Source organism: Cyclopterus lumpus, chromosome 3, assembly GCF_009769545.1.
Source record: "Cyclopterus lumpus isolate fCycLum1 chromosome 3, fCycLum1.pri, whole genome shotgun sequence".
NCBI lineage: Eukaryota > Metazoa > Chordata > Actinopteri > Perciformes > Cyclopteridae > Cyclopterus > Cyclopterus lumpus.
In genome coordinates this window covers 12648268-12704002 of record NC_046968.1, presented here as the reverse complement: position 1 = coordinate 12704002, position 55735 = coordinate 12648268, and the positions used below count along the sequence as shown (strand labels likewise).

Genomic DNA, 55735 nt, shown 5'->3' with positions numbered 1-55735 from the left:
TCAAACAATGGAAGTCTGGTGTTGGATTTAGATTTGAATTAAGCACATCTCACATCTGCCAGAGCTCAAGCTCAATATGATATATCTAGATGCTGATTAGAGCATGTGTAATGTCAAATTCACTGTTGTTTGCACAAGTTTAATTACAAATATATGTGTATTGTAAGTATCGTTTTAAAATCTACATGTATTCTTTATGTTGTGGATCCGTGTCAAGAAAGTTTGTACAGGATTTGGACAGCCTATTTTCATCCCGAGCGTTATGCAATTGCAAAAACATCTATTATGAATTTGGGTCCTTATTTCAGTCGAATAGCAACTCCGCACAGCATCACTCTGCTTCGTGACCCGACAATCCCGTTTCTCATCGACGCCCCTCACACCCAGGCAGGATTAAGAGATCAAAGCTCAATCTTCTCGCTGAACTGTGTGTCTTTCATTTTCGATGCTCAGTTTGACGCTCTTTTCCCTTTTTGTGTTTTAGGTCATCGCCTGGAGCAAACAGTAGAGCTGCTCTGCCTACCTACGGATATCAGTGAGTTGGCTTTACTGTGCCTTGGCAGGTTTATGCAGTATACTGAAGAGTGCTGGAGGAATTGTTATCGTGCCACATGAAAGGTAGTCACGGTCTCCCAAATTGTAGAGACAGTTTAGACTTGTCGAATCTACACAGCAATAATGACGAGATGACCACTGTCCAATGTTGTGTGTTTCATTGTATTGGAACAATCAGACCTGTCGCTGGACACTGAACAGACAGACACAGCCGCCTCTGGGCCCTAAGGAGCCCCTTAACTCGCCTGGCTGTCCTCTGACTCGTGCCATTGGAGCGTAGAAACAGAGAAGGGAGGAGATGAGGTGACATAATAAGGTCTACATAGGGAAGGGAAGGGTCAAGGTATTTTGTAGTGTGGGGCTTTATTCAGGTAGCTGACCAGGTTACTTTTCTTGGTGTTTAAGGCTGCATACAGCTTGTGTCTGTAATGTCTTTACTTACTATATCCATCTCTATGGTGGAGCATTGCAACAAGTTGACTGGTTATTAGCACAGGTGTTAGACAAAGTAAATTATAAATAATAAAAAAGTTATGTTAGTAGCCCTTTTAATTGATATCACACCTTCCTAACTGGCACATTGGGATGGTTCACAATGAGAAAACAAACCTTTGTAACAACTACAGTATTTGCTAATTTACCACCCACTGAGTTATTGAATTCAGTGGCTGAACTCTGTTGTCATGCCACATTACCAATGGCAGTTAAAGTTATCTAATTTGTGAAAATGTTAGGAAAAGAACACCCGTCACATTATTGGAATATCATGATGGAAGCGGGTCCACATCACTCAGCTGTGTGCTGACGGAGGAGGAGGGAGAGCACCATGTGAGAACCAGACTGAGAACATACTGTACTGTACAAGGGTGGAGGAAGAGGACGCAAAAACAACAGTTGAGCAAGCCACAGTGTTGTGAGCCTCTCAACACTGCCTTTTATCATCATTTATTTATATTCTGCTAGAATATTCATCCACCCTGGTACAGCGCCATCCTCCTAAAGAGATAAATTAATAGAGCTCTGCATCATCCTGACACTCAACAGTGTATCACAGCCTTTGTTAGTGTAGTCACCTGAATGTCATCCGTCATCCACCAACATCTTCCATTCATTGCAGTTGTCTGCCTATTTCACGTTTGATGTTGGTTTTGTCAACATCCTTTTCTATGAAGGGATTAAAGTAAGACGAAGCTGAGCTGTTTGTTTTGGGTTTCAGACGTTGACCCACAGTGTGGTCTTTAAGGAGCTGTGACTCCAGGACCAGATCCCTGACGTAAGCCTCGCAGCCACACTCACGCTTGAGTAGGTCTGTAAACAGCCTCGGAATAGGTCTCCGTCCATCTGCATGCCACTGATATGGTAAATCCATTTGGTTTCAGACAGGGAACTTTATCGGTAGTCAAGTTTTTGGGAGGGCTGCATTTGAAATTTGAGTCAGCCAGTGCAGTGCAGTGATGTGTGCTCCATCTGCCAGCTGCTATGTTTCACTTATTCTGATTAAATCCTTTGAAGATGAAGAGAAGGACAAAAAATCTGTCAGAGCCGTAATTTCTTAGATATCATCAAAAGCCAGTGATGCTCCTTTAATGTGTTCACTAGTTCTGTGATACCACACTGTGAATGTACTGATAACTAACCCCTAAATCATGGTGGAATTTGATACCACGCTATGAAGTCGGTCACATTCGTCTCCACATATGCTGTTAACTTGGTGAGGAATCATCTCCACTCTCTTTTCCATTATTCCTAGGGATTGCAATTATCTGAGAACATAAAATAATCCACAGTATATTGTGTGGATGCACTGCATGAATGTGTGCCTGTGTCTGCTTCATAATATAGCATGGGAATTATTCTGCATATTGTCATTTAGTCAAATTTGCCAGCCCTCCGGCACAAAATATATGAAGTTGCCATAAATGTATGAGGTTTTCTGAGAAAGATGTGAAAAAACATTTTCCATGAAGCAAGGTGCCTCTCATCCGCTCAGATAGCAGTCCCCGCCGCAGTGTGTAGCTCAGCTAAAGTGCAGCGATTTATACTGATATAATCTGAATGAACGGAATTTGAAATTGCTCTCCTCTGTAATACCAATACCCTGGAACCATCACACACGACCAGAAAACAATTGGCTGCCCAAATAATTCCTAAATATGCAAAACACACGCAGGAAATCACCATAAACTGCATGTGGTTTCCTAATGTAATTTTTACGAGAGCATTTCCACCGCTGTAATGTGTGATTGAATGAATACAACTCATAGTTGGCTAACCCCCGTTTAGACACTAATGGGCAGTAAGGGGTCGTTAAACACACTTCATTCAGACTCAAAAACTAGCAGCGATGAATACAGGCAACCGGCTCGAAGTTGTTGTGTAACTCCTGTAGGTTGATAGAGAAGGTAAAATACCAAACATTGCATCAGAACCTGTTGTTGGTGCACCGAATCACAAAACTCATGGTTCAGATCGCATCACGGTTCTGAGTTTCAGATCGGATCAGCTGGGAAAAAAAGAGCAAGTATAACTTTAAGAGATGACCCGGTTCCAGATCATCTGATGAGCCAAACGGATCGTCTTTGTTACTGTTTTGTTTTGTTAGCAGCTTGTATACAAGTCTTCAGACTTTTTTTGTTACCAATCTTATCCTTTTATTTTGTTCTAGTCGTCTATAGTGGTTATTTACATACACACGCACAATTGAAATGATTAGGAAATAAAAGATTGTTCCTCCTTAATTTCTATTTTGCAACTGTATGTATTCAAGTTTCTCGACAAAAACTACATTTTATAAGATTACATTTGAACATATTATGAAAATGTTATAATTTACCTTTGCCCAATACTCATTTTTACTGAATAGCTCTTTAGTGCATTGTAATGTCACTGAATGGACCTTCCTTATGTTACTGCCATTGTTACTGGCTCTCCTGCTGCCGATTTCAACACAAATTTGTTATTCACAAAGGAGCAATATTAGGGATTGCTGACTAAAAAGCAATAATATTTTTACTGAATATAAGCCACTAGCAATTAGCGGTAAAACTTTATTTCATACTACGATGGTAAGACTGTGTAATAACCTGCAGTTCACATGCGTGCCATTGGGATCATGGATGAACTACGGTCGTATACGACCTGTCGTGATTCAGTGCCATGAGCAGAGTTCTCAGCAGGTGAACATACAGCGGAAGGACAACCTTTGTATCCACAATGCCTGTATACTGCCCCCTTTAATAGGGACTAAATGAGGGAAAGGTCCACGGTTTTAGTTTTCGAGCAGAATGGAGAGACCAGATACAGAGTGATGTGATGTAAGGGGATTCAAATGAGAGCTGCATTAATCCAGATTTCTGTCGTCATGGGATGAGTGCTGCTGTGTTTGGTCAGCCAGTCCTGTTGAGCCCCGTCAAACCTTCTCTGTCCTTGCTATCTCTTGTGTTCTCTGGCTGCATCCCAAGGGAGAGTGAAATTAGTACTCAGCACATCACAGTAAAATGACTGAGGCAATGTATCTACAAGCTGCCAACTTTGACATTGATTTATGTCTCCTCAGATCTGACCTTTCATAAAATAAATATAAGCATGACCGTTCTCTCAATGAGCCATACTGATGCAACATAAACACCATCAGTGAAAGCATAATCCTACATTTAAATTGAAAGCTGATATTTGTTGTGAGACCCTTGGGATAATATGCCTTTACTGCAGACATGCAATTTACATGTCAACTGTCAACTTCAGTCAAAGGTCTTTTCAACTCATTTCAATTTTGTTTACACAGCCAAAAGGTAGGTAGGTAGGTAGGTGTGTGTGTGTGTGTGTGTGTGATTTGCAGTCTGTACAACATATGACACCTTCTATCATTAGACCCTCAGTCAGGATAAGCCTGAAGCCTCATCTAGGTTTTCTTTTGTGTTTTTATAGTTTTCTGGGATCTATGCCTTTGAAATCTGTACAGCCTGCAGTCTACTTTTACGTTATTTCATATTTTTTGACCATCCTGCTTCTATTTATTTGCCTGTGTATTATATTCCACTTCCCTTGCTGCATGCCTTTTTTGCTGAGTTTTTTATGACTGAAACAACTATAAATACAACGTTTACAATTATTACTATAGACCAGTGACTTCAATGACATCTGTGATTTATGTTAATTGGGGGCATCACTCCACATTAATTAGTTTTTCCGGCCTTGCTTTTCGGCTGCAGCTCTCTCTGTAGCAACAGAAAATAATCGGCAACTATTTTGATAATCAAATAATCATTTAAGTCATTATTACCTTGACTTTAAGTGAAGAAAATGCAAAACAATCTCTGTTCCATCTTTTCATTCGTGAGGATTTGCTACTTTTTTGGTTTCATGTGAAAATAAACTGAATACCTTTTAGGTCAGGAAAAAAAACTATCTCACAGCATTGTGACATTTTATAGACTAATTGATAAATATTTAACAGACTAATCAATAATGAAAATAATCATGAGCCCTAGTTTCAAACCAAGACATCAGCATACTTTCACAGCAGGTATATTTGCCAATAAGCTTCTTTTTTTTTTAGTCCTATTAGTTAAACAACACATTGAAAAATCAGATCAGAATACAACAGTCAGGTCTCCCAGTCGCTGATAATAAAATAGCCCCTCTGCACCTCAGAACCTTATCAAAGCTGTATTAAAAGTCTTCTTTCACAATACAGTCCTAAACCCCAAATCATTATATTTTATCTCAACGTTTTATGACTTTGCCCTTTCAAAGTCCTCATAACAGCCTGTTTGATGTTAATGCATTATCCAGTTTATCTTTGAACTTGTTGGGGATTTACAGTGAGATGGAAGAGAGGAAGCAAAGACCTATCTCGGTAGAGACGACTGTGATCAGGACTACTCTTGGAGTCCTGCATGTGTTGCCTTGACATTCACTATTTAAACCAGGGCAAAGGGCACAGACGCAGCAAGATATATGTTTTATATTGTAGAGATATACCACTGAGCCAGAGCCAGCCTCTTTACCAAACCCAGGCACCGACTGTGGTCCTGTTGGCACAGTTTCCAATGAGCAATGTGAGCAAGATTTCCCCAAAGAAATCTAGGTTTAGAAATATGCAATCCTAAAATAGCTTTGAATCATACATTATTACAAAGCAGGCCTGCCTCCTCTGTCAAACTGCACTTGCCGCAGTGATTGTCTTCTTGTTTTCTCCAAGTTTCCACATCTGAAAAGATTCCCAAACATCATTAGCATATCTTTTGATATGAAGAAACTTCCAGTAGACTTTTCTGTCTATCAAAAGTAAACACACTAAAAAAGGAAAACATCCTTTTGTAGATGATGCAACACACATGAATGAATATTGTTTTGACATTTGAATGTACAAAAGAACAGTTGCTGGGGAATACGGAAACCTACCGAGCTGCTTTTGGGCCAGGAGTGCATGCGTTATGTGTTTCTGTGTGAGCGGAGTGGGCAGATTTCAATCTTCCAGCCTGACTCGCCGTGTTTCTCCTGGGTTGAGTAAAGCATTAAAGGATGCTGGGAGATGTGACACCACCTACTCAACCTGCCACTGCTTCAGCAGGATTGATTCGACAATTTCACACATGCACACCCCCACCCCACCGAGACAAATGTAACATACGAGAGCAAACTGTGTCAACTCTTCACACACGTTGTCATACAGGCCTAAACACGCACACACCGATGTCCTTGCAACATGGGGACTGGATCAACAATCACCAGCAAGCCTCTTTGTGCCTGTCTATATTTGTTCTTGTCAGGAGTGGTGCTGCTCCTCTGTAGGCGAGCTGCATGCGTGATTAGTCCTCTGTCAGCTGGCCAGCAGTGATACTGAAACCAAACAAAAGCACATACAAAGCGTTGCAGCCCGCATGCTGTCATGGTCCGTTTCAGGATGTGCAGGCAGGCGTGTGCAGCTCGGGTCAACACATCGCACCACTGCAAAGCAAAGAAGAGTAAAACATTCAACCTTGTTTTGTTCTTCAGAAGCAAACGTTGACAAATTGGAAAAGTGAACGCCTAGGTCCGTTTTCAATTAACAATTCATTAGAATCAACACTTTGGTGAGGAAAAAGGAAGTCTAAGGCTGACTGTGTGTGTGTGTGTGTGTGTGTGTGCGTGTGCGTGTGCGTGCTCCTTGTTTGGTGAAAGCTGGTGGTTATTTTTCTGCTGTTTTCCCTGAGTGGTTGTGTGATTGACCAAAGCCTGTCTGTCTCTCAATAAGATAAGGGGATATTTCCCGGCCCAATATTGCTTGCTGTGTTCTGTGCTGTCACTGAATACAATGACCATCACCACATTCAATGAATATTATTAGCATTTATAATACGGGTAAATGAAATCAAGCATTCTGATTGGTTGAGAGTGAGTCACGGGGTGTACTTTATTCAGCCATAAAGTCCTGTACAACCTGTTTACATTTATCTGAGCGTTCCATATCAGTGCGCACTCAAAATAACAGGTAGATTTTGCTTGGCCGTTAGTTTCATTTCAAACTTGACAGTTACCAAACATGTTTCAAGTGAACTTTGATATTTTGATGAGTGGTTAGCCAAAGAGGAACTTCAGGTGGACATCATGCTATCATAGATAAGAAAGACATTGAGACCTATGAAATGTTGCGCAACGAAAAAAAGCTCCCTTCAAAGCTACTGGGCTACTGAAATGAGATACACAACGTTTGGTGGCTACAACTATTTTGTGGTGAAAGGCAGCTTACTATTCGCTGGCAACCGTATTATAAAAGCAATAAGGTATTCGAGGCAGTACTGTATCGTCAACACCCTTGAACCGGACATTATTGTACGATACAGTCCTGCCTCTTGAACCTTATTGCTGAATTATCCTCAGGATTCTTTCAATGTGGAGGACAGCTTTGTGGTAGAAGCACACTGTTTTTTCCGTAGTCTGATATCTGAGCTGCCTCTTAGAGAATAGAGTTGATACTGTGTATTGTCCAGTCAGTAAATGTAACTATGAGGCAGCTGTCGAACGTCCATTAATGTATATGATTAAAAAGAAGTCAACTGACGCAGTAGTTCCAAGCCATTGACGTTGTTCTGGTTTGAAAGGACCCCATGGAGTTTAAAAGAGGGAAATAACTGCTGTTGAATGAAAGTTGACCAAGAATGAGGATTATATGCCTGAGGAGGGAACCGTTTCTGGATACGGATCGATAACCGCAGAACTGTGAAAGACCTCCAATTAAGGGACCAGATGGACCATTGTGTCATTCAGGGAGCAATTCTCACCTCCATCTTTCCAGACTTTGAGTGACCATTCAGGAGGAATGACGGTTCAGGGTAGCAGACCAGTATTGTCTCGTGGTATTGTCCTTTCTGCGCCATGGCTGTTTGCAGAGGTCCGTGTAGTATATATCTGTCTTTGCGTGGTTTTACTTATTCAAGGGTGGGAGCTAATGCTAAGTGGGAGCCAAAAGTCCTCAATGAATACAAAGACCTGGATACAGTATGGTGCCAAAATCAGAGCAGTACAAATAATAGTCTTGAGTATTGTCATAGTTTCACAATTCATATAACTAGCTCTCAGGGTGAATACGAAGTTAATATATTCATGCATTTCTCATATGATAGAACAGTCACTTACTGGATTTTTATTTTGCCATTGATTGATCTAAAGGATTTGCTACATTCACAAGAACTTCTGGGTTCAGATTGACTGAGCAGTCTACAGGTGCCCACATGATACCAGAGTGTTTGCACCAACTCTGATATTGATATATTACTAATATGTTTTCTACGAAACAATTTTTTTCATCTATAAAAAGAAGCCAAAGATCTTACATGTCATAAAGGTGGTCAATTTGTCAAAACCTGTGTTATTATTTGCTGAAGTAGTGAACAAATCTTGTTGGTCAAAAGCAAGATTGATAAGATTGATTGTGTCGCAAACTTTATTGTATCAAACAAACTAATCAGATCGGCCGCTCTGTTCTAAAGAGTCCAAGACCCAAACCGTGTGACTTGCCCATTAACTTGCATTGTGGCTTTTTGGAAGTAAGACCTCCTACGCTTGAGTATAGTCAACCTACAATGCACAAAGTATAAAAACAAAAGACTTTAAACAAAAACATCTTTTCCTAATTAAAACTTGGATCATAACTTCATTTATTCTGATTATTTAAATGACCAATTATTCAATAATTTTTTTATATGAACTGTTTTGCTTTTCAGTTAAATTTTCAATCTTACTTCTCATTTCCTGAGATGTATCCACTCTGTCAGGATCCACACCAAAAATTACTAATCCCTTTTCAAACAAAAATAAATAGCGTATATTTTTCTGTCTTTATGCTTTCCTTCCATGTTGTATCAGTAAAAAGAACAAACAAACATCATTTTTAATTAGCAGCATCTCCGTCATCTTCATTATCGCCCTCATTTTTTATTTGGCTATTAGATTAATACCCATTTATTTGGTTGTCAGATTTCCGCCCCCCTGGATGGGGAGAGTGGTGTGGGAGGATTTCTCATGAAATCCAAAACAAAAATCTGGCGTGTGTGCAGAGGCGGCATTCACAACAATGAATTGGGGATGTCAAGGCTGCTTTTACAGTTTTTCCCCCAAGTTCAACAATTTTACATATTAGAATGACTTATTGCTTTTTTATCGGTCTCGTTCTCTCTCAATTTCCCTCTCATCAGTAACCAAACCCCGGTGACCGCTTCAATTAAACCCTGTGAAATTGCCCCAGTATCTGTGTCCCACTGGGACCATTTAGCTGTGTTTAGCTCTCTGCAAGCTGGGCTTGTTTCCAGGCAAACTTTAGAGAGTGTTTCATGTTCCTGCTTAAAATGTAGGCCAACCTAGCCCCCAAGTGCCACCTCAGAGCCCACAAACTGAAGGATGTGTTCCTACTGTGAGTTAACCTGGTTGGTTGCTCGGGTGCATTTAGTGGTCGCATGCAATCATTCTTAAAAAGGAGAAATGTATATTCTTCTCCTTACTTTGTTTACTCAAAGGCCAAGTTGTCAAAAACATTTGCCTTGCATCTTATTTAACTTGAACAAAGACGACAGCCAACCAAAGTGTACAAAAGAGTTTTCACTTTTTGGGCAGAAACCAGAGTGTTGGACAAATACAAATCTGCGATGGTGTGCGAGGAAAAGTGAAGGCATCATCAAACGTCTTTCATGGCAATCCATCCATTAGTTCTCAAGACATTTCACACAAAACCACAAATGTCAACCTCATGGTAGATCATCAAATTCATTCGGCTCTCATTCGTCTTCTGCATGGGTACCATAAATGCCCGTAAAATACAATGCACCCAACTATTGTGTAGATATTTCCGTCTGAACCAAGGTAGTGGATGGACCATCCCGAGAACTATGCCACTTGCTTGGCAATAAGCAAACATCGGCAAAGCAATTCTTTACTTTCTTTACTCCCTTAATGTTGACGATGTCTTTACATTTATTTGATAGTGTCCCTCTGTCTGCAGTGACGATAATAAATGTTTCCCTTGTTCTGATAAGGTCTCTCCCGTAGTCTCGTCTGATACTGGTCTACACTGCTGTGAATTGAGAAAAAGAAAAATCTGGTGTAATCATTCTGCTTTCATTTGTTTATTGGGGGTAAATTTACTCAACAAAAGTGGTGCCGTTTCTTGTGTCTCAAAAAACTGACTGTACTAAAGGGTGTACTGGTTTGATGTGCATGTGTTTGTTCTGCAAAAGGGATTACTTGATGATTGTGTGAGACCGTCCTCCTCTGAGAGACTGCGCTGCAAAACAAAGAGTTGCTGTGGTAACAGTCAAGGGTGAAGGAGGAGGGTGTGTCTGTGGTGTTGTGCTTGAAGTGGCGAGATGGACATTGGCGGGCAGAATGGCGGGGGAGCAAGTGATGCGTTCTGTGGTCCTTTGCCGTTCCTGCTGCTCACCAAGTCTCTGCTTTCCTTCTCTTCCTGTTTCCCGCGTCGCTCTCTCTTCGTGGTCCTGAAGCGAGTGGGAGGCTGTAAGGAGAACAAACGCTGAATCTCAATGAGACAGCTGAGAGGAAACTCATTTTCTCGCTCTGTCTCTTTCTGAGAGAGCCTTATTCTTTATTTACAAGCAGCACAGCTCAGCACGATTGGGTTATTACACGATTTATCAACATATGTTTAACAATGTGGAAATGCTGTCAGTTTAATGTTTTCAAGTTTGTTTAATCAGAGCTGACCCCAATAAAGATGACGGATGTCTGCTTCATGAAGGGCAGCAGAGATTATTTCATGGATTACTTGGTGTCTCAGAAAGTTTTTCCCATAATGCTTGAATTTACTCTTTTAGACAGTTTGTCAAAACCTAAAGCAGATGGTCTTTGGATAAATAGTATCAAGATGATACATTAGGAAGTGGGTGTATTGCAGTTATGCTGCCACTTGTATAAGAGAAGGGAGGGTGGCTGCAGTGGTTAGTTGACTAAGAAGGGAAGAAGCTTGATTATTTTCGTTACTTACTTCTATTATATAGATTGAAAGAATATTTTCTCCTTCCAGGATGATTACAGCAAATACAACACGTATTGCTTTGTGTTGAGGCTCCATATAGTGCTAGTTATTTTTGTGTCGTCCCAATCATTGGGCTCAAAGGCTGATTCTGATTTGGTGTCATATCTCCAACTTAAAACGATTTGATTCACGGGACATAATCCTTTTTTTCCAATGTACACAATATGCCCTCTAGGAGATGAATTTAACTTACTCAGTCATCAAGCAATCAACCTCTGGATTTCAGGGAACAGTCAAATGAATTTGCAAAAAAATTATAATATTAGAAAAGAAAATGCAAATATCTCAATTTCTTTGATCTTTTTGGTTTAAAAAATAAATTTTAAGTAAAAGAAGAGGTACTTAGATGCTGACAATATCATCCTTTTGTTATAATTGCAAGGGTCTGGAGCCTATTCCAGCATGCCTGGTTGGAATATAGACTGTATATAAGAAGTGGACGTAGTCATCTAGACTGCTTGTTTTTGGGGCCTTGAGTTTGGCGATTTCGCTGAGGCAATCTTGGATTACGGCCGTCAACATGTTGTTTTTTTTGCCACCAATGAATGGAAGTTACCATATTTGGCAGCCACCTGTCGATCATAGTAAGCCCGCCCTAAAGCATACTCTATTTTACTAAAACATTTTCAAAATGAACATCATGCTGCATTGAAGACTTGCAACTAGAGATTGAGACTTTAAACTCATGTGTTCAATATTTACTGAGGTAATAAATCAAGTGAGAAGTAGGGTCATTTTGTCATAGACTTCCATGCAATCTGACTTCCTTTTGCAACTGGAGGAGTTGCCCCCTGCTGGTCAGTAGAGAGAATGCACAGTTTTATTTATTTTTGTACTCACTTTTTATTTAGTTTTCAGCAACATAACAACATATTTTTTCAGACAGTTACTTTGTCTGTCCATTTTTCAACTGTATGTATTCTTGGTACGCATGATATTCAGGAGCACACAGAAAGGACAACAAACATCAAAGAGAATGCAAGTTTTAAGAAACTACTGCATTGGCTTCACTTGAAAGAACAATACTGATTTCAGTAACACTTGCCTTTGAAGTCCTTGTTTAGTGTTTACACCATTTAATGCTAATATGACGTATCCCATGAGTTTCTATAAACCATAAAGAATGGGTACATGTGTTTTTTAATTAAATGTGGTTTGGATTCAAGCATTTGTGTATCGGTCTTTTTAAGACATTAAACTGCACGTTATGTCGATATTTTTCTGTCCGTTTGTGCAAAAAAGGGAGAAAGCGCCAAGCAGACATCACTCTTCAATTGAAACAGCAATTTTCTCTGTGCTGAGTAGCAGTAGGTTGCCAGGTCTTTATCTTAAAAAATAGAGAAGATTATTTCTCTCTGGAAACTCGGTGAACTCATCCGTATTCCTGTTTGTCTGCTTTTAACTTTGAATTCATCGGATGGCTCTCATTTCTTCCCTTTCATTGTAATAAATGAGCTGCAAGCTGTATTTTGACCACAGCATGTGCACATGCAGGCACCCACATAAATGTAGCTGAATGTATTTCATGTTAACAGTTAGCATATCCACAGTAGCATTTTATTGTCGAGCTATAATTTAAATGCACGTTGTGCTTGTTTTTCTGCTTATTAGACCAATTATATTAGGTTTTACCATTTTAATATCACACAATAGATTGCTTTGAAGGTTGTGAGTATTTAAGCCAGAGCCAACCAATGTTCTTTCTTTCCACCTTTGGCACAAAAGTAGCTGGTTGTAAATGTCTGGTTACATTGACAAATACATACTTTGTTTCTGATAACAAGATAGCCATTTTATATTGTGATCAAGCATGCAAAATATGTTTTGGCCATAAGTGTTCAACCAAACTAAACTGACTTTGGATGTATTTTAGACAACCCTTTGTCAATTATATATATGTCAAGATGTCAAATATGTGACATGTATTATCATGTGAAAAAAGATATATCAGCGATAAAAGATAAAAAGAATAAGGCCCCAGAGAAAAGAGAGTGGGAATGGGAAAGTTACACTTTAAATGACTAAAACGATCAAAGCAGCAGTTTGTTTCAACACATATGTTTTAGGTTTGGTAAAGCAGTGGTGAAGCTGGTGGTGGGCCTATATGGTTTAAATTAATTTCACAATGAAGTAGATGTTCTTGATATTGATCTCACTATGCTAATGTCCAATTGATGTTCATGCAATTAACTGTTCAATGCATCAGACTAAACCTTTGATACATCCAATTTGAAAAAAAGATTAAAATCTCTTAACTTGCAACCATTAGTGTAACTACTCGCCTCGGTGCAGTGATGTTGAAGTGCAATTGTTAAATAGGTGCGCAATATGACCGGGGATGTGATCTAACAGAGTTAAAGGCATTTTCACTTCATCTCAACTTTTGATCCTTACTTTCCCACGCCCTAAGAGGATTTGTTCATTCATAACTTAATGGAATCAATAGAGATACTTATTTATGTCCTACTCCATTTACAGAAGACTTGAATAATCACGCTATAATTTGACTGATGATCTCTCTTCTTCATGGTTCTTTCATAATTTATGTCCTGTCTTGTCTCTTCCCTGTTGAAGCTCGACTGTCTAATTCTCTGGTGTGAACAGAGGTCATATCTTAGAAGTCAAGACAGAGAGACATACTGTAGTATTCCCGAAACCCTCACTGACTCAGCCATCTGCTGCCTTAGGACTGCTTCTCTGACCCTTCTTTACCTCTTTATACACACAAACACACATGATTAAGACCTGCGTCTGCAGCATGCCTCGCACAAGTGGTGCTAAACTGCAATTGGGTTACTGCATGTGTGTGTGTGTGTGCGTGTGTGTGTGTGTGTGTGCGTGCGTGTGTGCATGCGTGTGCGTGTGAGAGAGTTTTTTGTGATAATGGTAACGGGTTGAATCAGTGCATTTATTTTCGGAGACCGATATGTTGTGTGTGTTCATTTGCCACTGCTTCTATTCAGGTTCCCATGGGGCTGGGACATGTTCATGCATATGTTGGGCAGAGGAACAACCTGTCCTAAAGAGACACACTGGTTTACTTTTTTAAACGCACCTCTGCAATTTCGAATTTCTGGATGAAGAAGCCAGAACAATATACGAACATATCCCCATCCCCAAGGTCTTCTTTTGTTGTTTTAAATTGTGAAAGAAGGGGCGTCCTGGTGGACAGGTTTTAAATTCATAGATTTATGAAATCTTGAAAAGTAAAGATATGTGGAACAAGATCACACAGATATATTTAGTTTGCCAATAGCACAGGGTGGACAGTGAAGAGGGAAGAGTAGAAGGAACAAAACATGAATAGACACAAACAGATTTTTGTTTGGTCTATGCTAATTAGATGAGGGCCAATTCCAATAAGTGATAACCAAAGGACGATTGTCTTGTTTCATGTTGCCTAACGTTACAGCTGCACACGAGCCAACTACAGATATTTACATAAATTCTCCGCTTGCAAAAGAGAAAATAACTCGTCGGTATAATGTTTCATGCCACTGAATATAATTAATCAAAGAACAAATTGAGAATATATCTGATAAAATAATTGCAAAAAGCACTGTAAAGCTTTTTCTTTTTCTCCCTTAATCACTGTATGATATTTTGATTTTCAAAGAAGAATAGGAAATGCTTAGATAAAAAAAAATGCAGAGAAACTGCACTGCAATAAGGGACACCAGTGCCTCAATGAGGCAGATCCCCTCTCCCACTGCCCCCCATCGCGCTACTCAGCATCAACAGTTCCTGTCCAGCTGACTGGAGCCACATGTGTGGTCACCTGTGGCCTGATGGAGCCTGACTTGGAGCATCAGGTCCAGGTGTCCACTTAATGTATTGAGTTTCAGTTGATGACTGGGTCAAAACATTACACCGAAATTAATTGGATTAAACAAACTACATGTTCCTTTTAATCACCATGTCCCTATACTGACGTTTGTTTGGGGGGCAATAAAACTAAAAAGGAAACTGAGAATGTGCTCATGAGCAAGGCAGTGAAATAAGTCAGTTGTTGTCAGTGTGTAAAACTGCCTTCTCCTGTAACTTCAGTAGCTACTTTAAAACAAATCTTCCCCTGATCTAATTGCCAAGTACAATTAAGGGTATTTTGTTAAAGTGGGCACCGTTTAATAATAATAATTTAGTATTATGCATGTAATTACAAACAAAACATCCTAATTAATGCATAAACAATACAATGTTTTTTTGGGGGTCTTTGTGAAAATTGCAAAAAGAAATGTATTCATTATTTGGAGTTGTGTTAATAAAGTGGATCGGTTGGGAAACGGATCATAAAAGTGCCAGTATAAATTAACCTCATGACATCTAGACACATACTGTGTGTGTATAAGCAGACTTGTACTGTTGAATGTTAATACTAAATCTGTCCTAATGGTACTGAACAGGTGGGATAAATCCCCTGTGTGTCTTGTGATAAACAAATGCATGCACATTCAATAAACAGTCACATCTGAAATGCATGCCAGACAAAGCAGATTGGGAAAAAGCCACACAGCGTGGGAATTATAGGATTTCTAAATGTACACAGCAGTTGTAATGGCACTCAGGAAAAATGTTACTTTAATCCAAAACATGATAATGATACACAAATACGGCAACAATATCACCCCAAAAACAACACTTGTGAATCTAGGACGCCAACAAAGAGGAGGTCAGGGTATCAGTCCCTCTGGGATGCGGTTACCAATAGTTACCAATCATTACTCCCAGCTCTGGAGAATTGAGCGAGGCGGGGCTGAGTCTTTGCAGGAGGACACTGGGATATATTGTGGAGGAGGAAGGAGGGTGGAGTCAGGGAGTTGCATGCTGTGGAGCAGCTGGTGGGGGAAGGGAGGAGGAGGAGAGATGGGAGGGAAGGAAGGAAGGAGGGAGGGTTGGGCCGTTGTTCCAGCAGATCCCTGTGCTATTGTATCCCACAGCCAAGCTCAGGACCTCAGGTAAGAGACACAGTTAGTGAACGTTTTCCTCGCTGTTAACAAACTGAGGTTGCTTTTCAGCCATTAAGTGAACACTAACATTTAAAACAGCACACAATGTGCTGTTTTAAATGTTAGATGTACATGTTGCTATGTTTGATCAGGCGTATAGAACATGTGCATCATGTGTATGTGTGTGCATTTACAAACACTGTGTGATCAGTAACCTTCATGGAAGTGCTCATATTTATTTATAACGTGCATGTGCCATGAGATAGCAGCAAGTGCTTTCTGTGCACATGTAATCTTTGTCCTCCGACTCGGCTACCTGTGGAATAACCAGCAGTGTGCATACGTGTCTGTGTTTATACTCTTTTTAGTATTTCCACGGTTGTGTTTTAGACGGGATGTGTTTGTGTCAGGTTGTGTAGAGCTAATTAACCAGTATAACCTCTGGTGATGGAAAATGTAATTATGGTCAAGGGGAAGGAAAAAGTGTGGAAACAACACCCCTCATGAGGGCAGTTGTTAATGGCAACTGGATGGCACACTCGAGTGGGGATGGCAACACAATGGATGGCAGGGTATGGTTTACAGAAAGAAAGATACAATAAAATGCAGTACAACTAATAGCAAAGTGCACTTATGGCTGAAATCTGTAGATTTGTATGTGTTGATGCTGGCTTGCATGTTTGTGTGTTTATTTTTTAATGTCTGTTCATAATGTGTGTGTAGCTTTATTTAGTAACATCCATTACATTTTTGTTTTTGGGGAAAGTAAGCCTAAAATGTTTAACATCTAGCCTTTGCTTTGAAGCTCCAAATGCTAATATAACAATGCTAGAAAGCCTTCTGGTTTATCAAACTGGATGATGTCACTTTTAGAAGACTGACCATGATTTGGTTAGTTTCATTATTGATGGTAGCATTATGCATTTGTTTTATCACCTCAATCACACCACACTCTCGTGGGTAGAGATTCAACTTCACGTTTTAGCCGATGCAAGATATCGGGCTACTTGCTTGTCTTCTCACCTGCACTTCCTTGCCAAGTTTTTGTCTCCATGGTCTCAGCCAGCAAGCTACTAAAGGACTATTAAAGGACTATCTCCCCTTCTGCCATCAAGCCTAATGTCATCAGGGCACATGTGCAGCATCGAAGTGGAGGTGACCTTGATTAAACTATTGATTGTTTCTCTGGAAGTGTCCCGTTAGGTTTATGTGAAGGCAGTATGCTTAGAAAGGCGCTGGTTCTTTGTGCCTATTGTTCTAAAGCTGAGTCTGAGTGATATATTGAGACCACTGTATTTGAAGCCAAAGTTGTGCTAAATAAACACAAAAGAGTTCCTCTGAATGTGAAACCGAGACTGCCGTGTTCAATTACAGGAATAGATTGGTTTCTTCTCGACCACTGAAAATGTGTTGCAGCTGTATGCAGAAAAAGATAAATGGAGGACTATGGTGTGTGTGTGTTTTTAAAGAGCAACTGCTGTGAGCAGATTTGCCATTTTGATGTGGGGTTGTACACATTTTCTTGTTGCCCTCGTCTTAACAGCTCCAAAGCTTACTGTCTTTAGCCTTAAACATTAGATTTGATCTATTCCTATTGAAGTATATTCCACTCCTGTGTATGCACTTTCATGGGTGGATTAAGTTCTATTTGAAGTAGCTCTAACACTGTCTGTATCTGTCTCCTAGGATCAAACCGATAACGATGCATGGCCTGTAAGCAGCCAGTCATGGCTCATAGGAAGAGGCCGGGGACCAGCGGAGGAAACAGTATGGCTGCTCCCGGCCCCACCTCCTGTCCCACCCCTCATCCTACAGAGTCATGTGATCTGAAAGCCCTCCCCCCTCAGCAACGCCCAGTTCGCTACCCAAAAGAGTCACATGAATCAACGCCTCTCCCCCGTTCCTGTAAGGCACAATATTCTCCTCCCAAGTCTCAAGACCTGAGTCGCAAGCATCCAGAAGTGGATGTTGAAGCAGATGTTGAAGTGAAGCGGTACAGCAACCAAGCAGATCCAGAACTAGTGGACCAGCGGCCAGCAACACCCTCCACGCCAGAACAAGGACATGGCCAAGATTACCATGGCCGGGCAGACTTCCACGGCGGAGCTGACAGCCTGGATGATGACTCCAGCTCTGACTACATGAATAACACCTCAGATGAAGAGGAAAACTATGTTGACGGTGAGTATGATGTTGATCGTGTGGCTACTTAATGTTTGATCATTATTACCCCTCCATTTTTCCATTATTTACCTCATTTCTGTTTGATCAAATGTTATTGGGAACAAAACTATCTTAATCTTTGTTGAGCAAGCACTGAATAAAAAAAATGTAACTGCATGTAAATGAGACGAGACAAAAAAAAAGATAAATAACCCAAACTAAAAAAGTAACCGTCATTGTCCGCAGCTTCCTCAAAAGTATTTTTCATTCAGTTATTCATACTTGACATTATTTCCACTGTTGCTATTTTTTTTGTCAATTCAACCAAAGGTGGGTGTGATCTGTTAAACAAGTTTAAAGATATTTTCTTTTGCAGCATGAACATTTCCACATAAAAATAAACCTTATGTCCCAGTGTTACATAGCTGAATGCAACTGAGACAGAGACAGGTTTGTACTTAAAACTATGCATTTTGAACCATTATTTTTACAATAGATAACACCCACAATACATAAAGACAAAACTTGCTGTGCTTGAATAAATATTTTAGTATTTAAACATAGCACAGCCTTCATCTGAATGTGTAATTATTATGGCAATGTTTTTGTTCAAATAATATTTAATTTATTATATTTATTCATGAATAAACCACTGACCAATTATTTTATAAAAAGGAGCTTGCTAATGATTAAGGGCTGCTGAATTCCATCGGCTGTGTTTAAAACATGACGTGATGAGTATGTTACTAACTACTATTTGTATTGTGTTATTGATTTATTTTTCACTGTTCAATAAACTAATAATGATTACAACTCCAGTGTGCAGCCTACACGCGCATGTTATGGTGTATATAAAATGTATAACACAGGCATCATACTTTAGCAACCGTTTATCTGGTATTTGGCACTCGCTTAGTGAAATTAAGTGAGTGCCAAATCAGGCACTTGTAAGCAAGAACCAGACACAGGAACTGGGAGATGATTCGCTTTCGTTGGCGATATTTTGCCCTACTTTTGCAGGATGTGAACATAGTATCAATAAATTACAGAACCCTTGTTATCACCACCCCTCATGTGTCAGGCCCAAGCCATATAATGGCAGGGATTATTTTTCAACACGCACACATTCATGTATAGAGCGATGTGGGGGCGGGACTGATACAGACAGACGGTACATCATCATCTTGCTTACATTGTTTTGAAGCGGATGCTGGTGGTCATACAAATCTGCATGCATAATGAATCGCAACTTGTTAATCAAAAGTTTTTTATTAAAATCCAGGATGAATATAGTATGGTTCCCGGATGGACTTAAATGAGTCGTCAGCTGTTTGGCCGGCAGCCGGCACTTAGTATTAAGTATTAGGATTCGTAGTAATTGATGGTGACAAATAAAATGTAAATGAATCACAGGATTCTTTACATATTTGGAACCGGTCCTATTTTGGAACTGTTTATTGGTTCCCATCCCGAATAGGTGCATTCAAATGTGTAGTAGCTTAGTGCTTTTTGGGCTTTAAATAAATAAGACCCAGATATTAAGAAACATGTGTTTGTGATCATAAATCTCTGCAGGGCTGGCAGAAGAGGATGAAGGTGTGACTTACTACATCCGCTACTGCCCAGAGGATGACAGCTACCTGGAAGGCATGGATTGCAGCAACCAGGGAGACTGTAAACACAGCCAAAGCCACAGCCAGGGGGACTGTGTCACCAGCATTCAGCCGGCCGGAGCCCACACGGATGAATGTCTGGAGGCTGTGGAAGGGTGGGCCGAGGAGGGAGAAGGAAAGGGGGAAGGAGAGGGAGAAGGAAAGGGGGAGGTGAAACAGGAAGAATGGGTGGAGGATGAGGAGGGAGAGGGTGCAGTAAGGGAAGAGTGGACAGAAGAGGAGGGAGAGGGAAGGGAAGAGTGGAGAGAAGAGGAGGGAGAGGTAAGGGAAGAATGGACAGAAGAGGAGGGAGAGGTGAGGGAAGAGTGGACAGAAAAGGAAGGAGAGGTGAGGGAAGAGTGGAGAGAGAGAGATGAGGAGGCGAGGGAGGAGTGGAGAGAGGAGGGCCAGGTCATGCAGGAGCAGTGGGTGGGTCAAGAGAGGCAAAGGGTGGAGGAGTGGGGAGAGGGTGAGGTTCGCTGTGAGGTGGTGGAGCAAGATCCAGATGAACAGATATACAACGGAAGACCAGAACCCATCCTGGACCATCACCACCAACCCTCCATGCAAGACACGCTGCACAACCGGGAGGAAGAGGGGGAGGCAGAGAGAGAGGAGTACTGCCCTAATGAGGAAGAAGATGAGGACGGTGACGAGGAGGAGAGACATGGCAGGGCTTACACAGGAGACTACTTTGCCCCAGAGGACAATGGGAACTCAGTGCGAGTCTCCCCGTACCGTAGCCGCAAGGTGGTGGAGGGGGAGACCGGGGAGGAGGCGGAGGAGGACATTGATCAAATTGTTGCGGAGATCAAGATGAGTATGAGCATGGGGAGTCTAAGCAGTGGCACTGACCAAAGCCCAGAGGAGTTGTTGCAGGACCCTGCACCAAGTGACTACCCTCACCCGAAGCCTGACGCAGCCCCCTACCCACAAGCTCACCATCGTCATGACAGCAGACCCAAGTCCCTGAACCTGCCCTCCATGCACCACAATAACCCCGACCTCCAGAGAGGCATCAAGGCACATGCACGCTCGCCTGAAGACAGGCAGAGATGGACACCAGAGCAGGTGAGCTGTTTCTACATAGTTATTTTTCCATTTACTCATTTACAGTATGACCATCACGATTGGTTTTGTTTTTGCCAGAACATGAACATAAAACCAAGCCAATGAAGGATCAGTCTTTATTCATGAGTATTGGGTTTATAATCCTAAAACAACAACATACAGATGTTTACTTTCTGCCTGCTGTCTGCCATTTACTGAAAATGACGTGTGCTAGATTGTTTTAGAGTAAGACTCCAAATCACTCATTTTTAACTAGAAGACACAGTCCATGCTCTATTGTTCCAAACATCAAAATGATACAAAGTGGTGCTTATTTCTCAAGTATACAGTGTAAAAGAACATTAACCAGACAACGACCAAAAGTTAATTTTGTAGTCTGATGATTCCACTTGTCAAGACATTGTTAATAACAAGTGATATGACCTCCGTTGAAGCCTTTAAAAGGTGCTATTAATAACACTAATGCCATGCACAATATGTGGACCCTGTTGTGTGAAATGTGAAAATACTAGTGGAAAATGTTTGATGATTTTTTAAATTCAAAACTAGTTGAACTACTGGAAAAGCCTATTTAATGCGTTGCTGATACACACCTGTGTGTGTGTGTGTATGTGTGTGTGTGTGTGTACACACCTGTGTGGATCAGCATGTAACACAGAGTGCACATGTTGCATCCACTATGTACTGTAGCTCATGTTTAATACAGAACTGGGTCAGACAGTGTAACTAGATTAAATTGGCAGAGCGTACGGCACACTGCAGATTCAAATGACTTCCAGACTTACTGAGATGAGTCGTTGGTCTCGTCCTCTGTTATCAAATACAATGTTCTGTGTATAGCCGTCCAGCTTGACCTTTGAATGAACCAGGGCAGCAATGACTCTAATAAAAGCTTTGCTGCACAGTAGGGGGCAAGAGATTATGAATAAGAAGAATTACAAAACAAAGGGATGCAAAGTAAATTACACAATGCTGTGGTCTTATTTCAAATGGTGCTTGATGTTGTACACATCAGTATGTCAGTGTTGAATTATTTGTGACATGTTGGTATAATCACCGATGTGGAAAGGGGTCAAGACTCAGCACTTATTTACTGACAGTTGGTTTCGGGCTGTAATCAAATGTGCCTTTCTACAGCATTCTTACCCCGTGTGGAAATGTGTGGAATTAGATCCAGGTCTGGAAAAAAAGAAAATAGTATGAAATTTAATTGAGGTGCCGGATAGATTACATTACATTACATTTCATTTAGCTGTCGCTTTTACCCAAAGCGACGTACGATCATACACCGTATACACAGCTACGGGGAGCAATTCAGGCTTAAGTGTCTTGCTCAAGGACACATCGACTAGGACTAGCACAGCCGGGGATTGAACCGCCGATCCCCTGATGGACCTGCTAACCACCCACAGTCACCCGATAGATGTAGTACATTTTAGTCAAGGTTCCCCCTTAAAATTTTTTTGCAATATTTTTCCTTTTATTTTTCCTTTTAATTATAAAATCTGCCTTCACAGAAGCTGCCAGTGCTCTTGGTGCCGATCTTGTGAATGCTAATTATGCTCACGGTTTAAAATTGATGCGGTGTTGAGTAATTGATGATAGAGTTCAACATGCAGCCTCTCTAAGATTTTATGTTGCAGATGAAGGCATGCACTCGGGTTGACTGGAGTTGGGATATGAATGTAGTTTTGTAGAGCGACACAGTTTAGCAATCCATCCCACCAAACAACAACGCGGGTCTAATTAATTTAATGCTTGTTTGCACAACTTGTTGGGCAGCATGTTGAATACTGATCAGGACTTTATGTTTCGCTCTCGCTTCGCAAAGGAGACCACTAGTGTCATGTTTGTGATAATTAATTTATATTCCAGATACACAGCAGCTGAATTTCTCTTTTTCACTGCCACACCAAGGAGGACAAGGTTTTATTGGCAGGCAGATTTTATTTCAGCAAGTAATCCAATTGAATCTTAATGAGCAATCGTGGACTGCAAGATGGATATCCAGGGGAATAAATGTAATCCTCCCTCTGTGATTATATGGACGCTCTGAATATGTCCATATATGTGAGGAGAGAAGAGACAAAAGAAAGAGCTTGCTAGAGGACAAGTGAAAGACATAACTTAAACATGTGCCAGTTTGAATCAAGACCAACAAAGACTGCCTCACTCTTTAGATGATTTAGTTTAATTGTATTTGTAGGTTAACACTTTATCTTTGTTATTATAGGTCCAGAGAGTTACTCTCAGCAGGCCCACCTACACGGGGCACATGACATTTCCTCCCACCTGATCCTCTGCCTCCCACTCTAACCAGCAACACAAACAGAAAGGAAATGTGTTGACTTAGCCTGAACAAAAGTCCTCTTCTAATGTCCATCTGCTCGCACCTGTTCTTCTATGTTTACCTGCCAGGTGAGCAACGGTGCAGAGCAACCCAGAAAACAGCAGCGCTCCGATCTCAACATTCCCCTGGAGAACAACAATGTACTAGAGGTAAGATGTTCTGTTGCAATGCTCCTTCATCAACTCCTGCGAGGTCATTTACACTTGAATGATGTACGTGTGTGTGTGACTGTCTGAGTAAATTGTCTGAGTGTGATTGAGTAAACAACATCAGCTCGTGAGCTCGCTTACGGTGTGATGGCGTCCTGGTAATTGTGCAGCGTGTCTGTTTGCGTGTTTATGGGCACCATTTTTCACTGAGATGTCTGCACTCACTGCTTCCTGCAGACCTATCTATCTATCTATCTAACTATCTATCTATCTATCTATCTATCTATCTGTCTGTCTATCTATCTATCTATCTATCTATCTATCTATCTATCTATCTATCTATCTATCTATCTATCTATCTATCTATCTATCTATATATCTATCTATCTATCTATATATATGTCTGTCTGTCTGTCTGTCTGTCTGTCTGTCTGTCTGTCTGTCTGTCTGTCTGTCTATCTATCTATCTATCTATCTATCTATTTATCTATCTATCCTTCCCCCTCCTTTACATCCTCTCTCTTCCACCTCCCACAACAATGTCATTGTGTGAAGGGGATGAGTAACGCTTTGCACTCACTCTACATGCACTTTTGCAGTGCCCTTGAGCAAGGCGCAGATACTAATTTTCTGGAGCAGTAGAAGTACAAAGGTGTAAGTGCATCTGTGCAACTGTTTTCACAACATGTCATATGAAATTTTAAGTATGAAGTCTCTCCTTGTTGTCATGGTAATTTCCAAAGAGTAGGAGGGCATCACGTCTCGGACAATAATCACGGAAGTAAAAAGCAATTCTCAGGAACAGATATAAATGTTTTTACGGGATGGGATGCTCCTTGAGGTTCTCTCTTCATCTGTGCTTTCTAATCATTAACTTGAAGTATATCAGCAGCCTTCCCTGCTCATGCCAAATGTTTTGGTTGGTGCTCTTTAAAATTAAACATAGAGGCCTTGCGGCTTGATTTCATGAAGTGACACATGCTGTTTGAATAAAGTATCATACATTAATAAAAGCAGCAGATGTTAGCCTAGTGCAACACCTAACAATATTCAGAAACGGCATGAAACTTGATTTGTTTATTTCTTTCTTGCGTCACTGTAAACATGTTCACGAGCATTTATCGGTCATATCCTGCTTTTGTTTCTTCCAGCCAACAAAGAAGGTTACATCGTTCCCCAGCTTTGTCGATGGTAAGCTAATCAGTCTGCACACCTGTTTAATGATGAAATCTAAATATTTTAATTGCATGGAACCATTCCAAGCATGACTTTGTCTTCAGTCTGTCATTTCGCAGGCCTGGTTTAACTCTTCCAGTCCTTTCTCTGCGTCTGGGCATAATCTAGGCCTCATAATGTATGAGAGGCTTAGCTTCCTGTTTGCTCCTTAAGATCATGACAGCACATTGTGTCCCTCAGTGGGTGTCTGAGAGTCTACATCTACATATCAGAGACACAGATTAATCTCAGCCCAGCCGCTCACCAGCACTGCACCTCCATCAGCTCACAGCCAGTGGCCATCTCTCTGCTGATTTCTATCCAGCCTGTTATCGTCATATCTCCATCCCCAGAGCGGCAGCGTTTGGCTATATTTCTCTCCACAGCATGTTGACTGCAGTTATTACGATGCTCTCCCCGTCACACACCAGGCCCTTTCAGTGTAACCACACTGTGTCCTTCCCCGTGTCTCCCTGTTAACCACCATCCTCTCTGACCCAGTACCAGGACCCTGTGAACCAGAAGACCTGATTGATGGAATTATCTTTGCCGCTAACTACCTGGGCTCCACACAGCTGCTGTCTGAGAGGAACCCCTCCAAGAACATACGCATGATGCAGGCCCAGGAAGCTGTCAGCAGGGTCAAGGTACTCCAAAACTCTACACTCAAACATGCAAACACACACACATCCATTGTGTGTGGTTTTTGACCCCAAGTTATCCATATCCATACTTCTCCCCAATCAGCAGGCCACATTTGTTTCAGTTTGGACGTTTCCTCCGAAGGAGTTACTGCATCGGCTTCAACTTGTGTACAGCTTTATTCATAAAATAAGCAAGTATTGGGCACCACTGGCATTATTAGTAGGATGAGGGGTGGACATTGCTTGTTGTTTGTTAATATTAATAAGAAAATATGTTCCCACTCGTTGAGCCAAGAGAGCAGCAAGCAAGCCAGAGGGAGAGCGTGAATGATAGAGTTGCTGATGAGCAAACAAAAAGAGTGAGCACAGAATAAAAACCTTTTGCATCTTGTTTCATGGCGGTTCTCTTCTTCAGTAGAACATAATAACCTTCATTATTCTTTTTGTAATTTTCAGTTTCACGACTTTGACATTAATAAACATTGATGTTCGAGAGTTGGGGCTTTTTTGGTACGAGAAAATACATTTAGATGGTTCCTTTCGAAAGGTTTCCTGTATCCTGAAAAAGTTCCTGCAGTGGAAAACACCTATTTGAGAGGCTATTGCCCAACATCAAGGGATGTTAAGATGTGCTTGTTTGCGCCCCAGAAGACAGCATCCGATCAATGCTGTCAGTTTGCTGCTCTCATCTGAAAGTGCTTTTTATACCACAGCAGTCCTCCCTCTTCTCCCCAGAGGTGCCAGCGTAATGTTACAGTCATCTTGTTGGAGTTCAGGCTGATTTAATAACACTCAAATTATACAAACTCCCTGCAGGAAATCTATCCGGTGGCTCTACATGGCACAGTCTGCATGTTTGATTGTATTTGTAATAGAGTTTCTGAATTCATTTCTGACATTACTGTACGTATCTGGAAGGGAAAATAGATCCATAAACTCAAACAAAGTGAACACCCTGTTATTTCAGCATATTGTTTATATGGTTCATCATACTTAATAGTTATCTTATAGTCATTTTTTTGTTTTAAGTCTTTTCCAGATTGCTCCTAATAAAATGTACATGAACATCAGTGCTGTTTGGGCTTTGAGCAGAACATTATAGTCATAAATAGAGTATGAGTGGTCTTTCAGGTATAAAGAACTTAGCCAGATTTGGCCGCAGGGCTCATTGTTTGACGCAGCTGGCTATAATGGGACTGCTGGCATGTGAACAGAATATTTCCCTCGTTAACACTTGCTCTCTGCTGTTCACTAATGTTGTTGTGATGATGATATTCCAGTGCACTTTGAGGGAAATACTGTGGATGATTCCAGTCCATCGTGGAGGAGCTTGACTCACCTTATTTTGATGAGGTTAATTGCCGTGTTCACCACTGTTACTCTGCCCAAAGTGCTTGTGTCTGACTTTTACGGAAACAGCTACTCAGAATTTGAGACTTTCAGCATTTCTCACATTTCTTGGTCGTAACTTGTGTGATCAAAGGACATCGTTTCATGACGTGAAGACATCAAGCATCGTTGATGTTTTGGTGCACAGTTGCCACCCAGACACCAGTCTCTTTTATCTCCCTCTCATGGGAATACAAGCTTGACTGTATTTCTAAATATTACATGACCTCCCGTGTGGTGGTCTACTTTTAGAACGTCACATGCTATAGTGAGTGTGTTTCCCCAGTGGGAATACCTGAGGGAAACTTCCTGTACTCATGTGTCTTACAGCTTAAATATTAGGTCAGGTTTCCTGATCAGGCTCCAGGTAAATGATATCAGCAGACATCAGAATGGCATGAGTAAAAAGCAGCCCATCACAATGAACTCCAGTCTGTGCCAGTTAAGGATGGGTATCGTGAGGATTTGATCAATACTAATACGCTTATCAATGCTGCTTATCGGTTTGGTTCCTTATCGATACTCTAATTGGTTATTTTTTATTATATTGTGAGAAAGAAAAGACAAGACAATAATCGGCATTGCTTTGTTATTCTTGTGTGTATACAAATAGTTTTATGTTTAGCTTTTTTCTGGGATTACCCCACGTACTTGTAAGTACTGGAGTTATCAGCATCTACTGGAGTAAAATGTCGCCACACTACATATTTGTGTGATGTGTGTCTCACGCTGTACTGAGTCGGAGTCGGTGTGTTTGTCAGAGTAAAGCATGACTCCGCCCCTCTTGCAAACGGGCACAGAGACAGAGAGAGGTTCTAAAGAACCGATAGCAGAACCGTTAAGTCTGGACCTTATCAATACTCTGGGTTTTTACTCATTTAGAACTGATTCTGGTTTGGAATCGAGTTTCGGAGGGCTTTCCGAATGCCAGTGAAAATATTGGTTTTCTTCTCTAAAATTTGTCACATTATCTCTATTTCTGTAAACTTATCATGTTCCTCATGCTTTGTGACAGTTGGTGACTTAACTTAGTTTGGTCCTTTTAATCTAGGGACAGACTCAGAAGATTATGGCTCTGTCCTACTTCAATAGTCCTACCACTCAGCCCTGTCCTTTAATGTTACATGCTTCGGTGTAGTGTAATTTGTTCCACCTCTACTTAGTGTTACTGGTTCTTATGCAAGCTCAAAATTAGTTCTAATATATATCAAATTCTAGCTGAAGAGGGATATAAATAGATACTGGTGCCTGGAAGTATTCATATAACAAGCCCTACAGACACTTTTCAATCCATATAAATCATGTCTTCAGTTAAGCTATAATCATTAGGCACAATGTCCACATCATAACCATGATTGTGGCATGCAAGATAAGATAAAATAATCCTTTATTAGTTCCGCAGTGGGGTCATTTACAGGATTACAGCAGCAAAGGGATAAAGTGCACACAAGAAACATAGTAAGAACAGTAAGAATCTACAGTAACATTATATATACACAGGCATAGTAAAGATAGTTATTTACTACCCTGTATTAATATTGCACAGGTTGGAGTGAATGAAGTGATTGAAGTGTTTTTAAGTGTTTGTGGTCTACTGGGAGCTCAGCTGGTTGTGCAGCCTGACAGCAGCAGGAAGGAAGGACTTGTGGTTCCTCTCCTTCACACACCGGGCGGGGGTGAAGCAGCCGGTGGCTGAAGGAGGTGTACAGAGCTGCCAGGGTGTCCTGCATGGGGTGGGAGGTGTTGTTTATAGAGGGATGATAGCTTAGCCATCATCCTCCTGTCTCCCTCCACCTCCACCGTATCCAGTGGACACCCCAGCACACTGCTGGCCTCCTTGACAAGTGTGTTCAGTCTCTTCCTGTCAGCTGTCGAGAGGCTGCTGCTCCAGAAGACCACTCCATAGAAGATGGCTGATGCCACCACAGAGACAAAGAAGGTCTTCAGGAGTGCTCCCTGCTCTCCAAAAGACCTCAGTCTCCTCAGCAGAAAGAGTCTGCTCTCACCCCTTTTTATATGAGTGTGTGTGTGTGGTCAGACCATTTTATTGTTCAAGGTATAACATCTCACAACTGGTTAAAGTCTGCTATGAAGCTGTGGATTCACATGTAGTCAAAGTTTAAAAAACAAATCTCTAATAACTTCTCTCTGAAGGGTCACAGCCCAATCAAAGATTATTCTGCAACAACAAAGAAGGGTGACAGGGAAAGTCTTTGGGCTGGTTTCAGAGCCCTCTTCAAGAGCCCTCTTCACTACAATGATGATGTCATCAGTCCACATTGACCAAATCTATGTTTCAGATTAGATTCACTCACTCACTCACTCACTCACTCACTCACTCTCACTCACTCACTCACTCACTCACTCACTCACTCACTCACTCTCACTCACTCACTCACTCACTCACTCACTCACTCACTCACTCACTCTCACTCACTCACTCACTCACTCGCCGCCATGCACAATTGCCTTTTCCCTGCAAAATGTATTGTCAGGATGAAACCATGGCAACAGTAAGCCATCACATTTGACTGCTTTCCCCTGCATGGAACACGTTCATTGAACAAGAGGTCGTCCATTATCTCCTTGATTTGTCCCTCCAGCATACTACATTTAATCTTTGACATTTGAGTGGACACAAGAAACATAGTAAGAACAGTAAGATTTAATCTTTGACATTTGAGTGGACACAGCCGAATGCACACGAACGAGACATCACATGCAGCCGGGGCGGTGCCATGTTTGTACATCCTCTCCATATGAACCCAAATAAGCACAGAAATGCACTTGCTAAACTGAGCAAAAATAAGTTTTCCAGTTTTTCTTTTCTGCTTTTTTTTAAGGCATGATGTTCACTCTGTTTGATGTAATATTTATGCAGCCCATCTCTCATCCGTTCCTGATGTCTCTCCCTTCATGCTCAGCTCCTCCTCAGCAGAGCAGAAGATGCTGCTGAAAGCCTCAGATATCTGTCTTGCACTGATCACTGAGGAGGAAACTTTTGACTAAACGAATACCCAAAAAAGACTCTTCCCTTTGGGCCATTTTCTCTGCGCCTTTCTTTTTTTTTTTATACTATTACTGTCTTAGATACTTACAGCTCTGCACAGTGGCTCAGGCAATCCAGTCTCACTCTCTGAAATGTAATGGGGGTCAAGATAACTTCCTCTGGTCGATGACAGATGGAGAGGGGCCTTCGCTCAGCTTGAACCTTGTACAGAGGGGTTGATTTAGTGCTAAGAGTACTCCAAAAGATTATCTGTGTAAGTTCGGGCTCACGCCAAAACCAGAACTACTGATGAACTAATCAAACACATGAGCCTCCATGTTGATCTAAGCTGTGTGATTCCAGTGACTCAGCCTTGTCTTTTTTATTTTACGACAGCCCAGAGGAAAAAACCAAGTGCTCAGTTTAAATCCTTGCTCTGGGCTTTATCCCCTCCCCTGCCTTTGTGAGTGTTGATTGTTTTCCAGCATGTCTTTGCTGGTAATAGTGTTTGGACTGTGACATGAACACAACCTGAATTACAGACTTAAAGTCTTTCTTAGCTGTAGTGGTTTTAGAAATGGGGGCCTAACCATCCGTCTTTCTTTCGGTAAATGTTCAACCACAAAACGGACACCTGCCAACAACAACCAAAACCCTCAAGACCCTCATAATAGAGCTTTATATAGATTCCAAGATTGCAGTGTTCATTTATATTTGCACGCTTTTGATTTCCTTTGTTTGAAATAGAAAAAGGCAATTATTACCCTCTGTAATTGCTGTTTTGATTTGTATCCGATAACCAACACAGCTGTGTGAATGCTACACAATCATGCACACACGCATCATCCCTGTCTCTCTCACTCTCTCTCTCTCTCTCTCTTTCTCTCTGTTTCTGAGAGCAGCGATAGCACGCCTGCTGTTTGGTTTGGGTCTTTACTTCTTTTATTTACCTTCTTTATTTCCTCCTCCTCTTCCTCCTGTTTTTTGTGCTCCCGTATCCGCTGACCTTGTCCTGTCCCAACGCCTGCCTGCCTGCCAGACGGTACAGAAAGCTGCCAAAATCAAGAAAAAGGCAGTGTGTAATAAACAGAGCAAAAAGAAGACCCTTTGGCCACTTTCCCTCCACTCTGCACTTTTCTTTCTCATTTCATTCGTGCCTGTCTGTTTCTGTGTCCCGTCCCCCATCTGTGTCTTGGTCACATTTGTCGTGTTCATTAATTTAGTCGAACACCTTCGTCAGGTTTTACAAAACTAAGATAACCCTGTTTTCTTTTATGTGAACGGCTGTACATTTTGGCAGTGCGTCTTTCATAAGCCTGAAGTGTTGTCAGGCACAAGAACTGCTGAATCCAAATTTAAAAACAGCACATTGACACAAATTTATATGCAACCACTGTGACCGCGAGAAGACATGTCAGCAGGGTTGAATGCTGTGGGAAAAGCTCTGTATTATAGCTTCTTGGGTTTCTCTTAATACAGTGTCATGTTATAGTATTATTTATATATATATATATATATATATATATATATATATATATATATATATTATAGTTATTATGCAGTGCAATGACCTGTGGGAAAGGATTTTAAGTACACAGGAACACAGTGTAATTGTTTCATGAAATCATGAATGCATGTTTAAAAGTGTAATGACATATTATAAGCACACCATATATGATTGAGATATTGTACTAAATGAACCTCTTCCCCACGCTCTAGTGTGTCTGGTGTCTGACTGATTCCTGCTTCTTTTTACTCTCTAGCAGAGTGCCAGAATAATTCTCCAGTCATTCAAGTAATACATTTGCTAGTCAGTCAAATTAATGCTATGTTAAACTTAAGAATCCGAGGCGTTGGAGACTTTGGGGATTTAATGAGGGTGGATTTTGTTGCACTGTAAAGATGTCTAACAACCATTTCCCTCAAATATACCAAGATCATTTATCACAGAAACTTAAATACTTGGTCCAGTTTACGTTTTACTGACAAAACAAATTGCAACATACAAAATACAATAACCTTTCACCTCAGAGTCAAGGACATCCAACTTTATTTTAGCTAAGAAAACAGTAAAAAAAAAAAACTTAATACAACGCAAAGCTCATGTCACAATCACAACTCTGGTTAGTGTCTGTAAATTATTTTTCAGATTTTGTAATTGCTTCGCTGTTACCCTCAAGTAAGTTAAATTATGTATTTGGAAATTCAGTGCATGCCTAATTTTCGTGTGATTAACACAGTATTCACCAGCAAAGGCAGATAATAATTCTTGCTATAATTTACACTTTGAACTTCGGTGGTCCTGAGATACTGCAGCGTCAGCAGTAAACAACCAGCTATGACTGCATGCATTTTAGGCTCACTGTTATGAAGAAATAAGGGGATCCTAACATTTTATATTCCGGTTTAGTTATTTTTATTTTTGTACAACTGGACATCACAGTTTAGCTGCAATCAAAACATTGTAGTGGTTATAATCATTTTTTTTCATCAGCTTTCATCAATGCTACAGGCAGACGTCGATCATATAAGAGGGTGATTGTCATTTGTGCGGTATCAATAGTCTCTGTAGGCTGTTATGCATTAAATCCACAAGGCAGATTGGATTTTGAATTGGGAATATGGCTGCAATCATAAATGCTCATCAAATGAAAATGGACACAGGTTAAATGCAAAAACTGAATTATGTCTTTTAATCTTCATCTTTGGTTAGTTTCTGTGCATCTTCAGGCACTGAGTATGGATAAAGATGTGAGAACCAATGAATGTTACAAGCCACGGTCTCCTTTCGGGAAATATTGAAAGACAGCTATATGTTTTTTTGCCTTATTTAAATCATCAGTTTCAATGAACACAATCCAATATGATTGTATTAGTCTGCATTACACAGTAATTGGAGGGAAATGGGCAAAACAGCTAGCTGGTAAGGGTTTAGTGTTAAGCTGCTTCTTGTTTCTGTGCCAGCTTGCTGTCCTCATGCCTGGACAGTTGAAAACAAACACCACTGCCAACAACTTTATTTTTCTGCCTTTTGCACTCAGCAAACCTGTCCAACAAGCATTCGGCTAGCTGGACCCTAAACTATACATGCATGCATCTTGGATGTCTACACTTAAAAGGCTACTTTCCAACGTTTAACACGGACACCATTCAGGTGGTTCTGCGTTACCAAGAACAGTCAAGTTTGGTACAAAGTTCTTACACAATCAAAGTAAAAGAAGATGATGTGACCCACTCTTCTGTTTTTTGTTTGTTTTCTTTTATCTTGCCACAGGGTGCAGAGGGAGATGCTCAAACCCTCACTGAGGTGGATCTGTTCATCTCCACCCAGAGGATTAAAGTCCTCAATGCAGACTCACAGGTGAGTACCAGCAATCACATGTTTCTGTGTAAAGAGTCTTTTTTTCTCACCAGTGAGAGTAAAAGCTGTTTACCCGGACTTCACCTCGGCCACTGAGCTATACAGGGCCACGCATCAGGGGAGAGCTGTTGTGTCATAGCTGTCATAACTGCAGCTTACCCGGTGACACAAACCGCTTCTTATGAAACACCACAACTGATTGCTATTTGTTTAATCTCATCATAAGAACAGACTCTGCCAAGCAGACATTTTTTTTAAAGGCTGTTTTTTTCAACACAGTCAAAAAGTAAAAAATCTGATTGAAGTTTGACTTTATGAATGTTGTTATGAATGAAAAATGACATTCATCTGCCAGTTTTTTTCAAGCCGTTCTCCACTCTTGCCTTTGAGAGCGTTGCAGTTCTTGGGATCCCAAAAAGAGCTTTGTGCTTGCAGTAGCAGTTAAATGTATATGTGATAGATGACTCATTTGCAGTATTCTTTTAGTTAGTTTGTGCTGCTGTGTGGCCGTCTCTCTCTCTCTCTCTCTCTCTCTCTCTCTCTGTGTGGTCAGCCGCCTGGCAAACAGCGTGCTGCAATGCAGTTTATATCTTCCTCCTTTTTCCATCTGGTTACCATTGATTCTGACACTCTAGAGAGAGATTCTGATTAAAAAAACTAAAAGGCTTGCACAGGGTTTCTGACATTGATTCATAATAAGTCCAACTATATAAATAAAAATAACTCCAAAGGCTAGAGCATCACCAACAAGTATGCAATAATAAAACCACTTGACAGAATTAATAAAGTGAAGTTTACTAAATAGGACATTTAAGTTAGCATATTATCATAAAACATGAACACATACAAGTTCCTCTCTGTAAGCATGCAGATTCACCTTAAATGTTCATATCGTCTCTAAACTGCTGTTTTTTAGTCAGATAGTAGATGTAGATTTTAACTAAGTGAACACACATGATTAAAATCACTTTGTTTTATCAACACAAACACTCTGATATCCCAAACCCATCTCAGCTTTTTGTGCACCTGTTCATTATTTTCAGATGAATGTACTGGAGATCTAACTCGTTGTGGTGTCATTGGGCTATAATTTGATCATTCAGTAGTTTTGAATTCAATCAAAAGATGGCCTGCATGTTTTCTATCACCAGTACTTTCATCCCACTCTGACCTAAACGGATCGTGCAGCTTTGACAAAGACAGGAAACAAATCTGCTGCACACTGGTGCTTTAATTAGCTAATATTACTGAACAAAGGAAACCAACTGTTGGCAGAAACAGGATCATTACCAGTTACAATAACAACTTATTTCTAAAAGCTACAGTAATGTGGTCTTAAAGAAACACAAAAAGAAACATCAGTCAGGAAATATTACATCATTCTTTCAGTTAAAATGTGTAATTGTGATGGAGTATTTGTCTATTTATTGTCTCCACCTTATGTATCTCTGGGAAATGTTTATAGCAAATATTGTTTTACTACCCAAAGTATATTGCAGTCCAGTTATAGTTTACATATCTTAGTTAAGTGGTCTACTGTACTGAGTCGCTGCAGCATGAAAATTATGATCCGTCTCCATTAACTGGAAATCGGTGAAAAAAAGATCTGCACTGATGATATCATCTGCTTTTTAGGAGTTGGTTTGGAGACACTAAATTGTTTTTGTGTCCTATATTATACATCTAATTTTATTAATTAGGTCCAATTGGTTTTTTATTTGATTTCACAGCAGTGAATCCACAATGTCTTTATCTAAAATGATTACAGCATATACACGTTGACATACAGTAGGTGCTGTCATACAGCTGTGAGAGTTGAAAACTGTAGAGTATTGTAAACACAACAGGGTGGAGGTTTAAAAGGATCATGCGTTTGGCGTCTGTGACTTTGGTTGATACGTCAACAGGAAACGATGATGGACAACGCGCTCCGTACGATATCCTACATTGCTGACATCGGGAACATTGTGGTCCTGATGGCGAGACGCCGGATGCCACGCACGGCCTCCCAGGACTGCATTGAAACTACACCCGGGGCACCCGAGGCAAAGAAGCAGTACAAGATGATATGCCATGTCTTTGAGTCCGAAGATGTAAGTCCTTTGTGTGTTTTAGAGATCACACACCTGCTGTGTGTTAATGTGTCATGAGAGAAAGTGAATCCCTCCCTCTGCGACAGGCCACAGAGATGTCAGTTACTTAAGTAACTCTTATTGTTCTCTCATTATGCAATCGTACAGTAGATGAGTCCTCCAACATCTAAAGATAAGAACGCAATGAAACTTATTGCTCGTTAAGTGTTATTTGATTGGCAGATAATATTATTTCAGCTTCTCAGTTATCAATATCAATGTTTTTCAATCATTTTATGTGTTATCCTGAATGTTGTTATTTTCATTGTCACAAATGTTGCCACAAAAATATAGAAATTTGAAAATTATTTGTTTTGTAACAAAGCAAATAGAGCATGAAATGATTTAAATTGGCTGGGCATTTTTAATTGTGTTCAAACACAGAGCTGCTGCTTGTCTTGTTGAAGCAGATTCAGTAAGACTTGGCAACATGAACAATGTTGATCAGAGGAGCCAACAACTGAGTGTCTGTGCCAGTCAGTTTAAAGGCTGGACTCCAATCTGTCCTCTCTTCCTCTGATTTCTGCTGCCAGGTTTTAAAGGGCGGCCAGAGTTATAATAGGACCATTCAGCCGCTCATCCATCAACTTTCAAACTGTTTCTGTTACTATGGCTCTGCTGACTGTAAGCCGTGTTTGCCTGTTTTTTCTTTTCTTTACTTTTTATTGTTCTGCAAAACTAATTTACTGTTTATTGATTTTGAGAATTTGGGCCATGAATGTAAGGAAATTCTGCAAGAGATTTATATTCCATTGTAGGATTCAATTAAACAAAAGAAATAGGGAGAGCTTGCAAAAAGAGCACCCTCTTTATTCTCATGATCGATCTCTCACAGCCAAGATAAGGCTTCAGGTTTATATTTTTCACTTTTAAACGTTTTACTGATTTGACTTCTTTACAACGTGTACCTATCAAATATGATTGTTTTTTAATGGAGGGAATTTCCAATTATGTTCCTACTCATCCACCACAGCCCTAACAGATCACATCTTTGTTATCAATACCACCTGTCATGGTGTTTATTTCATATAAGACACATTGGTCACGGAAGTGTTGATATTAGATCTCTCTCGTTTATTTAGTCAGGTTATCAACCAATTATCTTACTTTTAGCCATCTAATGCTTAATGACTAGTTTCTCATTCACATCCCATAGTGTTAAGATGTCACAGCTGACCCGTGATGTTGGGGGACAACAGATATATGAAACATCAACCTCAAACTGACTTTTAATCTTATTTGTGCATTTATTTTTGCACACATGGGGATTTACAATTTATATTTTTTTCCAAAAAAGTACCAAAGACTTTTTGTAGAATACTTATGGCTGTAATTTGATCACCTGAGATCATTCCATCAGTAGATGAAATAGACAATAAACTCTATTTAGTTTTTCTGCCAATAGTCCTCAGTAATCTTCATTCCTCCTCATGGAAACTGGAGCAGGAAAGTGTACTTTAGTTTTTTATTGTCTGCTCTCCTCTCTCAATGAGAAATACCTTAAGACAGCAAACATCAATTTATATTATGTCTTAACATATTCTTGGCACACTCAGTGCCACTTTATTTGATGCTCTTTTTTCCCCCACTGAATTGGTATTTATATACAACTCAGTGAAGATAAGCGTCAGGATCCCAAACGCATGTTTCCTGCTTTTTCTGTTTGCAGGCCCAGCTTATCGCTCAGTCCATCGGCCAGGCGTTCAGCGTAGCCTACCAGGAGTTCCTGAGAGCCAATGGCATCAACCCCGAGGACCTGAGTCAGAAGGAGTACAGCGATATCATCAACACCCAGGAGATGTACAATGACGACCTCATTCACTTCTCCAACTCTGAAAACTGCAAAGAGGTTGGTCTATATTGAACGTGCCCTAAACAGTTTCTGCTGTATGAGCAGAGATGGGCATTTCCACACAGCTGCTGTATTAGAGGCACTCGAGTCATTTGTAGTGATGGAAAACTGGGCTTTCTTGAACTGCTAACGCTTCCTAACAACTGTGTTGAATCGGAGCAGGGAAATGTTTGTTTTTTACATTAAGTCTGTGAAGATGTACACAAAAGATTTCATTGTAATTCCCATTCAAATCAATGAAGCAGGATGTTGAGAGCGGCAGACATTGTTTTTTTCATTGTGCCATATGAAGTGGCCTTAACAGATGTGGATTTGACTCTGTGAATACCTCTGCTGTTTATATATATATATATATATATATATATATATATATATATATATATATATATATATATAGAAATATATATAAACAGCCACACTGATTTGTGTTGTCACCATAAAAATCTGCATTTTCTTTTGACCGAATCAAATGACCACGTCAAACACTTCAATGTCTGCTCTACTCTTATTCTATTTCCGTGTTTAAAACTGTTCGCTGAGATGCTGTGGACATGTCTCATTGTGGCTCCAACTCAACTATTGGGGAATTGTGAAATTCAGCTTCAACGATTTGGATTCAAATAGGAAATGACAGGAAGTACCAGAGAATGAAGAATGCAACTTTCTATGGTCTCGTATGACTGTGTCTATCGTGATATCCTCTGAGCTCCAGAGTAGCTGTTATACCACAGATTTCTGCTCTGATCCATGGAAGGGAGCGATAAAAAAGTGAATTTTCTGACAAAGAAATCATATTGTTTTAAGTGAAAGTGAGTTGAATGTAGCTGAATCCGGTGCTTGTCTGATCCGCTGCAGCAAATTGTTGAGGGGAAAAAAGTCTCAAGCATGCTGACGCAAACAAGTGTTTTTGACACCTGCGTTTCTTTCAGAATAAAAAAAGAAACACAACTGAAGAAATGCTAGTGTTTTAGCACTGTTAGAGGCTCAAGTCGGTCAGAATTGTTTAAATGATGGTCAGTTTCTGCACATGATGAGACATGAAAGGGACCAACAATCTGTCTCGTCTCCACAGCTGCAGCTGGAGAAGAGTAAAGGGGAGATCCTGGGCGTGGTGATTGTGGAGTCTGGCTGGGGCTCCATTCTCCCCACAGTAATCTTAGCCAACATGATGAACGGCGGGCCAGCGGCTCGCTCTGGCAAGCTGAGCATTGGAGACCAGATCATGTCCATCAACAACACCAGCCTCGTGGGGCTGCCACTCGCCACCTGTCAGGGAATCATTAAGGTACAGAGACACTGAATAATAATCAAACATCGCTCTAAACCACATTGCTTCCGTGAAGATGAACACGCTTCTTTAAGTTTGAGTGTTTCTCTGTGTTGAAGGGCTTGAAGAACCAGGTGCAGGTGAAAATGAACATCGTCAGTTGCCCTCCTGTTACCACCGTCCTCATTAAGAGACCAGATCTAAAGTACCAGCTGGGCTTCAGTGTCCAGAACGGCATTGTGAGTATGAGTGTAGGCGTGTCGGTTGTATTTTGTATATTGTTATAGTTGATGTTAAGAATGGTACATTTTGTGTTGGTTACCATACAGCATGTCTGGTTTCACATTTCTGTCTCAGTTCAGACATGGTGTCCTTCTAGTGGCATACATTTAGCATAGACTTGTATTATAAGCATTTTTAACGAATTTGGTGTAATGTTTCCTTTTGCGTGTTTTGTCAGATATGCAGTCTGATGCGAGGAGGCATTGCTGAGCGAGGTGGGGTCCGTGTGGGTCACAGGATCATAGAGATCAATGGTCAGAGTGTGGTGGCCACGGCACATGAGAAGATTGTCCAGGCCCTCTCAAACTCTGTTGGCGAGGTTAAACTCATGCACACAAACACACAAACATTCACACACACACACACAATAACATACGAATATGCACGTTTGCAAACATGAAGCACATATCTGTTACTTTTTCCAAGAACTGTGTGCTTATAGATAATTGAACTGTGTAGAAAACCGTTGTTTAATGTGTCGTGTGACACAGACGGGGCTGAGCAAATGCACACGTTGAACAGAAATTAAAAGATGTGGACATTTACCAGGCAGGGGAAGTCTAACAAAAGATGATCATGTTAAGTTGCATTATGGGAATTGTAGGATCCAGCGTGATGGCACAGAAAAAGACTGCGCAGAGACGAAGAAGTCGCACTGCTAAAGGCTGTATAGTTCATAAGATGGCACAATCTCAATCTCCACTGAGGTTGTTCCTCTCACCCAGCTGTGGCATACATTTACCTTTTTTAACTGTCGGCCCACTGCATGTTGTCAGTATATCTAGTTCAAACTGTTTATGTTGCATATTGGAATAATTGAAGTCTGCTTTATAGAAACCAGGAGATACTTAAGTATGATTTTTGAGTAAATTTACTTTTTTTCCTTGCTCCAAACTATCGTTATTATATTGGCCTTAAAAAAAATCCACAATCGGTCAACCTTTAATATAAAGTCATCCTACATACAAATAATACACACACGATCGTCTAGCTTGAAATATGAAAATATACTCTATATGTTTGGTCCTTTTTAATTGAGTATTTTTTTTGTTGCCAGATTCACATGAAGACCATGCCGGCCGCCATGTTCAGACTTCTAACAGGACAGGAGACACCTATGTACATATAAACGATGGCCAGGGAGCGTTCCACAGGGCAGGCTGTCCGCTGTGATTGGTCGGTTATCTCACGGGGCAAACCCAGCTGGCCAGTGACTTGGGGAGGATTGCTTCTCCCCCTCAATTCATTTCTCTTTTGTTTCCTTTTGTTTGAGATGACTTCAATTCTTCATCATCTCTCCCGTGTCTGTGCTTAACATGCACGAGCCATTTTATTGACATGAGATGCTTTTCCATCTGACCAGCTGAAGAGACTGTGTGTGTGTGTGTGTGTGTGTGTGTGTGTTATTTATTTGTCCTGTCAGTGCTTTTCCGTGTCACTTCCGTGAGATCGTGTGGACAGACTTATCAAGCGAATGCGTCACAATTTATTTTTTATACTCATGTAATGCAATATGATACTTCTACTATACTTCTTGTATAGTTTCATTTTCTTCTCTGTTTATTTATTTCTCATGTAAATACATATTTCGCTAATATTGCAGGTGGGGGATGGGGAGGAGCCACAGCTGCATTGTAAATATTTATTGAATCTCACTGTTGAATTGAAATGGTCTGCGATGATGGTAAAGACGCAATTAAATGCCTGATATCATAGTTGCCAGTAAAAAAAATTAATGAGTTAGGTGTCTGAAATGTTGGGTTCAAATATGCTACGTTGATATAATGTACATGTGAATCAAACCAATGCTCGCAGCAGGGGTTTATGGGAGAAACGCCATATCCTTTTCATTTTCTTCATTTTACGGCAATACAAGAGTTCAATCTCTGAAGTCTTTTATAAATCTCATGACCAACACTCACACACATTTAAATAACGAGCAACTGAGTAAAACTATGAACATGCATCCACTATGCTTTTGATATCAAAGTCATATGTATGAAAATGAAGTTTCTTTGGTGTGCTACTCTACTGTATGTTCATCTTTAGTGTTCCTGACTGAAACATATGCATACTATGAGTGGATTGTGAATGTAACTGTGTTGTGTGAGCTGTCCCATTGCCATAAGCAGTATTAGAATGTCTGTACATAAGAGAAATGTGTCTAGTATTGAGCTCATGTTAAAAAACTAAACAAAAAACACAGGTTTAGTCTCTGCAAACATGTCCCCACCTGTGTGTTGGCATTTAGTCTGGAGGGAAAGAGAACTGTGAATCTCACACTGTGACAGAAACAAGCCTCACCGCTGGGTAAAGGTTTTAAAATGCACCGTAGTACGTTTTAACCACATGAGCATTACCTGTGTGCATGCCTCGTAAAGTAGTTTCATGTCATTGTGGCAAGAAAATAAAATCTGCGCTAAACCCGGCTGGTTTTGTTGGACTGGATCAAACTGATTCTAACAAACTGGTTTTAAAAGTCGGGCACCGTATGGAAGCCCATTGCTGGAAGAATTAAATAAAGACAAAAAAATGTTGAGAAAAAATAAAAGCACTGATGAGTGCAAATTTTGACAGTAAAATTCTGAATTCAGTCTGATTATCATTTTCAAACTTACTAGATGTCTTCTTTTTTTAATTTTTTTTATACATTCTAATGAAGTTTATTTTTAAATATTTGGAATCGGAGGTGCCATCCACAGATACAATCACGTTAAACACATTGCAGAAAGTAAAATGACATCAAAAGGATCTTTAAAAGCTAAAAAAGTATTACATCTTTTTGTTTCCAAAGTTGTAGCTTGATGTCTGTCGATGCATGTATTATTTTTATACGAAACTGCAAAGTATGTTCATTTCATTATTGCTGAAAACAGTACACCATGAATAGTGTATTGTACATATTGTACGCCGCAAATACGTAGTGTGGAATTGTTTAAGTGCTGATTTCGTAACGCATAATCCTCAGCATGTTTTGATAATGTTGTGTTCACACTGGAAAAGTAAATAACCTAAGTATATGCATGTCAATTATCAACACTTACATTCTTTTCAGTGTGCAGGTAATTACCGTTTTTGAGTTGAATGAGAGAGGTGGGCATTTTAAAGCCCACCTCTCTCATTTTTCATTTTGATTGATACTTTTGTAAGTTTATCATGGTAAATTAGGTTTCTTTTATCCTGACAAAAGGTACAATTCGAAGACTAAAACAGTAATATTGTGTACTAATGGTTTCGAGTAGAGAATTGGGTCAAAGATATTACTATTTCCACGTTGAGCCACTAGTTCCCCCTAATGTCTGCTGTTAGGTAGTGCTGGTTCTGTGACAATGAAATAAAAAGTCACCTAACATTATATTTTTATTTCAAAGTTTTAGCCGTATGACAAATTAGCATACATTTAAAAAAAGAACAAATATACAACCTTCAAATTAATTAAAATTAAAAACAAAGTTAAGCATCATCTCGTACCATGTGACGCTCGTTTCATCTCTGACCTGCAGTCAGAACACAGTGCCGTTATCGGTTTGTCTCTTCCTCGGGGTCAATGTTTGTTTGTAATTACGTCTACTTGTCTGTCATGCTGCGTCGCTCTCAGGCGGGTCAGATCAGGGCTTCTGGTCCTTCTGGTCACACTTTAACATGACCTTGATCCCGAGACCCTGCCGCGTGGTCTCAAAGGCCTGGGCTGCCTGCTCCAGGGGAAAGCGGTGGGTCACGAGGGGCTTCACGTTCACTTTCCCTGACGCCAACATGGCTATGGCCATCGGCCAGCTGGGACACAGATTGAGAAACATTTTACTCAAGAGTTCAATCGCTGTGACACCTAACAATTATTGATAGAGTTGAGCTTCACCCAAGGCCATAAATGATAGAGCAATTCATTTTGAAATCTCATTTATTATTAAATTAAATATTACTCTCCAGTAGAACTGCTTCCAGCTTTGCTTTCAGCATCTGCTTATCAAACAAAAAAGGGCAACTGATGGATTTTTTCTCACGTGTTGCAGTAGCGGAAAACTCCTCTGATGTCCACTTCTCTTAAGGCAGCATTGGACAGAGGAACAGTGACCATCTGAGGACCAACACCCACCAATGCCACCACACCTCCTGAACGCGTTGCCTGGCAGGAAAAAAATGCATATAGACACAGCACTTGGATTATATTATAGGTATTCAGATACTGAAACTCTTAATGCTTCGCAGGGGACCAAGCATATGGTACTATTATTAGAACGTATTCAGACTCTTGACTTAAGTAAAAACAGCAAAACCACAATGTAAAAATACTCCATTAGAAGTTTAAGAGCTGCATTCAAAATGTATGGAAGTATTACTGGATAAATGAACTTGAGTATCATATACGCAATATATTTTTTAATCGGTGAAAGATATATAAAAGTAACAAGTAACTATAGAAAATAGTCAAATAAGTAAAGTATAATGTTGCATGAATTGGAAACAGTAAACTAAAGTACAAATATTTAAGTGTAAGTAGTACAGTACCTGAGTAAATGTAATATTGTCTATACTTTGTGCAGAGCTGCTTCATAACTCTGAAAACAACATTAAATGGTCTTCACTGAGTAGTCACATACGTAGATGGCCGTTTGAACGCTGCTCTCCACACCAGAGCATTCAATAGCAACGTGAGGCCGAGCGCCCAGCTGCTCCTCTACGCTCTTGGCCAGGTGCTGAGGTTCGTCATCACTCTTCACCTTCAGCTGGAAGTCTGCACCCAACTCTTTGGCCATTGTGAGACGCTCGGGTATCATATCTGAACAACAGAAGTGGATCACAGACAAAAAGAAAAGCCTGAAGGTAAAATGCAACCAGAATCTGCATGTTGTGTGGCTTTGGTTGAGGTGTGTGTGTGTGTGTGTGTGCGCGTTATACCAGTGATGACGACCTGCGAGGCCCCCATTGCTTTAGCAACAAGCAAGGAGACCAACCCAATAGGTCCTGTGGGAAAAGAAGAAATAAGCAGGATGCCAAATATAGAAACGGTGTTAAGTGTAAATTTAGATACAATTAAAGAGTCAATGTCATGATGTGTTTTTAGATATAAGAAACAATTCCACCTGGTTATGCTCAATGCGCACATCTCAATGAGCATGAGCTTGTTTTTGCAGCATATGGGTTTCGTTAAATATTAAGTGTTTTACAAGGAGTGTGAAGGTTCAGTAGTTTTCCAAACACACTCAAGTTGTGCCAGAATGATTCTCACTTTTGAGACTACACCCATCGATGTCTGTAGAACTAGATTCTGCTGCTTGCAAGGCCTGACACAAACACAGCACAATCTCTTTTTATATTAGTTTGCAGTGTGTCCTGAGAGGCAGTATCCTGCCGATGGAATTGTCCTACTTGTTTAATTGTGTTAGTTGAATAGTTTGTGCTCATTGTACCTGCGCCACAGATAAGCACGGTGCTGCCGAGGGTCACACCGGCTCTGCGACAGGCGTGAATCCCCACAGACAGAGGTTCGATTAGGGCTCCTTCCTCAAATGTCACATTATCAGGCAACCTGGACGGTTAAAGAAAGACACAAAGAGAAAAGAAGAATTTTTACAAAAAATGTAAAAAAAAGGAGATATATGCAAAGTTGGGCAAGAAAGTCAGTTGGCGGTCAAGAGATCAGAAAGTTGTAATATCTGGTGCAAAGCCTTTACAATGTTGAATAACTTGTTACTTGTAACAGAAGTTGGCACTGTGTTTGTAGTATCGGCACAGATTTCCATCGTCGGGGGGAGTGGCACAGAAGAAGATTGTAGGAGACAAGTTATAACGTCCATTTTTGAAGAACTCATCCATCTCGCGAGGTGCGCCCGGCTCAATGGCCACTCTGTCACCTAAAGAAAATATACTGAAGTTGACTTTATCCAGATAACTCTTTGACAGAGTGAACTTGATTTCAATACCATAAAAATGTAAGGACTAAGTGAGATATTGCATTAAAAATGATGAACAGTGTAAGACGTCACAGTGCCACAAATGTATGTTTTAATGCATTTGTGGCACTGCAGGTACAGTTTGACAAAGAACCAGAGTTGACAGAATCATCTTTGTGATCTATGAATATATTTTGATGAGTGTAAGCGCGATTTCTGCAGTGCTCACCCACTTACCCACTTCAAGGTGCTTGACTGCTGATCCGACCTTCACCACTCGCCCCGATGCCTCGTGCCCCAACACCATCGGTTTTGTGACCACATATTCCCCAATCCGTCCGTGCTGCCAGTAGTGAACATCTGATCCGCAGATTCCTACAGAGTGCATCTGGAGCAAAACCTCTGGGTGCAAAACATGACACACAAGACAGAGTCCAGTACTGACCAATAAGGGGGTATGCATATTGTGTCACCTTGTAACAGAGAGACACAGCAGACCAGCATGATTCCAGACCTCTGAAACAAATCAAGCTAATGTAGGACAGGATTCAAATATGAATATATGAAGTGAAACAAAATGTCAATATCAATCTTATCTTTTGGTTAACTACTGACCAAAAGTGAAATATAAGTGAAATATTTTACAAATATCTATGTTTGACATCTGTGCATTGTTGACTCGCAAGTCAATAATATTTTATGAATGAATAATAAAAAAATGCAGTACTTCTGATTTCAAAGCCATGGCAAGTTTTTTCCTTCAGTTTAAAACACATTCCTATAAGAAAATAAATCGAGCTAAAACAAGTACTGTAGCGACCCTGTAAAGGGGGCTTTGTACGACAACCCCTCCTCTCTAGCAATCGCAGGCATGATGGTCGAGGTGCGTGCCTGTGATTGGTGGAACAGAGGGGAGGCGGGGTTTGACCTGTCTGGGGGACAGGAGGGAGTTAAGTGTGTGACGGGAACCGTGTTGTTGTAAAAGTGTCGGTGCTGGTAACATGTGAGTGTCTCATGAACGGCTGTCAATAAAGCGTGCCTCCAAGGACAATAACCAGTCTCCGTGTCATAAACAAACCTAGCGAAACGTTACAGTACCCAGGTTAGTTGGATTGCATTAAATGTAATTAGTTCAACCTATTTTGCAAAGCATGTAAATCATATTCTCGTATTTCGATATGCCTTTTGGTGGACTATACATTGTAAATGGCAGCTCAACTACAATGCAATATGTCATACCATTAGGCCCTGGCTCCGGGATGGGGCGCTTTTCCTGAGAAATAAACAAAAAAGTGTGAAGTCAGTTTAATTCATACAGACTGTAACTAACGTTGATGCAAACGACGTAAGTTTAATATCAGTCTCGTACCACCCGGAGGTCTCCCGGTGCGTGCAGCACCACGGACAGGTTTTCCTCCGCCATAACTGATGCAACACTTCAAACACAACAGGGTGAGGAAGAAGCAGACAGGTGAACCGAGTCCAGAGAGATCTCTCTTCTGGTCTGTGTCAAAGTACAACACAAACTGTAGCGTGCAGGCTTCATCTTCCTGATTGAGGGGCTGATACCAAAACAAAGCCTGTGATTGGCCAAAGCCCAGTTGAAGAGTCCACTTCGTAGGGGTGACCGCTACCACGCAGAGGAATGTAACTGCACTCATTCAATTACTATGACTCTTTCTACGGCTCGATATTACTTTGATACCATTTTACATGACGTTGATATCGATTATAGGTTGCTATTGAGCCCTCGTCATGGATATGCCGTGATAGGATGAGCACGAAACCCCTCTACGTTGTCTCTGTCCGACACGATTGGCTGCTTTTAACTGCCATGTTTTTGTACGACACATGTATTGATTAGTCATGAGATTAAAATGTATTTTCTATAAACAAATAGTAAATAACTGAAAGCATTCCCATTATGTGGTATTTGTTTGTACAATATCCATTTTATGTCGCATTTAAAACATAAATAACAGCTTTGACCCGAATAGCAGGGCACTAAATGAGTAGTTTGATGTTTTCTTGCATGCTGAAGCTGCCAACTGGTGATTCAAAACTACATCTGATGTCCATTAATAAACAACAATGCAGCCATTAGTGCTCAGTAGGACTCACCCTTTCTTACTTAAAACTTTACAGATACGGTTCTTTTTATTGCGCAACATGACAACATTGAGACTATGTTAGAGTGACTAGCAGATCTTACACTGATGTGACAGAGATTTATTTTATGTCAGTGTATACATCTACACTGCATACACAAGTACCAGTAGGCAATGCAAACATAATAAACAACAAAAAAAACTAAACTGACAGTACATTATCTACAGCTTTAAACTGTAGAAAGTGTGAATGGCACAACCGCTACTTGTTCTTCTTTAACGTGTTTTTCTCTGCTTTGCTTATATGTGCAGCAGCGGGCAGCAGTGGGCTTTACAGTTGGAGCATCTGAAACATCCGGGGTGGAAATCATACACGTCACCTGAATATTTCTGCAGGTTGTCAATGCTGACATATCCTGTACAGAAAAAGTGAACAGAAAAAAGGGTGTTACATACTCAACAATAATCTAAATATTGATTGCACCGGACCGGTGAATTATCTATTATTTTCTCAAACATGAATTATCTATTATTTTTCTAAAAACGTACAGTAAATGATAATACAAGTTTCACCTGAGAGTGTGTTACTAACTGGATAGTGAGCATGGAGAGGGGCTTCACTCTCTGTGTCAGACGGTTCAGAACTGCCAAAAGAGTAATAGGGAATTAATTAATTCACAGGACACTTTGCAATTGATTTAGAACCAATATTAAATATTTACAGTGGAAACTCAACACACTTGCTTCTGCAGACTTCACTGTATTCATCTTCTGACTGGCAACTAAAACTCTTATGGAAACCCTGTAAAACCAAAGGAAGTCCAACAAAGTGATGAAGTGATGAAGGATACATGATCTGACTAGTTTCAATTTGCCAGGTGTATTTACCTTTTCCAGCGACGGCTCATCTTCACACTCCCATATCAACCTCCCAACCACCTGTCGCACCTCTAAAATTACAATACAGAACATTGTATGAGTTATAATTGATGAAACTGGTTCGCTTTGAAATGAATAATTAGAGAAGTTCAAACCAAGACTGGCTAGTCCCTTTGAATAGTTTTTAGAGACCTGAAGAGTTAAAAATAAAATTATAAATTCAAAAATATAAACATAGTTTGCGTGCCAGAAATGATTTTTTTCTTATTTCCAACTCTTCTTGGGACATAATTGCTGGTCTTGACCCCAAGGATGGGAACCACTGGTTTAGTATGGTTTACGACAAATCAATAAACATGTTAGCTCTCACCCTCCTGTACTGAGGTCGGAGGCAGCACATAATGACCGATGCACACAGACATCACGCTCTGGCGCTTCTCACAGGCGGACAGAAACAAGCTGTGAAAAACTGCAACCTTTTTCCAAAGATAATCTTTGCTCTCGAATATCCTAAAAAACAGATGTCAAAGTTTATTGTTTAGTATGTAAGCACATACAATGCATTGCACTTGGTGCATAGCAATACACACAGTGCAATAGTATAACTACTTCATTACAAATATGATGATTTACAATGGAAAGCTTGTAAGGGATTATAGAACGATGACTCACAAATGATCTGCTCGATGATAAATGTGCAGTTTTCCAGTTCCTCACTCACCTTAGAGTATCAGCACATGTAGCATCTTCACTGAAAAGGAAAGCTGCTGTTCTCCAATCAGCAATGGTCCCACCCTCCGATACTACAAGACATCATGCTGTGACTAAAAATCCAACTACCAACACCATGTTTGTGTTTCAAAATGCCAATGTTGGTGATATTACAAGTTGAACTTGAGTTACAGTTTCCTAAACTAGATTTGTGACAGTAAGATTATTCCACTTATTCTCAGTCATGTTTTGTTAAAATATTAACATCATGTTACTCACTAGTTAAAATGTAAACACAGCTACAATAGAAATTAGCAGGGGGTTAATTCAACTAGCATTAAGCTGATAATAGTAGGAAAAGGTTTGCGTTACTTACTCCAAAAGGTGTGACATGCCTGTGGCACACTGCTTGAAAACCAGGCAGACGTATCCCTAAACATAGCAACAGTCCTCTGTTATGAAACGTGGTTCTCGTTGAGCTTCCAGCTCTTCTCACTCTCCAGCTAGCTTTCTCTCCCTTGTGGATGAAGGAAGTAGACTGAATATAAGAAGTGCTGCGCTGTCGTTTGGCGCGCAAACGGCTCTGCTGCGTTTACGTCTCTCCATAACTATCGGAAATGTTGAAATTCGCAGGGACAGACGTCCGACTAACTAAACAACAAGGACTGAGACTAGTTCACGTTATCGTGGATATTTGACGCGAGGAGTGTAGGAGCTGGACTGTGTTTGTACTGTTTAATGTTTAGTTTGTCATGTTTTTTTTTTTTTTACAAACTCATAAAGTAACGATTTAAAACCACAGCCAGAAGCGTTTGTTTCGCTAACGGTCTGTGTAGTTCAAGCTAGCTAGCTAGCTAACTGTTAGTTAGCTAAAGTGATCTAAGTTAACATTGAGGGAGGCGAGTCGATGCATTTGGGTTGTTTCAAGTCAAAGTGGTATGTATCCTGCTTAACTGTCTTATTTACATTATCACCTCACATAATGGTATAACTTTAAGTGTAAAAAGAGTATTGAATGTTTCTTTAATATGTTTCTTTCAGGTTTCTTAGACTTGTCCCATGTGGATGGAGAGGGCCACCGAGAGGATCCACCTGACAGGATTGTGTGAGCAACCTTACTGCTGAAGTGACACACACACACACACACACACACACACACACACACACACACACACACACACACACACACACACACACACACACACACACACATCTCATTTATCATTGAGAAATTGACAATATATAGACAAACGTGTGGGATTATCATTTGTGATATAATTTAACACCATAGTCCAAAAGACAACCTCTCATTTAGTGTTTTGATGATTGTGGAAAGTGCAACACGTTGGTCAAAATCTCCTATAGTTGTTGAGTGGATTGAGGTCCGGTGACGATAAAGGCCATACGACATTATGCACATAATTCATACTAAAACCGTTTATTGCCAAGTGCAAAATATAAATATCTGTTATGTGTCTCCATTCTATTTATTATTGAGGATTTTTCTTGGTCACCCAGCCGCAGGGTGTTGCAGTACTACATTTCACCACCAGGTGGTGATATTTTGTAACATATACAGTTTATCAGCAAGTCATGGCCTATTTTATATGGCTTGTAACGTCCGATTTCACTATAAATTTAAAGTGACATATTCTATTGATCATGTTGTTCTACAATTTCATTAGTGCAGCTGACGTTGAGTCTCTATAGGAAGTGTATATACCATATCTTTTCTTATACCTTAGCTTTTAATTTATCCACACCTGGTGAGGAGTACTGAATTGTTTTTTAATGTTAGTAATAAGCAATATTCCAATCTGGTGCTGTTTGTTTAGCAACAAGACATGTTTGCTGGAGCTCCATTCAGTCTGTTACAGATAAAAGACTTAATTTAATCTGTTGTGTTGTCAAATCTCACTTGTTCACAGATAGATGTAGCTATTTATGTACTGTCTTGTCAATTCATTCACATTTTGGACGGCAGTTTTTGTCTCTGCTTTAAGAATATCTATAATGTCCTCGGTGGGGTTGTCTGCGGGTCAGGCGCTCATTGCTCCCACACACACATGGAACCCAATAATGTAACCTTGTGTTTTATAACAGTGGCAGCCTATTAAGGAAGATATTGCTGTACAGCAGGATTGCAGGTATAACTGATGGGTATAACTGACGGGCAATGCTTATTTGAACACTGAGAAACCAGAGAGCCTGTTACTGTGTCACTAAAGGGAATGGTATAGGACGTATCTCGGGCTACTAGGTCTCAGGCATTGTTTTGAAAACCGACTGCCTGTGAAATCTTTCCACAAAGGCACAGATTCCATGTAGGTTACTGCTTGCATGTTTATAATATTTTGGTCAGCTTGCCGGCACATAACTGTCATTGGGTAGAGACTGAGTGCTTCCACTCCATACAGTGACTGGTTGAGAGGGGGTTCACTCTGTTGCCATGACAACAGCAAAGCCACACCCTGTATCTTATACCCAACCCCCCAACATGCTCGGCTCAGAACACAGCACCAGAGAGAGGGGCAGGTTGGTGGTACATGCACAGAGGTTTAACATGAGCAGAAGGCAAAATGCATCATCTATCTGTTGTTAATTTAACCTAAGCATTTACAACACCTGTATAATAATATGACAACATCTGAATTGTTATTGGTTACCTTTTTTGGTTTTCATTGTACTGAAAATTGAATTTTACTGTCCGTGGAAATCATCAAAACATTGAAATGTATCTCTTCTCAAAAATGCAAAAAAAAAACTCCATTATGAGGATTTGATGCTTTCTCTGTTATATCATTGTTATAATTGTAAATGTCACGTCTTTGGGTTGTACAGTATGAATATGTCACATTGGCCCTAATTAAGTGGAGCGTTGAAACAACTAATTGCCCTATTAAAAAAAGTTAGAAATTAAATACATTTTGGTTGTGGATTGATGGTTGTCACCTTTGGCTCTGGGACACTGTGATGATTTTTACACTTTTATCTTGACATTTTGTTACGCTAAAAAGTCATTTTCTTTTTAAAATCCTCAGATTTAGAAAAGAACATAAGCTTCAGCTGCAGCTCTTATTTATTGTTTATTTTGCAACGAAGGATGTACTATAGTGCATTTATGCTCCAACTGTTACATTTGACATGTCTCTCGCGCTTTTTTTGGGGGTGTTTTTTGGGTGTCCTCTGATGTCCAGGAATAATTCACATAATCTGAATTATGTTACAATGACAGGATCTGTGCTCTTCCTCCTCTTTGTTTTCTGTTGTGCTGATTTTGTCCTTTCAGCTTCCCTTCTGCTGGACAATGTAAATGGCCTGCGGTGGCAGAGCTGGCTGCCCGGGGCTCATCCATCTCCCCTCTGTCCCTTATGATATTGTTCCATTGTGTGGTAGCCTAGATTATTTTAGAGTCGCTGTTGTTATCATATTGCTATCAGGGACAGTATGTTTAGTGCACATTCAATAGTTTGTCTGTCATTATAATTTCAGAAAATAGTGAACCCATTACATTTTCCCAGAGCACAAAGTGGCATCTTTGTATCACTAGTTTTTGTGAAGCCTGCGACTCGCTAGTTTTTCCAAACAACAATAACCCAAATGTATTTAATTTAGTATTTAACAGTCAACTATGAAAACAAAAACATATTCACATTTAAGAGGTGAAACCAATAAAACCAATTACATTGCAGATTAGTTTCTGGTACATTTTCATTTATTCTACTAATTGGTTAATACACTAATTGTTTCAGCTCTGGTATGTTAGTGTTGTAATACTGTGCAATATGACAACCATAATGTCATTCCAAAGCTGTTTGGGTCTCCCTGTAGGCTCACTTTGGCCTGGTTTTGGTTTGTCTTGGGCTCCTTGGGTTTCAGAGGGAGTGATGTAGTAAGAGGAACTGGGCTACATATGTTTTAATTGGATGGTTTTGGTGAAGCAATGGCTTCATTCACTGGGGAATTCAAGCTGAATCATCTTCAAACGTCTAATCTTTAATGAAACCCGTTCACAAGAAAGCATAAATAATGAGCAACATGATTAAACATTACACAGAAACAATAGTACAAAAGCAGAAATGCCATTTTAATGATTTCCCGGCTATGTGAGGACTGTGGAGACATTTGTGTGTTGTGGGCGATGATCAAGTGCAGGGAGGTCTGGATCATTGAGAATTGTATTACATAATGTCCAGCGCTCTCTGACAAGCTCAATGACAACTTGTGTCTTCATGAATTGCTGCTGACTTTGCATTTTATATTTTATTTACTGCTTCCAGACATGAAATAGCCAGTCAGCATTCTCATACAGTACCTTGTCAGTGAGATGGAGCAGTAAACCTTACTGGAGTTTCATTATTAAAGTGTTGAAGAAGAGCTGATTTGCTATCTGCACCAAAGCGCCACCGTAACTTGTATTACCTTGTAGTTCAATGTTAAATGGGCAATCTATTATCTCTCTCTCTCTTTCTGTCTCACCATCAAGTCTCGTTCTCTCCAGCTGAACCAACAACATCAAAGGAGTGGGCTTCAAATCACAGGTGTTGAAGGATTAAGGCCACCGCACAACGGGGTTTTATTCTCAGCCTCATCTTTGATGTAGTGTCTCTTCCACTCACTTGTGTCTCTAACCGGTAACATGGATTGGTAGATTGGAGTGTCCATTGCTAAACTGAAAATACGTGTCTTCATTCTCACACAGCGCCATTAAGTAAGAGGCTGCACTCAGGAATTGGAAGATCATTATTGTCAGAAGTTGCACAAATGTGGGGACCGGGGGCATTATCTATGGTTATTGACAGATATTTTGCCATACTGTATACTTACAGTCAGGGCCATGAGTATTTTACACGATTTTGGTAACTTTGCCTATTTACACAACTGCAATGGATTTTTTCTTATTTAGCTCTTTGCTAATAATAATAATTCATAAACAGTGAATGCAATAGTTTTGTTACATCCATTGAATTAAAGCTGAAAGTCTACACTTCAACCACATATTGACCTCGTCGTTTCAAATCTGTGTAAAGTCGAGTAAAGCGGAGAAACATTGTGTCACAGTCCAAATATTTATGGCCCTGACTGTATATCATATACTGTGGTAACTATTCCTTTCACGTCTTTGGGTGAATTAGGTCATTGTGTGTAGTATTGATCTTTAGCTAGTGGTTGTATGTCAGTTGTATGTCAGCTTGGTTGGTCCATAAAGAAATATCTCAATAACTGTTTCCATCTAATTCTATACAAACATTCATGGGGCTCATATGATTAATCTCTCTGACTTTGGTGTTCACCTGAGCTTGTCTGTAACACATTTGTGGTGTAGAGTAATGTGTCTCGATAGCTATTGTATAGGTTGCCGTTATACTTGCTACAGACAGTCATTCCATTCTGTGTGGAGTTTGCATGTTTGTCCCCGTGTCATGTGGGTCTCTATCGAATTCTCCGGCTTCCTCCCACAGTCTAGAGACATGCAGCGTTGGTGTATTGAGGACTGTAAATCGTTGTGAATGTGAGCGTGCGTGGTTGTCGGTCTCGACGTGTCAGCTCTGTGACTGTGACACTGGGGACCTTTCAAGGGTTGACCTTGCCTTCGTCCAATGTCAGCTAGATAGGATGAGCGCTTACAGAAAATGGATGGATATAAAATGACTTATACAGTTACATATAAAGGATGTCATCCATATGGCCCATCCATAGTTGGGACCTGTAATATATATATATATATATATAAACACATATATACTTATGTGTGTCTGTATATATATATATATACACATATATATGTGTGTGTATATATATATATATATATATATATATACACATATATATGTGTGTGTATATATATATATATATATATATATATATATATATATATATATATATATATATATATATATATATATACACAATATACATATACTTACAGTTGAGTATGTTTGGCCTTAAAGTAAATAAAATGCTGCATTGAAATAACTTCAGTTTACGAGTAACCTTGCACATGAACAGCCACTGTGGTATTTAAATAGTACACAGTGATCTAACACAGTGTACGTTATCCTCCATGCACTGATGCATCTCATACACTGGAAAGATCTCCATAAAAGAATGTCAACATGATATTTTGGCACAACTATCCATCCATCCTACTTAATCACATAAAGAGCCTTATTAAATAGGAAAATATTAAAAAAAGAATATCACAGGCACATATTTTCTCACAGCTTTGTAAATTCAAGCTTGTATCTCAGTGAAAGTGAAGCAGAGGAGACAAGGAAAGTTTTCCAGAGTGACCGCTCTGGTGCTAGCTGTAGGCTCTTCACTGACCTTTAACCCTGGTTGGGTCACCGGGGTGTGTTGGTGTGCTGAGGAAGGACAGGAGGGTACATTGTTCCCCAGACCGTTAAGAAGCCATGTAGGAAAACAGCTGAGCAGCGCCTAACAGTAGGGTGAACGGAAAAGTCGCAGGCTCCACAGGCTCCACAGGCTTACCTTTAGGGGAACAGACTCACTCTTAGGCAAGCACATACTGTAGACTCATACATGCATCACATTCACGTGCACGTGCATGCACTTGTTCATACATTTGCACGGCTGCACAGAGGTATCGGTTAGGCAACACAGAGACTGAAGGATGTATTTGAACAGAGGACACCTGCGAGACAGAAACTGCCAACAGAATAAAAGTTTTGACTGACTGTAGCTAAGTTCGTGTCTCGCCAAGGACTGTCGTGCTGCTTTGCCAGACCATGTGTGAATGTTATTTGCCCTCTTAGTTGCTCGGGTCCACAATGAGTCATCCTTTGGAGTTTGGAAGACGGCATCACTAAGATATGGCTGCTCCCTGGGGTTAACACCCTGCTGAGCACCAGCCATCAAGATTAATGACATGGCTTCCTTTTTCTGTTTTCCCTTTCCTCCCATCATCTTCTCTAAGTTTGCCCGTTAAGTTTCAATTCAATTCAATTCAGTTTATTTTGTATAGCCCAAAATCACAAATTACAAATTTGCCTCAGAGGGCTTTACAATGTGTACACATACAACATCCTTGTCCCAGGACCTCACATCGGATCAGGAAAAACTCCCCAAAAAATAGAAAAAACCCTTTTGCAGGGAAAAAAGGGAAGAAACCTTCAGGAGAGCAACTGTCTATCTGCATCTGTCTATCCCTCTCCCCGGATAGACAGATGCAATAGATGTCATGTGTACAGAATGAACAGCATTACAGAGTTACAACACATTCAATGAATATGACAGAATGTAGGAATAATTAGTAGTAAGCATGGACCACGATCCATCAGCGGGGCCCATCAGCGGGGCCATGGCAGGAGGCAGGAGGGCGGCCCACCAGCCAAGAGGCATCGCGAAAGAGGCCGGATCAATGAGGCCAGGCCTTTGAGGCAGGAGGCACAGAGAAGGAGGCAGGGCCCTATGAGACGTGAAGTCACAAAGACTCCGGGGAGGAAGCAGAGTTAGTAAGGTGCAATGAAGAGATGTAAATTCATCCATAAGGAGAGAAAGAAAAGGAGAGAGGAGCTCAGTGTATCCTTAAACATCCCCCAGCAGCCTATAAGCCTATAACAGCATATTTTAGGGGCTGG

At 40.3% G+C, this 55735-nt stretch overlaps 3 protein-coding genes across 4 annotated transcripts; 1 reads left to right on the top strand and 2 right to left on the bottom strand.

Moving 5' to 3' along the window:
• The first annotated feature begins 20239 nt into the window (after positions 1–20239).
• Positions 20240–39674, top strand: apba2b (amyloid beta (A4) precursor protein-binding, family A, member 2b). Of its 2 annotated transcripts, XM_034526692.1 has the most exons (12): positions 20240–20915; positions 23334–23414; positions 24566–24605; positions 25131–25276; positions 30691–30726; positions 32926–33012; positions 34920–35105; positions 36814–36993; positions 38069–38281; positions 38383–38502; positions 38724–38864; positions 39603–39674. In XM_034526692.1, the coding sequence occupies exons 1-12, from the start codon at positions 20259–20261 to the stop codon at positions 39672–39674; spliced, it is 1959 nt and encodes a 652-aa protein (XP_034382583.1). In that variant the 5' UTR covers positions 20240–20258. The 2 variants fall into 2 exon arrangements, with proteins under 2 accessions (XP_034382583.1, XP_034382574.1); XM_034526683.1 differs by lacking the exon at positions 30691–30726.
• Positions 39675–41887: 2213 nt separating this feature from the next.
• On the bottom strand, positions 41888–45996 carry sord (sorbitol dehydrogenase). Its single transcript, XM_034529662.1, has 9 exons — positions 45806–45996; positions 45676–45709; positions 44674–44838; positions 44238–44397; positions 43954–44072; positions 43442–43507; positions 43144–43322; positions 42547–42668; positions 41888–42319 (listed from the first exon to the last, which is right to left on the bottom strand). Exons 1-9 carry the CDS (start codon positions 45857–45859, stop codon positions 42154–42156), a joined length of 1065 nt encoding a protein of 354 aa, XP_034385553.1. The 5' UTR covers positions 45860–45996; the 3' UTR covers positions 41888–42153.
• Positions 45997–46646: 650 nt separating this feature from the next.
• terb2 (telomere repeat binding bouquet formation protein 2) lies at positions 46647–48738 on the bottom strand. Its single transcript, XM_034529258.1, has 7 exons — positions 48511–48738; positions 48145–48226; positions 47794–47933; positions 47433–47494; positions 47285–47346; positions 47118–47188; positions 46647–46960 (listed from the first exon to the last, which is right to left on the bottom strand). The coding sequence occupies exons 1-7, from the start codon at positions 48572–48574 to the stop codon at positions 46845–46847; spliced, it is 597 nt and encodes a 198-aa protein (XP_034385149.1). The 5' UTR covers positions 48575–48738; the 3' UTR covers positions 46647–46844.
• Between the last annotated feature and the right edge of the window lie 6997 nt (positions 48739–55735).

Bases quoted from the DNA above. Each gene is read 5' to 3' on its own strand.
- terb2 (XM_034529258.1), bottom strand. From the start codon at position 48,574: ATGTTTAGGGATACGTCTGCCTGGTTTTCAAGCAGTGTGCCACAGGCA. The intron at 47,495-47,793 runs GTGAGAGCTAAC...TTGTAATTTTAG, and splicing joins TCCGACCTCAGTACAGGAGG to AGGTGCGACAGGTGGTTGGG. The intron at 47,189-47,284 runs GTGTGTTGAGTT...CTCTTTTGGCAG, and splicing joins AGTGAAGTCTGCAGAAGCAA to TTCTGAACCGTCTGACACAG.
- sord (XM_034529662.1), bottom strand. From the start codon at position 45,859: ATGGCGGAGGAAAACCTGTCCGTGGTGCTGCACGCACCGGGAGACCTC. The intron at 45,710-45,805 runs GTACGAGACTGA...TTTATTTCTCAG, and splicing joins CACCGGGAGACCTCCGGGTG to GAAAAGCGCCCCATCCCGGA. The intron at 43,323-43,441 runs GTATAACGCGCA...TCTGTTGTTCAG, and splicing joins CTCGCAGGTCGTCATCACTG to ATATGATACCCGAGCGTCTC.
- apba2b (XM_034526692.1), top strand. From the start codon at position 20,259: ATGCAGGAGCAGTGGGTGGGTCAAGAGAGGCAAAGGGTGGAGGAGTGG. The intron at 20,916-23,333 runs GTGAGCTGTTTC...TTTACCTGCCAG, and splicing joins AGAGATGGACACCAGAGCAG to GTGAGCAACGGTGCAGAGCA. The intron at 24,606-25,130 runs GTAAGCTAATCA...TCTCTGACCCAG, and splicing joins GTTCCCCAGCTTTGTCGATG to TACCAGGACCCTGTGAACCA.